At 33.8% G+C, this 72,089-nt stretch overlaps 4 protein-coding genes and 1 long non-coding RNA gene across 7 annotated transcripts; 3 read left to right on the top strand and 2 right to left on the bottom strand.

The window, feature by feature from the left end:
* The first annotated feature begins 27,797 nt into the window (after window positions 1–27,797).
* On the top strand, window positions 27,798–33,329 carry LOC114190911 (beta-fructofuranosidase, insoluble isoenzyme 1-like). The gene is made up of 7 exons (XM_028079989.1): window positions 27,798–27,999; window positions 30,653–30,661; window positions 30,986–31,848; window positions 31,943–32,101; window positions 32,425–32,663; window positions 32,763–32,856; window positions 33,044–33,329. The coding sequence occupies exons 1-7, from the start codon at window positions 27,822–27,824 to the stop codon at window positions 33,221–33,223; spliced, it is 1,722 nt and encodes a 573-aa protein (XP_027935790.1). The 5' UTR covers window positions 27,798–27,821; the 3' UTR covers window positions 33,224–33,329.
* A 7,509-nt stretch (window positions 33,330–40,838) lies between these two features.
* On the top strand, window positions 40,839–41,782 carry LOC114190792. Its single transcript, XR_003605850.1, has 2 exons — window positions 40,839–41,160; window positions 41,457–41,782. It is a non-coding gene; the product is annotated as an uncharacterized LOC114190792 (long non-coding RNA).
* Window positions 41,783–44,034: 2,252 nt separating this feature from the next.
* On the top strand, window positions 44,035–58,483 carry LOC114191970 (GATA transcription factor 1). Of its 2 annotated transcripts, XM_028081451.1 has the most exons (4): window positions 44,041–44,157; window positions 44,961–45,105; window positions 45,489–45,661; window positions 57,350–58,483. In XM_028081451.1, exons 3-4 carry the CDS (start codon window positions 45,491–45,493, stop codon window positions 57,929–57,931), a joined length of 753 nt encoding a protein of 250 aa, XP_027937252.1. In that variant the 5' UTR covers window positions 44,041–44,157; window positions 44,961–45,105; window positions 45,489–45,490; the 3' UTR covers window positions 57,932–58,483. The 2 variants fall into 2 exon arrangements, with proteins under 2 accessions (XP_027937251.1, XP_027937252.1); XM_028081450.1 differs by lacking the exon at window positions 44,961–45,105 and having other exon boundaries at window positions 44,035–44,157.
* Window positions 52,873–56,050, bottom strand: LOC114191969. 2 transcript variants are annotated; one of them, XM_028081448.1, is made up of 2 exons: window positions 54,398–56,050; window positions 52,873–54,068 (listed from the first exon to the last, which is right to left on the bottom strand). In XM_028081448.1, exons 1-2 carry the CDS (start codon window positions 55,422–55,424, stop codon window positions 54,034–54,036), a joined length of 1,062 nt encoding a protein of 353 aa, XP_027937249.1. In that variant the 5' UTR covers window positions 55,425–56,050; the 3' UTR covers window positions 52,873–54,033. The 2 variants fall into 2 exon arrangements, with proteins under 2 accessions (XP_027937249.1, XP_027937250.1); XM_028081449.1 differs by having other exon boundaries at window positions 54,422–56,048.
* Window positions 58,484–62,795: 4,312 nt separating the features above from the next.
* On the bottom strand, window positions 62,796–71,884 carry LOC114191840. Its single transcript, XM_028081262.1, has 12 exons — window positions 71,443–71,884; window positions 69,835–69,899; window positions 69,099–69,171; window positions 68,871–68,889; window positions 68,099–68,218; window positions 67,464–67,533; window positions 65,401–65,444; window positions 65,271–65,312; window positions 64,994–65,053; window positions 64,793–64,860; window positions 63,182–63,239; window positions 62,796–63,089 (listed from the first exon to the last, which is right to left on the bottom strand). The coding sequence occupies exons 1-12, from the start codon at window positions 71,712–71,714 to the stop codon at window positions 62,997–62,999; spliced, it is 984 nt and encodes a 327-aa protein (XP_027937063.1). The 5' UTR covers window positions 71,715–71,884; the 3' UTR covers window positions 62,796–62,996.
* Window positions 71,885–72,089: the final 205 nt, after the last annotated feature.

Here is a 72,089-nt window from a genome sequence, read left to right as displayed (position 1 = left end):
CCTGAAACTCATTAAGGGCTAACCTTGTACGTGAAGGAAATTGATTCATTGTAACACTTGTAACACATAGCTCGGGGATGAGTAGCTTGGGGGTGAGCAGAGGTATCCACCACAAGTGCAAGCATCCACTGAATCCGACTAGGTTATATGTATCCGGATGAGTCGAGTCGAGTCTTAGTGTATTGATTGAAAGATCATAACATGCTTGGATGATATATGTATATAGGACTATGAAGGTATATTTGATTGCATGATAAAAATCTTGTTGGCTCTAACTTACCCTTTGCTTGTTTGATTGCTTTGTATGTCGTTCTTCTACCTTTGCAATGATCATCAATTTATTGATGGGAGCAGATGCGAGAGGTACTTGTGGTCAACAGGGAAGAGATGATTATGCTGCCTAGTCTTCTCGGGCTGGACTTCTTGTCCTTCTTGGGGCTTTCTTTAGGATTATGACCCATGTACTTGTCCATCTTTAAATTTCTACTTAATTTTAGTAAACTTGATAACTTGTTTCTTTTTGGGCATCGTGGTGTGCCTTGAGTTGTTAGGAGTTAGGTTTAAGACTCGAGGACTACGTTGCTACTTTATTCAGTGTGACGTATCTTTAATTATGTTTATCGATTAAATGAGACGTTACAATCATAAATTAAATCAATACAAATAAATAAATAATACGATAACAATTGAAAATAAATTAAATTAAAATAACTAAAATAATATATAATTTAAAATAATTAATAAATTAATAAAACACATATTAGTATTAAGATTATTCTAAAAAGAATTTAACATCGGTCCTTCTTACTTTATTGAATAAAGTGATATACTATAAATACTTTCAGAAAAGTATTATTTTTCTCATATGTTTCTTCAAATTCACCCATTTCCCTCCTCTCTCTCTTCATGTTTCTCTCCTCAATCCTTCACTATTTATAATAAAAAATTTCTTAGTGATGATTTTATGCATTAAATTTATTCTTATTAATTAGAAGAGTCTTTCAAAATTATTTTTTTCAATATATATGTATATATAATAATAAATAAATCATTAATTAATTTTTTAATTAATATTTCATTGGTTTTATTTTCTTCCTATTATTTATTTTTATTATTGTCTTCATTTTATTTCCAAATAAGCTTGTACTCATGTTCAAACTTTATCCGAATAGAATGCGAAACATTTTTTTAATATATGAATTTAATCATAAGATTTAAAGTACAATTTTTTTCTAAATCTTATTATTTTTTAAGTAAAAGTAAAATAAATAATATATTTATTTAAAGGTACAGATGTTACATTTCACTTAAGTGTATAAAATTCGGTATACATTTCTCTCGTATTACTTTTTAATTTCCAAGTTGTATTATCTTCTTCTTGTTGACTCCACAATACATTTATTAGAGGTGTGTCCTTTCTCCAAAGTTGTTTAATTATATGATCTTCAATCCTCACAAGAAGTACATCATAGTAAAGTTTTCTCATATTTGTACTATAATAGGTTTTATCGCATGAAAAGGGTCCTAATATCTTTACAAAGTTGAAACACATAAAAGACATTACGAAATTTTGAAAGGTTTAGAGATAAAGAAATTTGGTATGCGATAGAACCGGTTCATTCAAGGATTTGATAAGGACGAGTCCAGATTCTCTACTAGTTTTTGGGTGTTGTCCTCTATTGAGTATTAAAAATACATTGTATTGGTATTTTTTAAATATCTTTTTAATATATTTTAAAACATCAAAATTAGTGTAATCAATGTATTATAGAGACACAGTAAAGGATCAGCACAGAAAAATCCATCAGAGAATCAAAATTCGATAAGGACCAATAAATTTGGATGAAAGCTTTCTAGATTTGAAATTTCTACCAATCCCATTTATAGATGTAACTTTCAAAAATCCCCTTCTTGAAAGGTAAGGGGTTTACTTTGTTTGTCATAATAATTTTTTTACCTATCTTGAGAAATTGTCATCTATTTTCTAATCATTTTAATCTTATAAATTGCTTGTTGAAATAACTTTGGACTCAAAACTAAAGAATTTCCATTCTCATACCAGCATAATAGTATTCTACGTCTTTTTCCATATAGAACCTCAAATGGAGTCATTCTTATGCTTGACCAAAATTTTTTGTTTGTTTCCTATATTGTATATGCTTACCATGTGCTGAGTGCTTCTAATAGACATAAAGATAGTGGATTTTGAATGTTCTAAGGTTGAATAGTTAAAATTGTTGTTTGTTTCATATATTGTATATGCTTATCATTTGTTCGTGTAATGTTTCTCATCCTTTCTCAATCTCTTACATTTGTTCTTGTTGTTTTTATATTCTATATTCAATATTTATCAATATTGATTCCACAATTAATTCCATTCAATTTTATGATTAGATTTGTTTTCAAAGAGTTAATTTTTTAAGAAAGTTTTAAAAATCAATTAAACCTTCATTTCTTGGTTTAACTTAATCCCAATTAGTTTCTTTTTGAATGTGGTCCTTAATTATGTTCTATCCATTACATCATCATATACTCCTTAAATAAAACTCAACCTGTAATACTTTATTATCTACAAACATAAGTACTAATTAGGACTCGACTAAAATAATCCAAGAAAATGTCTATCTAATGAGTGGAAATTTTCTTATTATCAATGTGCTTAGAAGTCTTTCCCTAGGGTAAAAGACCAACTTGTACAAACAATTTCAACATATTATATATTCACAAGCAATCGAAGAGGATAAACGTTCAAAAGCAACAAAAATAAAAGAGAAATATCCTTAATGTACATACAACTTTTATCAAATGAAAAACAAAAGGAAATGTTATTAAAAACAAATTTATTTATTGTCAAGTTTTTTTCTCTTTTTTTTTCTTCTTTTATCTCCCATTTGTTTTTCCCATTGCTCCTCGATATGGGACATTTCTCTCGGCAACGAAATAAAAAGGAGTCAAGTTAGTAAACTTTAAGGAAAAGTAAGCTTCATAATTTGAATGAGAAAAAGATTTCTAAGTTTTACAACCACCTTTAGTGATTCCTTCTCAACCATGTTAATTCAAGATACTATGAGTAACTCTTTCTCCTGTTTTTCTCTTTCTAACATTTCTTTTTCTACTTTTTTCCTCTATGTTGCTTTTTCTTTTCTTTTTTTCTCTCTATTTTCCTCCTCTCTTTTTTTATGCCTTTTATAAACTTGCTTTTTTCATTTCCATTCCTTTTTTTTTATTTTTCAGTAAGCTCTCTCACCTTTTCCTTAAACTCTTTTTCTCTTCTTACCTATTATTTTTCTTTTGATATAATTTTTTTCTTTTTTCTTCATGTTCTTTCATTTCTTATATAGGCCTTTTATTTCTCTCATAAAGTTGCACAAATTTTCCTCTAATGCCATTTCAAAATAATTGGTTTTCTACCAATTTCAACATCATACTGTCTTTGTCTCCACCAATTTTCAGTATATCTTAACAATCTCGAAAAACACAATTTACCAATATGAAATGTACCACAATTAAGAATCAATTGTAATGGTTTTTCAATTTTTTGTTTCCACATAAAATAGTGGGTCAGGATCAATTTTATCCCTAGATGTGGGAATTTGATTCTTTTGTTCTCCACATATCATCCATCCCATAAAAAAATAATAATAATAATCTACACAAACAAAATAGTGAGCAAAATTAAGAAAAGCAAAACTATGGACCTCGACACTTGTAATTGTTTATACTTAGTTCACTTGTGTATCACTCTTAAAAGGCTACACATTCTTGTTCAAATTTATCTTTAGTTCTTAAGAAGACCTTTCAATCAATCCATCAAAAAATTTAGATTCAAAGTGAAATATAAAATCGAAAAACAAATTTGTTTAATAAAAAACTAAAGATATGCAACACAAAAGACTACAACATATAATATACTGCACTACAATAACCAGGATACTAGTAATGGACATAGGTAGTGACTTGATTTTCACTCTTTCAATGAATTAAATTGACAATTTATTCTTTGTGAAACAGTGTCAATATCGTATGTTGGTTTGACATGTCTTATTATGATTGAATTTCTCTAATAAATTCCTTTCTAAAAGCATCAATGATGATATTAGAGCATAGTTTGTATTTGATTTATTTTGGTGATCAATTTATATGGAGACAAATATGTTCTGTTATAGTAAAAATCCAACTAGTCAAGTGTTTTGAAGTAGATGGAAGGACAAATATGTCCTCTTGTGCTAGAAGCTCATAGTAAAAATTTCAACTCACACTTGAAAAAAAGATGATTAGAAAAAGATGATTAGGAATACAAGTATGAATTGAATTGAAAGTCAGTTTTTAATTTTTTTAATGTGAAATTTTCAACTCAAAACCATTACAAATGTAATTTCAACTCAATATGATCGAGAAAATAGAAAACTTTAAGATAATAAAAACGGCAAAATCAAGAAATAAGTTAAAAGTAAAATATGTAAAAAAAACTAAGAATGTTGCAAAAGAGAAAAAGCTCTTTAAAAGGGAAGAGTAATTTAAATAATACATTTAAAATTACTATTACAAAATTATAAAATAACATAAACAAGCTGAACAAGTTAAAGAAATTAAATTATAAGAATCGAATAAAAGCTACTCAAAAAGGTAAAACTAATTAGATCAAATAGAGAACACAATTAAAAATAAATCTAATTTTGAAAATAATATATATAAGTCACAGTATATATTTTTTAATGTGTTTAACATGCTTTTTAATTTCGCATTGAACTCAAATTTTGAAAAACATTCCCAAAAACATAGATGCTAACACTTCATTTCTAATTTTATAATCTCAAAATTGAACTCAAACCGATGGTAAGTTATCTCATAATACTGTCTCACAATTAGAAATTAAGAACTCAAATATAGATCGTTGAAATCGAAGTTAGAATGCGAAAAAAATATCCAAAATTCAACAAAAACAAATTTAATCACGGGGTACCAGTTGAAGAACCAATCTCCAAGTCCACTGCCACTAATTAAACGCAATGTGCCACAAAAAATTTCAAATTGAACCAAGCTGCTTCAGAATTTAATTGCTTTCTATTCACGAATTTGTTTACTCGATTGAATCTAATTGAAAGTTGCAACTTTGCACTGAATGATCGATCTGCAAGTGGAAATTTATGCAAGATCAAGCACACGCAGCACTGAAGGATCAATCTGTAAGTTGAAATTATCACTGCTTGGATATTACAAAGCACCAAAAATGTTTGATCAAATGATTATATAGATGAACCTAACAAACCGAGGCTCCACGGATTTCTAATTGAACACAATCACAGTTCAGTGAATTTCACGGCCAAATACAAATTGAAATCACTGAATGTTTTAGTTCTGCACCAGATACGACAAATTCAACTCGAAATCAATTTCACACGCATGCGCACACCTTGTGTTTGAAGTAATGTGTCAGTACTCGGTGCCAATAGCTTGGACCAATACATAACATGCTTGTAATCAATTCAACACAAATTAATCTAAAATACAAATCTGACAGAACTGCACCAAAACTAGAAAACTAGAGCATATTCTCACCATCACCGAATTCACGAAAAAGTTGCTCCCAGTTTTTCTGTTAAGAACCGCATTAAAATTGCTCCAAAAAATTTACTGCACCGCTTGAGTCAATTTTCTTGCGCAGCAGCACCGCTTGTAAAATTGTTATTTTTATTAAAGTGCATGAGAAATTACTAAAAATAACAAAGAAAACCTAGAAATGAGTTTTAAGCCTAATTGAACCCCACAAAACCAACTTGTAAAGTAAGATTTGTATCTCACTTATATATTGTGAATTCATCTTATCTCTAGTCGATGTGAGACGCTAAATTTTTTATCTGCTGCATGTACAATAAGTTTTCAATTTCACTGGAGTACGAATGAAGGAATTTGAATTTTTTACTAAGTCTGTAACTTTGTTCTTGTAGCGTGTGTTTAGAATACATTAATAAATATTGATATTAATATTTTAAAATATATTAAAAATAACTTTAATATAATAGAAAGACAAGACGAAAATTGTAGCAGAGGAATCTAAACTGGGTCGAAAGTGTAGGTGAAGTAATTAGGAAGAGTTAAAGTTTGAAAAGGTGGTGGTTGTGGGAAGCATGTGGATATGCATGTGGGAGAGTTGATGAGAAATGAATGAATTGGGGTAGGAAGAGAATGGTTCTTTATGTTATGGGTTGAAAATTAACAGTTTCACAGTACGCATGCACATTGGTTAATGGTAAAGATTACACGCAATTGATGGATTGTAGTGGGGGCACCGTCATAGACCACAATCTATCCCACTTTCACTCCAACAGCTACCTATTTGTCATCTTCTTCACCTTTCTTACCTTTACCGATCACATTCATTCCCTCGTTAGAGTAGAGATAAGAGAATTTCATAATATATAACTGAAGTATAAACTTTATTTTAAGAGTCAATTTTGTGGGATTGAGTTAAGTTTTAAAGTCTACTTCTAATATGGTACCAAAACTATTGTTTTGGACATTCTGTTCCACCTGCTATCGGACCGTTAACGGACCATCCATTAATTTCTAATTCCATACACGAATTTTATGAGATTGAGTTAAACTTTAAAACCCACTTCTAACAACATGCGGATGCAAATCACAAATCTAGAAGATAAATGAAGATTAAAATTTATTTCTATATAGATTAAAACTATTTTTTTTCCGAACTTTCTCGTATAGTTCTTAAATTTTTTTCTTATAATAAGCCATTTTTAACTTTTAATTTATTTGGAAATCAATTGTAGATACTTGACCTAAATCTCAGAGTCCAACCCGAGACAGAATCTCCGAGTTCATATACATTGCATTTGTTAAGCCCATATTCACCTAACAATCCTATATACGCTCTCTGTCCTAGAAAGTACTCACCTTAATTTGATACACTAAATAGTCTATATTACTATAATATATCTTTACTCTTTTATTAATTTAAACATATAAAAGAGTCTTTTGTCAGTAAGTTTTTTCTTTGATTGCAGTTGAAGCTCAGCCTAGACGATTTAAATTAATAATTTGGCATTCAATATTTATTTCCTTTTATTTGATGTCGTGAAGAATTTCCTCTTGACAATCAATGAGTTGAACTAGAGGAATGAGAAAGAGAAAAGTTATTTCAAATTAGGTGTAAAGCTTTTTAAAATATTTCTTCTCTTATAGTTGCAACTATTGTAGCTCTATATTTGTGGACATGTTAGGATAATTATGTGTGCATAGTCTAACTAAAAGGTTTTACTTATGAAACAAATCAAGAGAATACACAATATTATATCATGTGTCACATGGAGCACTTGCATCTACAAATTTGTGTATGATATAGAACTACTTTGATATGGACTCGCGTTAACTTCTATAAAAATTAAACCAATTTTAGAATTTAGATTCACTAATTTTAAATTGGATTTTAACTTGTACATAAATAATTTTATTTGATGAAGAAAATTATATAATTCCTTTTTTTTCAAGAAATGAGCTATATGAAAAAATCTTGTTTAAACAACCTTTTTCCTTAAATTGTGAATAAAACTTATATGTCAAAACAAAAACAATATAAGCAAAATGATGTTGTTTCGATGAAGCACTTGTTTCTTTTAAAATATAACATTTGTAAAATCATGTTTTATACTTTATCGTTAAGAACATAGCTAAAACTAAGACTAGGGATGGCAACGAGGCAGGACAGGGACAAGTTTCGCTATCACATACTCATCTCCGTAAAACAAATCATCCCCGTAAAAAAATCATCCTTATCCCCATACCAAAATCCAACGAGTATCAAATTTTTGTCTCATCCCCATCCCCACCGGGTAACGAGTATAATTTCGGACTCATACCCGTACTCGTTTTCTTACTACTTTAATATTAATTTTAATTAATTTTTATAAAATAATAAAAAATTAAGGTAAAAGAAACATAATATTATCAAATATTCAATATTAGAAGGATGGTTATTAAATTTGCAAACATTAATGAAACCTAGTTGATAAAATTTAAAAATATTTTTAAAAAAATATAAAAGAAAAAAAAACATTCAAATTAAAATATATTTTAAATATTTGTTTACTTCAATTTTTTAAATTATAATGAATCTCTTTTTTATACACTAATAAAAGTTAGGTTTAATTACTCGGATGATACCCACTTTGGTAGGAGTGTGTTAATTTGGTACCCACGAAAAAAAAATGTCAATTGTGTCCCCACCTTTTGAAAAAGTGCATCTATCAGGTTCCTTTTAAAAAAATTAATTAACGCTGTTAACGGCATGTTACGTGTCACTCTCTTGTTTTTTTAATTTTTTTTAATTATTTAAAATTTATTATTTATTTTTACAAATTTTTTTAATTTTTTTTTGCAAATTTTTGTTGTTGTCACGTGTCAAGTCCCTGTTGTGACACGTGGCAATGTTAGTGCCATGTGGCAGGATAATGTCACGTGTGGCAAATGTCATTGTATTGATTTCAATTTAGTACCTATATTTATTTCGGTGTTTCAATTTAGTTCCCACTTTTGTATCTTTGGTTCAATTTTGCCCCCATTTTTTTTAATAATTGAAGTATATTTTTTTAATTCATTTTTTTATAAGATTAAAAATAATTAAGTATAAATATTTTTACAAAATTAAGTACTTATATTTATATTAAAATTTAGTGGTTAAAGAACACATTGACAAGATATGGGTTAATAATATAAAATAACGTAATATGCTAAAAAGTTATTTTTAATAAAAAAATATTAGTATAACATTTATACAAATAATAGATTTGGTCTTGAATTTGACAGAAACAATATAGTTTTACTTTGAAAAATAGAAGTGGATGATTATATTGTTCTATTAATATAACATTTTTTACGACTAAATTTTAATATAAATATAAGTACTTAATGTTGTAAAAATATTTGTACTTAATTACTTTTAATCTTATAAAAAATAACTTAAAAAATGTTCTTAAATTGTTAAAAAAAATTGGGACAAAATTGAACTAAAGGCACAAAAGTGGTGACTAAATTGAAACAATCATGTATATATGGGTACTAAATTGAAATCAGTACAATGACATTTGTCACACGGGCATTATCCTGCCATGTGGCACTAACATTGCCACGTGTCACAACAAGGACTTGACAAGTCCTTGTTGTGACACGTGGCAAAAAAAATTGCAAAGAAAAATTAAAAAAAAATTGAAAAAATTAAAAAAATTTAAATAAAATTAAAAAAAACCAGAGAGTGCCACATGGCATGCCGTTATTTTTTTTAAAGGGACCTGATTGAGGCACTTTTTCAAAAGTGGGGACGCAATTGACACTATTTTTCCTGCGGGTACCAAATTGACACACTCCTACCAAAATGGATATCATTCAAGTAATTAAACCTAAAAGTTATAATACATCACTTGATGAAAATGACGCAAAGAACAAATAATAAACATAATAATAAAATTTTAACATAGATCTTATATCTTTTGAACTCCAATATATGTTGGATGGTGATAAAAAAAAATTCATAGCAATTACATTAAATTTTTATATTGTAGTAAATAAAAATTATTTATACAATTATAGTGAAAATATTAAAGTATGATTATAATAAGTTAGAAAAGAAAAAATAATTAGATAAAATATATCGAAATAGTATTCTACATTATGAAAATAAATAAAAAATAAAAATATTAAAAAAGTAACAAATGCGTGTCTTATAAACAATTTGGAGACTATTGAAAGGAATCGTACAAAAGAAAACAAATGTATAATTAAGGGTATAATAAGATGAAAAATATCTTAGAGATCTAAGAAAACTTTTCAAATATCAACATATATACTCAATGGTTGGAAAATAACAAAAATTGTTTTAGCGAAACAAAAGAGTTCTTCAAATGAAACAAAAACTAATAATAATAAGTAATTTTTTTATATTACCTAGTAAATTAAAGGTTTATGTTATTAAACACTTAAATTGATAGTATTAAACATTCTCATGTTAAAGGAAAATATACAATAAATAAAAATATTAAAAAATAATAGAAATATTCAAATGTTAGAAATAATTTTTTTTAATTGACATACATAATTTTAACATAATTACATAAAGATTATGATAAGATAAAAAATATATTGGAGATGCGAATGAGTTTCATAACATACCAAATAATTAAAAGAAATAAAAAGTAGAAAGTATTAAAAGAAATAATCAGCATATTCATGCACATGTTCCACTGTTTTCTCTTCAAACGTCCTCCCATTGTTGGCAAGCCTTTCAAACATGACACTGCATGAAAATATGAGTTAAGGCATGTTAATAGGTTTAATGCTCAGATAAGAACTCCAAAGTATTGAAGGCTATAAAGGTGGGAGTGGCTGAAACTCAACCTTTGCAAGGTTCGAATGACAGAATCCCCAATTTCCCCAACGTTTAAAAATCCTAATCCTAATTTAACTTAACTATGATTTTTTTTTAAAAAATTCCCCTTCCATCACTGTGCTCTGTTCCTCGTCACAGTTCCACCACTGGTCAACCTTGCCATGTCATTGTTCAGTTAACACCTCTAGTGCAACTTAATCGAAAGGACACATTTAAGACATTTTAACAAAAAAATGGACCAAATTGAGACTTTTAGAAATAAGGGTACCAAATTGAGATTTTGCCTCCAAAATGGGGACCAAGATATGATTAAACCTTTAGGATTCTATAGTTTCAATATTTTTTTTTTACATGTGATCCCCAATTAAATCTGAAGAAATAAAAAAAAAACATTACAATCCAAAATTGCTATTTTGTAACACAAAAAATGCGTTCTTCCCAATCACATAAATGTTTTATCTATGTTCTGATTAGTAAATAAGGAAATACTATCCTGTTGTATATTGTTTTGGGTAATTTCCACCAAAAAATAAAATTAAAATTAAAAAAAGCATAAAAACACTACAAGAAAAGAAAAGAAAAAGGCTTCACAACAAAATGATCTCAAAAGGTGAAAATTTGTGTCTTTATGCATTCGATATACATAAGAAATGACATCCTTATACCAGGATGGCTAATCTAGTGGAATGATACTTGTCTTACAAAAGCGACGGTGAAACCCACTCTTTATCCCTCACATTCACATTTTATTTTTAGAAAATTAGTAGTAGTAGCAAGGATTAAGCCCTTGCTAAAGTTTTATTTAAATAAATAAATAAATATTAGTAGAAGTGAGGGAAAAAGCCCTTTCTTAATTTCTATTTTTTAAAAGAAAAATTTATTGTTGTTTTTTTGGTGTGCTAAGCCCACACTACGTATATCATTTATAATAATACTACAATCCTTTACATCGATTTAGTGCTCACATATATTTTATTTTTTAAAATAACATTTCTACTAATTGAGTTATTTTTTAAAATAAAATTTCTACTAGTTGAGTTAGTGATAATGTTAATTTTTACCATTATCCAAGCTATATTTCATTAGCAAAATCATCTCTTCCAAAGCATTTAACCTACTTAATCCTTAATTTTACCTTACTTTTGTAAATAAATACATTTTGGGTTACATTTATCTAAATATACCACTAATCCCCATTTTTTGTGTCCTTTTTATAGATGGGAAGCTTTGTCTAAAAATCCAGATTAATGAGTGACCCGGAATAGCATGGAGAAGAAGAAAAATGTCAACAGGAAGTGCCTGGCGACACGAACCAAGCGCCAGGCGGAACAGACCGCCACTCAAGCGCCAACCAAGCGCCAGCCAGGTGCCCCTGTTACGAATCGCCTGGCGGTAACTGGACACCGTCGGGCGGTAGCTGCCAGTTTTGCCCCCTGTTTGCTCGATACCGCCTGGTGGTGAGACCCTTCCGCCAGGCGCCAATGTTCGCTGATGTGGCAAGTTGGCTCCTTTTCTTCTGTTTTCGGGAGGGGAAAAAGATCTGGGACATTTTGGAGCTCGAGCAACGCGATTTGGAGAGCTTGGAGGAGTGTTAGGGCTTGTGGGAACAACTCCATCTTCCTCTTTGTATCTCTTTTTCTTCCATTTTCCATTTTGTAAGCTTGAGTTCTCCATGACAATGGAGAGCTAAACCCATTTTTGTTGGGGTTAGATGTAGCCACTGAACTCTTATGTATTTTCGAATGGTTTGAATATATATATGCTTCTTCCATTGATTTCTAGTATCTTTGTTTATGCATTTAAAGCTTGCTTTGTTTTACCCATTCATGGCATGATATTTGGGTCATTAGGTATTGGAAAATATCTCTTGAAACCTTGAATTGGAACAAGATACCTAATGGAACTTGTATCTAGGAATGGAACTTGACCCATTAGTTGTCTTAAACCCTAATTTGTAAAGCGGGTTTGTTTATTTAGGGATTCAAGGAATTGACTCTAAATAAGGAAACCTAGGCTCATTCAACTAAGGGATTAGAGTTTGAGTAAACTTGTGGGTTGACATTAGTAATTAATGGAGAAAAGTTTTATTGCTTAATATACATGAGAGTGAAGTAGGTGAAGTCTAACTCCAACAATATCAATCCATTGCATTTCTAGCCTTTACCATTTTCTAGAGTCTTCAAATATCCAAGTTCAATTTTAATTGTTTATGAAATATTTACTTTCTTGCATATAAAAACCCAAATCATGAATATATTCATTAGTTTAAATTAATCACTAATTACACAATTATTTAGTATACACGAGTCTCTTGGGAAACGATATCCCGGTCTTACCGGTTACTACTTGCGCGACTTGGTACACTTGCCAATGTCTTAACAAGTTTTTGGCGCCGTTGCCGGGGACCCGTGTCTAATACTAGACTTTTGTGTGATTTCTGACTTATTTAGACTTAAATTCTTTTGTGCATATTTACTGTTTTTGTTTACTTTTATACGCACATTAATTTTGGGCTAACTTGTAGTTCGAGCTTGCTTTTGTTGTTGCTCTATAGTTTATGCAGGGTAGGATCCGTACAAGGAGGACTGCATCTTCAGAACCACTCCTTGTTGATCCCGAGATAGAGAAAATTGCCCGCAGAAACAATAGTGCCAGAAGGAGAAGACGAGCTCAAGCACAACAAGTTGCCCATCACTCTTCTGCTCCAGACACTCTTTCATCTACTTCTTAGAATCCTGATCCTTTGCCAGAAGAAGAAATGGCAGACAATCCTCATGGTGATGGTAGAAGTCGTGAAAGACGCACTTTGGAAGATTATGCAGCGTTCACAGGCCATGTTAACTTCAACAGTATTGCTAGGCCAACTGTCAATGCCACCAACATGGAGATGAAGCCAGCTCTTATTCATCTGGTGTAGAGTAATCAATTCAATGGCCTGAGTCTCTTCCCGTTCTCACTAGCAGGACCTGCAAAAGCCTGGTTGAATTCCTTTCCTGAAAATAGCCTCACTAACTGGGATGATGTGGTTGCAAAGTTCTTGAGCAAATATTTTCCCCAGTCCAAGGTTAATAAGGGAAAATAGGAAATCTCGACATTTCAACAAGATATAGATGAGTCCTTGGGCCAAACATGGGATAGATTCAAGGGACTGCTGAGGAAGACTCCCATTCATGGGTTTGATCAACCTACACAGCTTACTCTTTTCTTGGCAGGTCTTAAATCCCAATCAAAGTTGATGTTAAATGCATCTGCCGGTGGGAGTATCAAGTGGAAGACGCCAGAGGAAGCTTATGAGTTAATAGAGAATATGGCCGCCAATGATAATGAAGCTTACACTAAGAGAGCCCATTCTCAAAAGAAGGGTATTCTAGAGCTTCAATCTCAAGATGCTCTATTGACTCAAAACAAGATTATGACTCAACAGTTGGAGACCCTGATGAAGAAATTGTCACAACTTCCTCAAGAGCTTCAAAATGCCTCTGTAGCTCAACTCCAACAAGTGCAAAGTTGTGAGTTATGTGGAGGAAATCATACCAATGGGCAATGTGCTATGCCAAGCACATTTCAAGAGGAAGTTAGTTATATGGGCAATCAAGGCCGACAAGGGAAGTATAATCAAGGATGGAAACCTCACCAAAACATGGGCCAAGCAGGACCTTCCAATAGGCCCCCACATCAGCAAACTTACCAACATCCCTCTCTGACTGACAGAACCTCAAAGCTTGAGGACATGATGCAACAGTTCTTGCAAATGTCAATTCAAAATCAAAAGAACACTGATGCATCAATAAAAAACTTGGAGGTGCAAGTGGGGCAATTAACCAAGCAATTGGCTGATCAACAAGGAAGTTCTTTTTCCGCCAACACCGAAGCCAACCCCAAAGAGCAATGTAAGACCATCTTCACTAGAAGCGGAAAGGAGGTTGGATTAGATTCTAAAGAAAAGGTAGAGGCTAGAGAAAAGAGAAAGAATGAAGAAAAGATTCAAAAGGAAGAAGTTGATGAGGAGATTGTTGTGGAAGAAGAAAAGAATAAAAGTGAAGAGAAGGATAAAAAGAAAAGACAAGAAGAGAAAGTTTTTGTGAAACCCCTTCCCTATCCTCAAAATCCTTCAAGAAAAGAGAAAGAGAGACAATTAGCTCGCTTCAAAGACATATTCAAGCAGTTTGAGATCAAGATTCCCTTTTCTGAAGCACTGCAACAAATACCTTCTTATGCAAAGTTCATGAAGGAATTCCTTGGCAAAAAGAAGAAGTACATAGAAGAGGAAACTATTGAAGTGCAAGGGAATTGTAGTGCCATAATTCAGAAAAATCTTCCTCCAAAATTCAAGGATCCGGGTAGCTTCACCATCCCCTGCACCATTGGAAATCAAGATATGGGGAAAGCTCTTGTTGACTTAGGGGCTAGCATTAATCTTATGCCCCTATCTATGCCTAAAAAGATTGGTGGTCTCGAAGCCAAGCCAACAAGGATGACCTTGCAGCTAGCAGACAGCTCCGTCAAATACCCCTATGGTGTGGTGGAAGATGTGGTGGTGCAAATAGATAATCTTAAATTCCCAGTTGATTTTGTGGTGATGGAAATGGAGAAAGATGAAGGGGTACCACTCATTCTTGGGAGGCCATTCATGAAGACAGCTAAGGTTGTTATCAATGTGGATGATGGAACGCTAAAATTGAAAGACCAAGATGAGGAGGTGACGTTCAATATTTTTGAAGCGGTGCAAGAATCAACTGATGAAGAAACTAGTCTTAAGGCCATCAATGAAGTCTTATCTGTGACTAGTAGACCGTGGCAAGCTTCTAAGTTGCTTGGAAAGTGCTCAAATTGTTTCTCTGCAAAAGTGAATGAAGAGAGGGAAGAGAAAGATGATGCTCTAGTTCACCACCACTCTTTGATGGGGACTAATGGACTTAGACCTGGCCAACCAATTGTGATGAGAAAGGAACAGTTGAAGATTTCTCCTAGAAGATTCAAGTCAAAATGGGCAAGGTTGTGGATTATTAGAGACATCAAAGTTGATGGAAGGATTGAAATTGAAGCTCCTTATTCTAGAAGGACTAAATTGGTGACTAGTGATAAATTGAAGCTGTATAGGTGTGAGGTTGGGAAGGACGTTAAACAACAAAGCTTAAGCGCCTTATCCGTCAGGCTCGTGACGTTAAACAAGCGCTTCATGGGAGGCAACCCAGTGCTCTAAACTCATTCTAGCTTTTCATTTTCGTTTTTGATATAGCTTTGTGTTTTTATGCATGTGTGAAGTGTGTTAGTATAGATTGTTGTGTTTGAATTGATGTTTGAACTTTGTGCTAATTTTGTTGCATGCATTTGTGAATTTGTGGAAGCATAGTCTTCATGCATAGTTAGTTTTAGATGTGATAGCATGTGATTGTGTTCAACTTTTGTGCATCATAGAATGTGGTAGTTTAAAATTGGTTGTTTGTGAGAATAGTAGTAACATAGCTTGTGTAGTGAATTTGTGTTTTAAGTTAAGTGTGCATGTGTTATGTGAATTGAATGTTTTGCTTGAGTGTGAATGCTTGGTTTGAAGTTGAAAAGCCTGAAAAAGTATGTGTGCAAGAGTGAAAGGTTGGTGGGAGCACAATAGAGTCAAAACCAACCCAATAATAACCCAAAAACACAAAAAAATTCCAAGACTGCAATAATCGCCTGGCGGTTCACTCCCTCCCGCCAGGCGCCACCTGAAAAATTGACCCCTGGAAGCACTGCAGAACCAAGCCGCCTGGCGGCTCCCTAGCGCCCGCCTAGCGCTACACCAGAAAAACAGCTCGAGTGGCAATTTACTGGTATACCGCCTGGCGGCGCGTGACCTACCGCCAAGTGGTACTACTGCGCAAGCTGATTGGCCCTTTTTTTAAATGTCTTTTCGAGCTGGCCCAATCCCTTACCCTAAGTTCTCTCTCGCCTGGCGCTGCAGTCCTCTCACCTCTCACGCTTTCACTCTGACCAAACCCTAATCTCCCATTTTCACTCTCTAATTCCCCATCCCTCTCTCAAATTCAAACCTTAACCCTCAATCCCTTCCCATTCTCTTACTCACACTCACTCTCTTTACTCCCGCCAGGCGCAGTTACTCTTACCACTCCACCTTTCTCTCGCTACTCTGCCCCCTTTCCACGCACCAACCACTCTTCACTCTCATCCAACCAACAACTCTTGCATTCCTCTTGTGCATTCAACTCAAGTAAACTTCTTCCTTATGCTATTTTCATTTTAGTATCTTTGATGTTTGTTTTGTACTCCATTGTTGATTCAATCGCTTAGGGTTTATTTTGATTTCATTTACTCAGTGTTTCTGTTTCTAATTGAGTTTATAAACTCTTGTGTGTTGTTCTTGGGGTGCCACTGTTTTGCTCCTATGCTGTCTGTGCCTCGTTGTTTTCCAGAACCATGGCTACCAGTTTTGTACCGCCTGGCGGTGGCCATTTTTGCCTGTTTTTCCGCCATGCGGTGGCGCCTAGCAGTGCTCTTGTCGCGAGCAGGCGCCTGGCGGCAGTTTTCGTGGGGCCAGGCGGTGGCCCCTGTTTTTTGCTCTCTTTTTCCCATTTTCATTCAATTGCTGTTTGGATTTTCAAACTTTAGAGCTACATTAGTTTTTGGCATCTGAATGAACCTACATTTTGTTGCTCTAATTTAGTCTTTAGATGCAATTAACTCTCTTTTTGATTGAATCTCTCACTCCAATGCTAACTTTAAATTGCCTCTTTGTACCAATGTTTATTTTGCAGATGACATCCTCCTCAAATCCTAAAAGAATGAAGACCACCGTTGGCAACCCTTCAAAAGGGCAAAAGCGAAAGGAGAGAATTTACTCTCATTACTTCCTCACAAAGGATAATGAGGACCACTTCCAAGTGGTCATGCAACGAAAGTTGGTGGCAGAGAGGAAAGTGATTCTTAAGCCTGGGGAGGTCAATGAATTTCAGCTGGAGTTGATCAGGCGTGGCTGGGAAAGGCTGGATAGCTATCCTAGCACTTTTAGTGTAACCCTGGTGAAGGAATTCTATGCTAACGCCAAGGTTACCACCTCAGCAACCCCCACCTTTCTCAGTTATGTGCGGGGGAAAAGGGTGCCCTTTGATGCTGACACGATTAATGAGTTTTTGGGCACCCAGCTGGCTGATGATGTGGAGTGCCAGTTTTCAGTGTTGGATGATGAGGGCGTGGCGCCTGGAGAGTTGATCCAAGCACTCTGCTTGGCGGGTGAAGGATTTCACAAGGGTACGATTTAGAGAGGTTCCCTTCACCCCTTGGCCCGCTTCTGGTCAGCATTTGTGCACGCCAACATCTCCCCGTGCTCCCATGTGTCTGATCTTACGGAGGGACGTGCCACCATTTTATACATTATCCTGACAGGTCGGGTGATGGATGTAGGGCAATTCATTGCCAATGAGATCCACCGGTGTGCTAACGCCGCTGGCAATGTCGCTCTTGGCCATCCCTCTCTCATCACCCATCTTTGCAGCCTGGCAGGGGTGGACATTTCTGTACCCCTGTTGGAGAAAGCAACGCAGGACCTGGACTTTTCATATTTTTAGAGGTTCTGCTCAGTTGCTCCCAGACCCAAGAGGCGCCATCAGCCACAGCCAGAGGCTGAGTCAGAGCCCGAGCCCGAGGCAACTCCCACCATTGACATGCGGTTGCAGGCTTTGGAGGCCAAGCTCGATCACCTTCAGCTCCTGGAACCCCAGATGCAGGCCTTATACCGGATGGGGATGGCCAATGCTGACATGCTTAGGGGCATCTCCCTAACTATTCCTGAGTTGCACACCCTATCAGCTGAGGAATTTGCTGCCACTGTTGCTTGGCCTGGGCCCAGGCCACTACTACTGGAGGAGGTGGAGCCTCAGCTGCTGCAGAGGATGAGGAGGAGGATCTAGACGAAGAGGGCGAGGATGACGCCTGAGCACTTGGAGAGAGTGATTCACTTTTTGCAGGACTTGTTTTGTTGATAGTCCTGATTTCTTTTATGCTTTTAGTTTTCAGTCTTAACTTTCTTTTGATAGTTTTGAACTTTTTAGCATAGTGTAGAACTTTGTAACTTGGTTGTGGTGAACTAATCTTTTGCATTGAATTACTACTTTTCATGATCATTTTTGTGCTTGTTATGAAATGATGTTGAATTGGCTTGTGAGCATGAACTTGTGGTTGTTCTCATTTTGATATAGTGATGCTTGAGTTTAATTGTGATCAATGATTTTGGCATATGTTGACAATTGTGGAACCCAAATACCCTGTGAGAGGTTGTGCCCCAAAGTTGATTTGTGTGAATGCTATCACTGTGGACTCATAATTGACTTTGCTTGAGTTCAATTGTTATTCATTTACTTGCATGCTACAGGTGATCAAGGCCATCTTTCTTTTTCTTGTTACATAATTGAGCCAATCCTTTTTAAGTTGATTTCTTGTGCAAATCCTTTGAGTCTTCTTTGAGCCTTAAAGATAATATGTGCCATTCATTGAACCTTGAGCATAGTGAAGATATTGACTACCTTACTTTGAGCTTGAGAGAGCAAATGATTGTTAGTCATGAGTATGGTTCAAGTTTGGGGGAATTATTGTTAATACAAGGGAGCATGGGAAAATTTGTAAAGTTTTTGGTTCAATTCAAAAAAAAAAAAGAAAGAAAGAAAAGAAAAGAAAAGAAAAGAAAATTGGTGCAACCGAGTTGGGAATTGGTTTCATTGGTTAAATAGAGAAGGAAGAAAAATACTTTCATAATTTGATTAGTTGCTCTCTTAGCTCAAGGTACTTTTGTTATCCTGAAAAACCAAATTTCCTTCTTAGCCTAGCCACGATACAAGCCATAAAAGACCTTGTGATGATAGCATGCTTGTGAAAGTCTTAGACATTTTGAACAAAAAGCAAAGTTAAATTGTGTGACATTGTGATGGTAGAGAGAATGTTGTTTGTATCCATACACTAGTGGGCTTGAGTGAAACACTTGTTCTTGTGAGAAGTGGTTCCCATTGATCAAGGAAACATTTTGCCATGATTGTTGATCCCTTATAAACTCTTGCATGCACTTGTGATATTTTTGTTTTGTGAACACCATAGCTTTAGTTTGCCTTGCTAATGAAACACATGTGCTACACAATCTTTCAAATAAGAGCAAGCACAATTGACATATGTTTTCTTAATTTACTAGATCATTGCAATTGTGTTGTTCATCTAGGCCAAGTTACCTTTTTGCTTGAGGACAAGCAAGGTTTTAAGTTTGGGGGAGTTGATAATGTTAATTTTTACCATTATCCAAGCTATATTTCATTAGCAAAATCATCTCTTCCAAAGCATTTAACCTACTTAATCCTCAATTTTACCTTACTTTTGTAAATAAATACATTTTGGGTTACATTTATCTAAATATACCACTAATCCCCATTTTTTGTGTCCTTTTTGTAGATGGGAAGCTTTGTCTAAAAATCCAGATTAATGAGTGACCCGGAATAGCAAGGAGAAGAAGAAAAATGTCAACAGGAAGCACCTGGCGACACGAAGCAAGCGCCAGGCGGAACAGACCGCCAGTCAAGCGCCAACCAAGCGCCAGCCAGGCGCCCCTGTTACGAACCGCCTAGCGGTAACTGGACACTGCCGGGCGGTAGCTGCCAGTTTTGCCCCCTGTTTGCTCGATATCGCCTGGCGGTGAGACCTTTCCGCCAGGCGCCAGTGTTCGCTGATGTGGCAAGTTGGCTCATTTTCTTCTGTTTTCGGGAGGGGAAAAAGATCTGGGACATTTTGGAGCTCGAGCAACGCGATTTGGAGAGCTTGGAGGAGTGCTAGGGCTTGTGGGAACAACTCCATCTTCCTCTTTGTATCTCTTTCTCTTCCATTTTCCATTTTGTAAGCTTGAGCTCTCCATGACAATGGAGAGCTAAACCCATTTTTGTTGGGGTTAGATGTAGCCACTGAACTCTTATGTATTTTCGAATGGTTTGAATATATATATGCTTCTTCCATTGATTTCTAGTATCTTTGTTTATGCATTTAAAGCTTGCTTTGTTTTACCCATTCATGGCATGATATTTGGGTCATTAGGTATTGGAAAATATCTCTTGAAATCTTGAATTGAAACAAGATACCTAATGGAACTTGTATCTAGGAATGGAACTTGACCCATTAGTTGTCTTAAACCCTAATTTGTAAAGCGGGTTTGTTTATTTAGGGATTCAAGGAATTGACTCTAAATAAGGAAACCTAGGCTCATTCAACTAAGGGATTAGAGTTTGAGTAAACTTGTGGGTTGACATTAGTAATTAATGGAGAAAAGTTTTATTGCTTAATATACATGAGAGTGAAGTAGGTGAAGTCTAACTCCAACAATATCAATCCATTGCATTTCTAGCCTTTACCATTTTCTAGAGTCTTCAAATATCCAAGTTCAATTTTAATTGTTTATGAAATATTTACTTTCTTGCATATAAAAACCCAAATCATGAATATATTCATTAGTTTAAATTAATCACTAATTACACAATTATTTAGTATACACGAGTCTCTTGGGAAACGATATCCCGGTCTTACCGGTTACTACTTGCGCGACTTGGTACACTTGCCAAAGTCTTAACAGTTAGACCATCGCTACATAATTAAATAATTTAATTTTTAATTTGATTTATATTGGCGTCAGTTAAGCTCTCACTTTAACTAGTATATTTTTTAGTTATAACATATGTAGTGTGGTCTTAACCCTTTCTTGCGACTAAAATTTAAATAAATTTATTGTCTAGCGTTAGTGGGTCAAAGCTTGTTGGGAAAAAAATTGAAATGCTTTATTTTTTTAGTGTTGAAACCAAAATTGACCAAACTTGGTTCAACAAGTATATATTTCAATTTCAAAGTCCATACTAACTCATACCAGTTAAAATTTAAATCCAAATACAAATCACATTGTCAAAGACCAATAAACTACTAATATAATTTAAGTTTTATCTGAAATTGAAATTGAAATAAAGGTGCAATGTGATTGTGTCCGTACCTATATTTCATTTACATGAAATAACAAAAAAAATAGATCTCGATAGTAGAATGACGTAACATTTCATTTACATGAAATAACCAAAACAGGTTGACCCTCCATTGCAGAACAAGGGAATCCTCCATGACAAAATGACATTGCGGTTCTTTCTTAAGAATGTGAAATAGTTGCAAAAGCAACGAAAATAATTATAATAAATACAATAGACAAAATGTAAATATAGTATCAAAAATTTTAACAAAATTATCTAAATAAGAAATAATTTATATTACATTGGAGGTGAACTTCAAGAAAGTGATTAGTCATTGACGTCGGCATAGTCAGAGTGGACTTGAATCGTACATGTTGAAGTATCGAAGGATTTTTCTCCCTCATCATGACCATTTGTTGTTGCGTCAACTTCAATGTTTCTTTCGCTTGTGTGTACTTTTGAATTGTGACATCACACTCTTGATTAGTCTCACGAGCTTGTTCTTTTGCTCCCTTGACCTCTTGACAAAGTCGTTCATTCTCAACACCATAGTCAGTGTAGTCAGTGGTAGCATCTAATAAGGAGGGCTGAAAGAAGGATGACACTTCGTGTCATATGTTAGCAGCCAAATATGCAATTCCATAAACTTTACCTTTGCTTTTGCCCCTAGCAACATCCTTCCAACACTGAATCTTTGTTGCTAATGGAATTTTTTGGAGCTCAGAACTTGATCCTTCAAAAGCGTTTGCTTGGATGGTCCTCAACTAGTCATTGTAATTTTCCTAATAAATTAATAGAAGTAGCAATTGTTATCAATTAATATTAAAGAAAGAAGTAAATAAATTATAAAACAATAACTTACATAAGTTTCATGTGCACAACCATCTACCTTAGTTCATTCAGCTCAACAAGTCAACCATATTTACATTCATGGAAAATTTGTTTACTTAAGAATAATATATCTTGAAAAATTGAATCAAATAATATGAATGAAAGTGTACATAAATTATGAATTGTACTTGTTAGCCCCAATGCTATATCTAAGTGAGTTTTGCGACCAATCAAGTGCAACTGTCAACCTCTACTAGAAGACCGATTAAGTTTGTTTTGAGATGATCTTTCTTTGAACTTATTAGAATTTCAATATGTCAAAAGTTCATCACATGCTTCATCTCCTATCCAGGAAGGTTTGAGCTTCTTTACCCTTGCTTTGGACAACAAATCATAGAGGCGTTTTCTGACTTTTGAACCATACAACATTTTAATTTTCTACTCATCCTAAGACGCCCAACTCATTGTAGCATGTAAAAATAAACAACAAATTGAATGATACATAATGCGATGAATAATGATAAAATTAGAATTGATTGAAATTAGTACTTACAGGCACCTTAAAATCAGTCCACCATCTAAGTTTGTGACCCTTCTTCATAATGTCATAATGGTGGAAGGGGCCTCTAAATACTGCCTTAATTGCATGCCCAATAGCTTGAACTGCATAATTATTAGGTGTCCAACTAACAAACAAAGCATAATTTTAATCTCCTAATGTATAGAGAGTCAAATAAAATATTGAAAACATTATAAACTTACCATTTTCCCATGGGTCTTACGATGACCTTCCCAATAGCATCATGACGCACCTCCTCAACAAGGACATCCTGGTTTAAAGTAGTAGCGTTAGGCTAGACTACATAATCATGTGTGGGCTACATTGAGGGACCAACAAGGGTTGACCTAAAGGAGCACAAGCGATTGCAACTGAGAGAGGAGACAAGAGTTGTCCTGAGGGAGAGGAGAGCATGACTAAGGGAAGAGAAGGGAGTTGGCACTAGAGAAAGGGGAAGTGGCCTGTGGGAGCAGAAGGGAGCTGGATTGAGGAAGTAGATGAGAGTTGGCATAAGGAAGATGAGAAGTGGACTAAGGGAGAATAGGGGAGTTGGACTAAGGTATAAGACAATAGTTGACCTAAAGGAGAAGGGATATGGGCTAAAGGAGCAGCGGGGCCTAACCTGACAGAGGATAGAGGATGTGACCGAAGGAAGTAGAGGGAAGTTGGCCAAAGAAAGCAGAGGGTAAGTAGTATGTGGGAGCTGACTAAGATGTAAGATCAAGTAATAGGGAAGCATTAAATCTAAGATGTTGAACCATATGTTCCCCTACAATGGTATGAGGAACAAAACGAGTAAAAGGTTGAGACTCTCTAAAAATGTGCCTTTGATCAGTAAAGGAGTGGGGATGGATGAAGATGGCGTGGATGGATTTGGGGTCAACGAAGAAGAAATGAATGAAGGACAAAGGTAGGATGGATGTTCGCCACTACTATCAATATGCCTAGATGGCACACTACCATAAGGGACTTTGCTAAGATTAATTGCAAAGATTACCATGCATAGTGCCACCTTCACGTCCAATAGGGCCTAGTCTGATCACTTTACCATCTTTACCTCTACTCTGAACCATTTTTCATGCATAAAGAATCACATTTGAAACTTATCACTTTTGTATTAACGATATGTTAAGTGTGACATAATATGCACAAAAATAAAATACATTGTCATTTGGGCCCAATTATTTTCGTCATTGTGATCATTTTGTCCATTATCTTCGCTTGACGTGTTTGAATTATCATCATCCTCATCAAGCACCCATTAAATGTATTCATCATCAATTGATTGAAGAATAGAGGTTTTAACAAAGCCTTGAAATTTTTCTAAGTTTTACATTGGTAAGACACCAGGCATTTCATCAACTTGATATGACAATTCATTATGAGTGTCGTCAACTTCAACATAACCTCGAGATTTTGTTATGATTACCACACACCAATCATACAATTTTCTATATATATTTGGATATAGGACATAATAAACATGTCATGCTTTATGTGGAAGGATGAATGGATCATATAAACTATATCTTCCACTCATCATGATTTCTATGATATTATATTATAGGTGAACTCTTGCTCCAACGTTGATTGTTGGATTAAAACATTTACAATAAAAAAAGGGAAATCTTCTTTGTCATTCCATAATTTTCTAATTCATAAATAGGAGATTATGCCAAAAAAAAAGTCATATTGTCCTTCTTTTGTAACACATTATACATGGACATCGCAATATGTAATTTTTTTATCGTCATTCCATGTCTTTGTATGAACTTTATAGTCATTAACAAAGTAGACGTTCCATGATGTTGCCTTTGAATTAGGTCCCCAACCTAGTGCCTTCATGTTTGGTCCTCTCATCATGAACCTATGTATTAGTGATAACTATAAATTAGGCTTGCAACTAATATGAAATAAAACTAGTTGGTAATGAGTAGACTTACATAAGCATTGAACCATTCTGGAAAACACTTATCGCTAAAAAAGGTAATTATTAATAATACTTCAAAGTGTACTAGTATAAATAGAAATTATAATTTATTTAACTTACTGAAGTATTAGTTTGACCTCGTTGCAATTGATCACTTTGCATCTCAGTATATTAATCCATCTACCCTTATCAAATTAGCGACTGATCACTTTGCATCTCCCATCAACCCACAATAGTTAAAATTTTTATAGGAATAAAAAGGTGGGCCAAAAATTCAAATTTCTTGATCCGATCCAATCCATTTGAGATCTATTTTATTAAAAATCTAATCCATTTAAAATCCATTTTATTGGATCTGAATTTCAATATGATCTACATTTTTCATATTTTATGGATCAGATATCCATTTTCTAAATATAGATTTTCAAATATAGATTTTCAAAAACACATTTAAGGTTAAATATGTTTTTGGTCCCTCAAGTTTCAGTGAAATTTGTAATTAGTCCCTCTTCGAAACTTTATATCAATTTAGTCCTTCATCTTTAAAAATGCGTGAATTTAGTCCTTTTAACCAAAATTTGTTAAGTTTATCTGAAATTTTGTTCACACACCAGATGATGTTCCATCATGTAAGTGACCCGATCTGGTGTTGGGTATTCTTGAACTCTCTGACTGGAGAGGCGTTGGAGTGGTTTTCCGAGCTGCCGCCCAACAGCATAGACTTTTTTGCCATGTTGAAGGCCAGGTTCAACACGCAATTCGCGCCCCTACGATCGGCCATGCTGACGGTGGATAACCTAGTCAACATTCGCAAGGAGCATGGTGAATCCTTAAGAAGTTACCTCAATCGATACAACAGGATGTCGGTCAAGATCAAGGATCTTAGCGACGAGATAACCCGACATCACTTCTTCTATGGCCTGCAACCAGACATCTTTGCGAATAAAACAAACCGCAAAAAACCAAAGACGATGGAGGAAATAAGGGAGTGAGCGACGAAGTTCATACAGATGGAAGATATGCAAGACTTCCATGTAAAGAAGCGAGAGATGGAGGACGCGACGGTGGAGAGGAATACCCCCAACCGATTAAGCCAATCGTCAAACTGGCTGAAAGGAAGGGCCCCAAGTTCACCACCTACACGCCGTTAGCCGTCCCCTGGGTGAAGATTTTGTAGGAGGCTTTCAGCACTGAAACGCTTCCCCCTCCGAGAGAGAAACTGCCTCCCTCCGACGTTGATGGTAGTAAGCATTGTCAGTACCATCGGACGATCGACCACACTGTTGAGGAGTGTCACACCCTCTGGGACAAGATCGAGGAACTTATTCGGTAGGGACAGTTGAAGAAGTACATCAAGCAGGATCGTCCTGCTCGTAGCCCAAAAAGAAGGAGTCCGGCTCGGGCCTGCTCCCAATCCAGGAGAAGCGATCGACCGAGGAGGGCACCAAAGAAGAAAAGAGAAGAATCGCCCAGAAGGCATCACAAAAGTCAGAGCCGAAGTTGGAGTAGGGACAAGCCTTTACGAGGCTACATTAACACTATTTTCAGAGGATTTGTAGGTGGAAGATCGAGCTCCTCCGCCCGAAAAAGGCACATTAGGACGCTCAAGTCAGTCCACCTAGTAGAGAAGAAAGTACGATCCTTGTCTCCTATCACCTTCATCGACGACGACTTCAAAGCGCTTGACCCCGACCATGATGATCCGATGGTAATTTCCATCGAGGTGGCAAAGTACAGGATCGGCAAAGTCTTGATAGACCAGGGAAGCTCCATCAACATCTATACTGGAAGACGTTCCAGAGGATGAATTTGTCTGAAGATCTGATCGAAGCTAACACCTCTTACAATGTTTTGCTAGGGAGGCCCTGCTTAAATGCCTTCGGAGCGATCCTCTTCACCCTCCATCTGGCAATGAAATTTCCCTCTAACAAGGGAACGATCTACACAGTGCATGCTGACCAACAGATTGCCAGACAATATTATGCGATCGAGCTGAAGATAGTTCTTTATAGTCATTCAAGGAAACAACATTGGTCAGAAGTTGTAATGGCCGACCTCGACCCTAGAACCAATGAGAAGAAGTTATTATTACTTGTAAAAAAAGAAAAATATCGACGCGTCGATAAAAGAAAATGGGTAATATGATACATGAATACTGAATACTGTATTGTTTACGTCTTAAGTCGGACTTAGGTGACATGATATATTTAGCTTGATGGAGGCAGACCTCACCAACTCAGCAAGTTGTACTTTTTCTTATTTAATTTAATTTAAACATTAAATTAATAAAAAATTAATCAGTATTGTTTTTTTACCATCCTAGGTGCAATTTGTTTCGCTCATATTGAAGAAAAGAATAAATGTGACACTTTCCACAATAACTGCGTCCTCAACAAATCAATCACGTGAATATATTCCAAATATAAATATGTATGTATCTATTTGATGTAGACCGAAAAAAAAAAATCTAAAATTTCACTAGAAATTTAGAACACAAGTCAATTTTAATAGTTTAAGAATTTAAAACTATAACTTAAATGTATTTTTATTTTTTAACCAAGTCTATCATACAATAACCAATTTTTTGAACCAATATATATATATATATATATATATATATATATATATATATATATATATATATATATATATATATATATATATATATATATATATATATATATATATATATATATATATATATATATATATATATATATATATTGATCCATACCCGAATTTAAACTCATATTATTTAATAAAATTTAAATTTGAGAATACATTTATAAGAAAAAGATTTTTTAACGTGTGAAACAACTTACTTTTAAGGATAAAATAATTATTTAAAAAATCGAATCTCTGTATTTGAAAAAAAAAAAGGAGATTAAAAGATAATATCAAATGAGTGTAAAAAGATTTTAGGTGTAAAAATATTATTTTTCTAATTTATAATGATTTATTTATTCAAACTAAACAATTTTAATTTTAATGATACCAAATGAAACGTGTTAGTATATGAAAGTGTTTACATGACCTAATCTTATGAAGCTTTACCTTTTTCACCCTATAAATAACAGCAACAGGTACCTCTCTGCCCTTCACAACCTTCCTTGTGCTCTTCACACATTGTTTGTAATGGCTGTCCCTATTTGTGTCACCATTATATTAATTTCCTCTCTTTTTGTGATATCGAACCATGGCGTTGAAGCGTTTCACAACATATACCCCGATCTCCAATCCATTTCAGTGCCTTCTGTTACCAAACTTCACAGAACTGCATACCATTTTCAACCTCGTAGGAACTGGATCAACGGTAAACTTTACACTTTCTTACTCATTACACTTAGACTGCAATCAAAAACAATTTTAAATTAATTTAACTTCACAAATTTACTTCAACCATCTAAACTCTATTTATATCTAACTATATATTTCATTCCAACACAAACTTTCTAATTTGCATTAACAACTTCTGTTTGTAACAGACTTATATATATATATATATATATATATATATATATATATATATATATATATATATATATATATATATATATATATATACTGCAAACATAATAAGAATCATATATATAAACACCAAATGAAAAAAACAAACGTTTTAGATTTTAAAGAAAGTAAGGTTGGATGACAATTGTTGACTTACCTCAACATATCATTAATTGAATATAACCTATTTTATCATCCATTATTACTAAATCTACATACTATGATATTCTACCTTATGATTAACGTCAACATAATATTCTATTATTGGAATCAGTGTTCAGCTCAATCCTAAACTCATTATTCATGTCCATTGAAGTTCCGACCAATTCTCATGGGAGAACAAAAAAAAAAAATTTAACTCAACTTTAGATTTAACTCAATCTTTCGAAATTAATATGTAAAATGAGATTTCGTGTTGAAAATTTGTATTTATATAATATACAAGAACAAATTTGAATAATTAAATTTTGACAATTTTCTCTTACAATTTAAGATAATATCTTATAAGTAATTTTGGAATATAGAAAAATGAGAAAATAAAAAAATAAAAAATCACTTAAAGATGTCATGTTGTAAAATAAAGTTGTCAAAATTTAATATATATATATATAGGTATGTATATAAGTTTTATTAATTTTCTTGTATATGAAAAATTCACAGAGATGTGAGATACATCAGTACTTTATCTATCCTGGGAGAATTATAACTGGGAAGGCCTAAGAGCATGTTTTATGTTTAGAAACTTAGGAACAGAAATTATTGTATTAAAAATATGAAGCTAAGTGTTTTAGTGACTTTTTGCATGCCCTTGTAGTTGATTCTACAGTCATGCAAGAGAAACCCTTTTGCAGAACACAGTCACATGCATGAAGCTAACTGGTAGTGCGGTGTAGTGTAGATTTGAGTATCTGAGAGACTCTGTTATGTATTTTACATGGAATGCTTCTGTAGTGCCTTAGAATGTCAGACTTTGTAGGAAAAACGAAGATAGTAACATTGATATGGTATTAAACTTTTGTGCACCTACTTAGGTGCTTCAATATATTTATGCCAAAACTGAAAATAAAGTTAAGGGTTACTGTGGGGTTTCCTTTTTCATTACAAAGATGCATGCCATTTGTAAGAGGAAGAAAATGGTTATGTATGTTGCATGCATTTAGTGCATATTTCACCTTTTTCTATCTCTTACACTTTTCTGCTATAAATATGAAATCAAACTCCTAACCATCATGAACCCCAATAACAGTAAGATGCGAGAGTGGACTATATTCCAAAATAGTGAAAACTTCTATTCAGAATCAGAAGTTTCACCTTACTTGTTTACACAATAATTTGATACGTATTATTATACAAATTAATGAAATAAAACTCTATTTTAGTTAATTGAAGAACAGTATGAAAAATACTTGAAATAACTGCATATAATAAGTATTGACTTTCTAAAAAAATGCTTAGAAAAAATGGGAGTGGCCTTTCCCATCTTATTCCTGTCAAGTTGCTGGAACCTTCTTCTTGTGATGGACCACTAACACACAGAGATGAAGAACTCGTTTTTCATTAATATGGAAAATAACAGCATGTGTCTCAAAGTTTCATAATTTGCTTCATAAACATGAATTCGTCATTTTTAATCTTACCTCATTCTTAGCATTTAGGATTACAAACTGGTTTGCTGTGTTATCATATTCATGAAAATGGATACAAAAATTACGATGCTCACATGCAGATGCAGTGTCTTATCTTATCTCAGTGGAAAACATATATCATGTTAACAATTTATTCTCCTCTAACATAAATTATTTTCTTATTCATCTACGTTTTTATTTTTCTTTTTGTTTCCTGCTTATTTTATGAATTAAAATGTATTTGACATTATTTTATTCTTTTCAGATATTTTGTGATCTTAAAGAACTTTAATTGGTTTAACAAAATATTCACTATTCTAAAAACAATCGTAAAAGTATCAACTTATTTTTTCTTTAGTTTTTTTCTTTCAATGATTTGTGTTTTTTTTTCTTTTGCATTATTTTGTCTACAATTTTTTAAAAATCAGAAATAAAAAACGATGTTATATCATATATGAAAAGAAAAATAATTAAAAAACGTATCTGAAAAAAAAACCTGAATTTTCTTGATTAGTTTTCATTTTCTTTCGGTTCTGTAATCTAATAGTATTGTAAAATAGTTTTGTAACCTAACACGCATATGCAATTAGACAATGATATGTATATTATTAATTAATAATCAACTAATACTGTTTGTCGGTATATTGGCAACCAAAAATCGGTTCTTTAAATATAGTTAGAAAAGGTTTATTTTTTGAACAGCAAATTTATTTAATAACTAAACCTTGTGACATAAACCCTTGTTTTCTTTATAATGGAGTGCTGATATATTTTTCTTTCTGATTTTTTCATGGTGGTGCACTTCATCTATCTATCAATCTTCGCCACAAACAGATCCAAATGGTGAGTGTGTTCTCCCTTCACTTTGATTAGTTTATTAAAACTGCAATATCTAGAATATTTTATAATCTTTAATAAATTTCATCCAAAAATAAAAAAGATGTTAGATAATATATTACTAGCCAGCATTTCTTTTCATGCATTATACAACTAATTTTCTTTTCACATCAACCATTTTATCTTGTATTTTCTCTCTTATGTTCAACTTTTCATATCTTGTTATCCTTTTTATAACATTTTTTTTCTAATGATCCATTTCGTTAATTATTTTTACCATTATTATACTTCATAAATAATAAATAACATGAACCTCCTTCAACATCACAGGTCCCATGTACTACAATGGAGTCTACCATATATTTTACCAATACAACCCAAAAGGAGCAGTTTGGGGTAACATTATATGGGGCCACGCAGTATCAAAGGATCTCATCAATTGGAAAGAACTTGAACCCGCTTTATACCCGTCCAACCCGTATGACAAATACGGGTGCTGGTCCGGGTCAGCCACCATACTCCCGGGTAAAGGACCGGTGATGCTTTACACCGGAGTCATTGACAAACACAGCAGCGAGGTCCAGTTATACGCCGTACCCGAAAACAAATCAGACCCGTTTTTAAGAAAATGGGTAAAGCCCAAAACTTTTAACCCAATCATCAAAGCAGAAGGCGGCATCAATGCCAGCGTGTTCCGCGACCCCACCACTGCATGGTGGAGTAGGGATGGACACTGGAGGATATTGATCGGCGGCGGTAGGAAAAATAGAGGAATGGCTTATACATACAGGAGCAAGGATTTTCTGAGGTGGGTCAGGGTCAAGCACCCGATCCATTCGGCTGCGTCCACGGGCACGTGGGAGTGCCCGGATTTTTACCCGGTTTCTTTGAAAGGGAAAAACGGGTTAGACTTATCCACGGTTGGGAATAGTGTTAAGCATGTTCTTAAGAATAGTCTTGACAGGACTAGGTATGAGTACTACACAGTGGGAACGTATTTGAGGAAAAGGGATAAGTATATTCCGGATAACACTTCAGAGGATGGTTGGGGTGGTCTCAGATATGATTATGGAAATTTTTATGCTTCCAAATCATTCTTTGACCCAAGCAAGAATAGAAGGGTTGTGTGGGCATGGGCAAATGAATCGGATTCCAAAGAAGATGATGTTAAGAAAGGATGGGCAGGAATTCAAGTAAGCTATCAACTTCCAATTAATTTTAATTATAGGTTTAATAACTTTTTTTTTTTAATTTGATCCTTTATGTTTTTTTTTTTTTTAATTTCAGGCCATTCCAAGAACGATTTGGCTTGATTCTGGTGGGAGACAATTGGTGCAATGGCCTGTTGAGGAATTAAACAGTCTTAGAGGGAAAGAAGTTAAATTAAGCAACCACAAGCTTAAAAAGGGAGAGTATCTTAAAGTCTCAGGGATAACTGCAGCTCAGGTAAAAAATTTTACCATGGAAATACTAGGAGTAATATGGTAGTTTAGTGATAAGATAGAAAGGAAGAAAGGGATAAGTTGATTTGATGGACTTAGAAGCTATGGCGGAAAAAGTTGTGAGTTGTTATAAGTTGGTTTAAAGTCTAACTCAATCCTACAAAATCGACTTTTAAGGTGAGGTTTGCATTTCACTTATATATTATAAAATTGTCTTATCTCTAGTCGATGTAGGATTTGTAAGCGATTCAACTTTTCACGACAATAACTAACGTATGATATTTGTCGATAAAGCTTTTAATATAAGAAATGCTTTTTTTAATGCAGGCTGATGTGGAAATTACGTTCTCATTCTCAAGCTTGAACAAGGCAGAAGCATTTGATTCAAGGTGGGTGAAGCCAGAGAGTGTATGTGAAGAAAAGGGTTCAAGGGATGAAGGAGGGGTTGGGCCATTTGGACTTTTGACATTGGCTTCTGAAAAGTTGGAAGAGTTCACACCTGTGTTCTTCAGAGTTTTCAAAGCTTCAAACAAGCATGTCATTCTCATGTGCTCTGATGCTAGAAGGTTATAGTCAACTATATATATATATATTCCAATTTGGCTTTTCAAAATTGCTTTCTGCATCTTTTCCGATTATAATTTCATTTTTCACTTCTTTCACAGTTCCTCCTTGAAGAGAGAACTGTACAAGCCTTCATTTGCAGGTTTTGTGGATGTGGATTTATCCCACAATAAAAAACTCTCTCTCAGAAGTTTGGTAAGTGTTAATCTCATTGCCCCCATTTGGTGTCATATAATATTAGAAAAATTCTCAAAAGTTTAAGTTTTTTATATTTTTTTATAAACAATGTATAAATATATTATTATTATATATATAATCAAGCTGAAGTTCAATTCAAAATATAGTGTATGCTTAATTGTTTTATATTTACTTTTGATGACAGATTGATCACTCAGTGGTTGAAAGCTTTGGTGTTGGAGGCAAAACAAACATCTTATCTAGGGTTTATCCAACACTAGCCGTAAACAAAAAGGCTCACTTGTTTGTCTTCAACAACGGTACCGAGCATATCACTGTGGAGAACATGAGAGCATGGAGCATGAAATCTGCACGTCGAAATTAATAATCTGCTACAAATTAGTACAAATAAATTAATAAAATCCAAATAATATTGACATTTAGCTTCTTTCGATGGTGGTGTTTACCTGCACATGCAGTTGTAATACATTTACACAAGGTTTAATTCTATGTCAATGGAATTTTAATGTATGAGTTACTAAATTTAATATATTCAATATAAGAATATGATTGCATTTCAATCTGATTAATTCGTTACAAGAAAATACCTCGTTAACAACCAATTAACTAATTTTAGTGATAAAAATTGTTAATAAAATGACTAATTTAGATATCAATCTACAAAATAAAAAATTATTGATTATTAAAATAGTTATTATTATGAATAAAAAATATAATTGGTCTTTGAATTGGTTTCTAAAATTTAGCTACCAAGACTTTAGCAATCAAAAAAAATTGATCACAAAACATTAACTACTAGATTCCTGCTACCAAAGGAATTGATTTCTAAATTAATTTCTCATTAGTGATTAATTTAACGATCAGTTATAACTTTTAATTTATAATAATGACTATTTTAGTAATCTATAATTTTTTATTTGTAGATTGATATCTATACAATCACTCGCTAGAGTAAGTAATAAATGTTGGTATTAAAATTGGTCGTTAATAAAACATTTGTAGTAATTTAGTGATCGAATTTGTAATTGTCAGAAATATAGGTGGAGTTTAGTAGAGAAGATACATAAATTGAATTTTTTAAGGATTTTATTTTTATAAACTTTGGAAAAAAAATACTTTATTCAAATTAATTTTGAATAATAATAATAATAATTTCTTTAAGAAAAATTATGTTCAAACAAGTTTAAACTCATACATTTTTTAAGTTTTTAAATTGTATCATATAAATTTAGGAAAACATTTATTTGACATTTTTACTATAACAACTTTTATATGGATGAAATTATCTTAATAAAAATTAACTTTTATATTTTTTAAAAATAGAAAAAAAGGGTAGAAAGAGGTAATGTCAAATAAATGTAAAAACAATTATATCAAAGTATCATTTCATGCATTTCATAAAGACGAGAATTATGTGAGATAAGAATTAAAAAAAATTACTTATTTAACTTTATTAAGAATTTATGTTCACATGTTTATTATTTGGATTAAGTTAATATATACTAATTTCAGATTTTATTGAAACTTTAATAGTTTTAAAAGAAAAATTATATAACGCAACATTACTTGTGAAATCCTATCATAACTAAATTCTCTTAAATCCAAGTCAAGATAAATATAACTAAAAAGTGAAAAATGTTTATATTACAAGATCATTTAAACATAGTTTAAACTTAAATAATGAAAAAAATAATGATTTAAGATGTTCAAATTATGATCTATATGATTTAGGTAGAAAAGTTCTAATAAATAGTGTTCTTGTATGGAACCAAGTAATCCTGGAAGATTTTGTTCTCGTTCTTCTATAAGCTTCTTTAATGCTCTTGGAACTCCTCCTCCACTGGAACACATGTGAGGTGGGTACTTGCCAGTACTCCGACGCTTAAGTCAATGATAAAGGAATCAATATGCGATTACAGTAGAATAGTTTTAGGTACCTTCTAATCCCAATTATATACTTGATTTCCTTTATTCCCTTTAGTAACGTCTAAATCCTCTTCATAAATACTCGTAAATACCTTATCGTAACTTTCATAACGCCTTAAACACTAATCATTGCAGGCCTTAATTGTGTGATTCCTATCATAACTTTACATGGTCGAGATGTACTCGGTCCACTGATAACTCACGTGGTATTGACCCCTTTTATGCTTGGATTTCCCTATCCTTCCGGTAATTGGGCTTGGTCGAGATGTGTCAACCTATCCTAGGCCGAGAACATGTTGGTTTCACCTTACCTTGTACAAATAGTTTTCATAGTGCAATCCTTTCTTAAAGAGTTTTGCAATTTTCTAGACTTAACAAACTTAACAATTTCAAGTTTAAACATAAGAAGAAACTTAGTTTTATATTTCGTATTCATTAAGGTGTTGAACTTTTGCTCTAACAGTTGTACAATATGTCATTCTTTCTTCTTTAAAAATAAATTCTTTATATAGAGTCGAGAAGAAAATTTGCAAATATCTTTTGAGTTGTTGTAAGGCTTATGAGTATTTCATCTTTGTTAGCTATCATTTGAATATGTTCAAGTAGTAGATGCTTTAAATGTTCTCATAATATTAAAGATATTTTATTTCTTTATGCAACTTATCTGAATGCACAACATAACTTATTAGACATAGCTCAATAACTTCTTTCCTCTTCAACAAAAATGCACAGGACTTGACACAACTAGCTGACTGCATAACACTTATATTCTACCCTTTCAACAAAAATTTTAGCATGGATCAACTTTAAGAACTCACTTAAAGTGTTTACGAGATTTTCCAATCTTAAAAAAGTCTTAGTAATTTGATATTTAAAATTAGAAAGAAGCTTAGATTTGTAGGTATGATTATTTTTACCAATTAAAATCTTGTGACCTAGATAATCACATACATATTCAGGAGAAATTTTGACCAAAACAAATATTGAATGCTGATGTGTTTTTATATGCTAGTCACAATAATCAAGAGTCAATATTGAATATCTCATTTAAAGGATTCAAAATGAAGAAGAGTAACACACCAATTTCTTATAAGCTTTCAGTATTCATAAGTTCCTTAGTGTTCTTTGTGAGTGAGTCATAACTTTATAATCCTTCACTCTATGATGTTATCCTAGTAAGCTTAATTTGTCCTCTCTTTGACCATTCTATTTTCTTGTTTCGAGGTCTTAATTTCAAGGATAGATTAAGATGAGATAACTAGGATTGACTTATATACCCATTGTAATAAGAGTGATTTATGTACTTATAATCATTGAGTTGATCAATGAAACATCTTAAGAAGTTATATTAAGAAAGAATTGGACGTAACTAATGACTTTGGGTGAAATAGTATAATCTTTTATATTATTCACTCAGTGGGATTCATTCAGTTCAACAATGGATTTGAGTCAATGATTGAAAAATTGTCTTTTCTTTATCTTAATTTGTGTAGAAATTGAGAAATTAAAACACTAGGATCTTGGTTAAATGTTAAATCATGAAGATTTGAATTTACATCAGTATCAAATTTTTTTTTATCTTAGATACAACCATCTATATGATTAGATATCATATGAACAGGCTTGGCAAAATCCTTGTTGGTATTATAGGTAATCTTTGGGCTAACTTTTAATAGGACAAAAGGCACAATATTGTAGAAAAGACTCTATGGAAAACAACTGACAAGCCATCAACTATCCACTCCTATTTAAAGAAAAAGATATGACTACTAAAAGCTAAGAACGATATTATTTTTGGAATACAATCAAATAGATATGTTGGATGTAGTAAAATATGGGATGCCTTTCCCTTATTAAGCCAATGGCAGTCTTATTCTTCACCAACTTTAAAATGAAGATAAAAAATATAAATACCAATTTAACGCTAAAAATAACATATTCTTCTATGTGTCATATATAAGCACTAATACAAAAAAGACCTACAATGTCACCTATTTTACGTCTGCCCACGAGAAGCTCAACGTCAAAAATGACCGGTGACAATTTTGTAAATAAAGGGTCAAATTTGACATCAACTAAATGTATCCCAAACGTTACTTAACGTCATATTTGTAAAAACACCGATGTAATTTAGAAAAGAACATCGGCCCCCAACACCCTAACGTCATTTAACATCGGCGCCCCTCTCCCCTTACGTCACTTAACGTCGGCGCCCCACTTCCCCGGTGTCAAAAAGGTTCTTAAACTAGCGCAAAAACAGAAACCTTACGTTGTTCCTTTGCATAAGTTAATGTTTTCCTCCCTGTTGGCGATGATGACCTCCGCAAGTTAGTTTGGCTTTGTTTTCCTCCCATTCAAAGTTTTCAACTTCGTCCTTGGTCCTTGGTTTTGCTCTTTGTCCCCATATGACTAGCTTTTTTGTATCTACTTTTGCACAGCGTACCCTTGCTATAGACCTTTAGAACCTATTGATGGATCTTCGGTGAAAGCAATCAGCATATTTGAAACATTTACGATGGATCTTTATATTCCAACATTTTGGTTAGTTTAATTTTGTTTGATAACTCATCGTTTTTCTAGACTTATCATTTTTATTTTTTTCAACTATTGTTAACTCTATCAACATTCAAATGCTTGAACTTATGGCCACACTATCTTGATTCTACTGTGTCTGCATCAATGGGACTGTGGTGTTATTTTGTATTGGTGTTTATGCTGCTTCACTTATATTTGTGTGTAAATCATGCAGGGTTTTGACAGGGTTGACTTAGAGAAGAACTTTAATGGTAGTAAATTTGGAAGGCATGCAAGTATTCATCATTTATGTGCAATTTTTGAACTGTTTTCTTAAGGCCTATTCTACTTTTTACTATAAGTTAGATCTAAAATGTGTTTCTTAATAATGATATTGTTGGGAACTACTGGATTGATTCTTTATTATCTATGCTTCCTATATATCAAAAACTTATTGTTGTTGGTGTCTAAATATGGGTTTATATGTACCTGCATTTTCCGTTTATCTTCTCTTAATTATAGCTTATAGAGAAGAATCTACTTACAAATAGATAGTATAGGTGCATTATTCTAAAAAAATTTGTCAGTGTTCCTTGAATGGCACACCACAAAAATTTGAGAGGAAAATAAAAAGGACTTACCATGTTGCTTTTAACCCATTGAAGAATAGCCAAATCCAAGATGAAAAACTCTCTAATGTTACCTAACATGAGTTTCATGTTTGAAACTAATTTTAGCACTTACAATGAATATATGCATCATACGTGTTAAATAAAAACATTAATACTTCAAAAATTCTTACAAGTATCTCAAAATTCTTTAGACTATATCATTAATATTACTTGTTCATCTTGAAGTGTATACTAGAGATTAATAATACTTTCAAATTTTGAAGGGATGAAAATTGAAAAAAAAAAAGATGTTTCACAAAATTAAAACTAAAATTGATATATTTTATAAGGAATAAAAACATTTATTTCAGATTTTATAGAGATAAAACATAAAGAACCTAAACCAAAATAAAAAACTCAAACTAAAAACTTTATTTTATTAGATTTTTATTTCCAATACCTATTCATAGGACACATCTTCATTACTTAGTATTTTGTTTAATTATTTTGCAATTGAAGCTTTTTATCTTTGATATTTGGCTGTAGTGGAGACAGTGATGTTGTGGTTCCAATGACAACTACTCGATATTCAATTGATGCCTTGAAGTATTTACCATCATCAATTGGTACACTTGGTATGATAGTGGCAAGGTTGGTGCAACTTCTATCATTAACAAACTATAAGAGGTGTTGGACACGAGGTTCCTCTTCATAGGCCCCAAAATGCTTTTTTTATAATGTTTTCATAATGTAATACTAATGTCGTATCTTATATATGAATTAAAACTATAAATCCAAAACTTTGCTGGAATATTTGTGAACTATTTTGGAATTTTTCTGCTTTTTAGGTGTGGAAAATTGTTAATACAACAAAAATTAAAAAATGCACCTTTTGACTTCTGTCATTGCAACGATTGACATAAAAAAACTATTGTTTTTACCTCCAAATGACGTTAGTTGAACGTCGGGGTTTTTCCATAACTAACGTTAAGAGAAGTCGAACTGACTACAAACAACGTCAAAGGATGTCAGGTTTTGATTCCGACATCAATTTTAACGTCACTCAATACAACGTTGGGGTTTGGACAAACGTCAAAAACAAAAAAAATGACAAATGTTAAAAGTCATTTTTTGTGCTAGTGTAGGAAACATTGTCAAAGGTACACTCTAACATGTGTCTAGGAATACAAGGGCTGCAAATAAAAGGGGACCTACTACGAGTACAAGAAATCAAGTCATTATAAACCAAAATGGGCAAAAAGTAGATAAGCATGGATAAAAACTTAAAAATGTTTTTCAAAAAAAGTTCTATAAAAAACTCTATTCCACTATATTATGAGTGAGATAGATCTTATAATAAGAAAATTAAGGAGACCCTAATGAATCAAGTATAGGATATGAAAGGAAAACAAGTCTCAAAATTAATGCACATGTGCATACTACATCTTCTAATAAAATGGAATATAATGTTTCTACTACTAGAATTTTCCAAATTTCATGGATATTTTTCTTGCGGATTTCTTACAAAAATTTACAAGAAAAATGTTTCCTACTGTTTTTCCTGCGATTTTTTATCAGTAGGTAATACATTCATGGGTAATTTACTATGAAATTTACAAATTCGCGGCAACCCTAGCAAGCAATCACAATTCAACCACAGGAGGCAAACAAATAATCACTAACAAACACTCATGCACATGAAGAGAAGAAATCAATTAGATTAATTAACAAACACTAAATCACTAATTAACATCAAAACCTTGAGATCACGACGATCATCGAATCTGGTAAGTTTGAGAAACATCTAAATTCTGCAACATGGAACACAATAATTAAACAAAACAAAAAACAAAATAAAATATTCAAAACTAATAAATGCAACGAACTCCAATAGTGACTCTGAAACTCAAGATTTTAAAAGAATGCAAAGAGAGGGAATTCGATTGTGGAAAGTAAATTACCTCAATGTCTTGACGATCCTTGACGAGAAGGTTGCATTAGTATTCCTCGGGGAGAGCTCATACTAGAGGGCAAAAGCGTCTTCCTGGTCGAAAAGTTCAAGTCTCTCGAGTAGAGCTTGCAATGGTTTAGAAATGACGTTATTGCCTTCGAATTCCATCGACGATGGTTTCTCACTTCTCAATCATTCTCACATGATATCTCTCTATTGGATTTCGATTCCGATACGAGTTATGGAAAGAACGAAAGAGCGAGGTTGAATGTTGTTCTTTATTACTTACATAACGAGAAATAATCTATATTTTATTTTATTTTTCTAGGAAAAAATATTCATCAGAAAATGAAAAAATCCCTGTAATTTTAAAATATTAGACATGAAAATTTTTAAAATATTTGTCCCTTTTATTGCTTATTTTAATAAGCAAAATAAAATAAATAAAATTACAGTAAATTTCTCAAGAATTTTGTGTAAAATATTTTTTTTAAAAAACTTTGGTAATATTTTTTTCAGATTAATATCCATAACAAAATTTCTAAATGTTTCATGAGTAAAAACTTTCTAAAAAAAATGACAAGTAAGATGATTTTTTTAGTAGTTTTCATTTAATGGAAATCCTATAGAAAAGAGCTCGAAATATGTTTTAACAATGATCTAACTTGATACTCAATGCTCATGTCATACATAGTATAAAAAAAGATTTAATTAGTGTTTTAATACTCTAATTTGTTAATTTGGTTCATTTTAGTTAGGGATGTCAAAATGGGTCGGGCCTAACGGGCCAGCCCGCCAGTTCAACAAAAAAAACATAAGCTAGGACAAAAAATTCAGCCCACCAACCTGAGATAACCCGGCCCATCAAGCCCAATGACCTGTCGGGCCATCCCGCGGGCCAAAACGAGCCAGCTTGTGGGCCGTATGAGTTAATGATTCATAAAAGCACGTGTAGTGCAGCAGATGGGTGGTGTGTTTAATTTTTTTGAACTCTCTTCTCTACTCTGCTAGACATTCATTCCTCACATCACACTCTCTTCTCTTCTCCTCCACCCACGTTTTGGGAAACCAGAAGAGACCACCCGTGTTTCTCCTCCACCCACGTCGCTGGCCAAGAAACACGAAGGCAGAGTGCAGGCCATTCATGACGTCTCCTTTCTCCACCACCGTGACATCCACCACGTCGCTGGCAGGGCAGCAGCGAGAGAATGCAGCGCCGTGCACGGAGAACGTAGAGCCACCACCAGACTGCGATTCATAGACGATTCCGACCACCACGACCACTACGAAGACAAGTTTGTTCGTAATTTGCGTTTTGGTTCCTTTTTTTCCGATTTGTGATCTAAATTTATGATTCTCATAACCCTAAAATTCGTTTTCATAATTGGAGGTTATAGTGTATGTGTGGTTGTTGTTGTTGCGATTTGCCCTTGTTTGGATTGGACCCATTCTATGAATCGTAATTGTTGTGCTGTTGTTGCTTGAATTTTCCCCCAATTTCAATTTCAATTTCGTAGACAGCGAGACAACGTCTTTCATTAGTTTATATAAAAATATATAATGTGTTGTTTTCTGAATTGGTGCAATTATGCTAGGTTTAAGGATGGCGAGGTGTGAAGGGGTTTTGGAGTGGAAGAAGAAGTAGTGATGGTGAATTCACAACGTATAGTCACTAGTGGTACAACTAGTCGTCGGTGCCTTTGCAAATTGCAAACATTAAACAACTGAAATAATCTCTTCTATGAATATGAGTTTTGCTTGTCTCCTTTTTGAAACGAGAATTTCACCATGACTTGTAATTTTAAGTTGTTTTTGATAGACTATTCTATTAATGCAGTATAGTCACTAGTGGTACATTTATATATTGTAGGGTTATTTGTTTTGTGATCAGTTATATTATATATTGCAAGGTTGTTTTTGTTGTGATAATTTTCTTGAAATCTGATTTTGGACTAAACATTTAACATATGGGAAAAAAATGACAGGCCAGCCCGCGGGCCGAGCTCAAAAGTTCAACCCGTTTCACCATTCCGGGCCAGCCTGGTTCGGCTCGTATAAAGCGGGCCAAAATCGGGTCAGGTTGGCCTGTTTTGACATCTCTAATTTTGGTCCTCTCATTATTTTTTGGTTCAATTTAGTCATCTAATTTTCTTAAAAGGTTCAACTTAGTCCTCTTATTATTTTTTATTCAATTTAGTCTTCCTATTTTTTGAAACAATCCAATTTTGTTTTTTCCGTTTTGAAACCAAATTAGTAATTAAACTTAATTACAATTTATATATACATGTTAAAATATTTTTTTTATAATTTATACATCAAATCACTCTCCTAAATACTCAAATTATTTTATTTTTTACACTGCACCTAAATACTCAATTTTTACACTTAGGTGGAGTGATTTGATGTATAAATTCTAAAAAATTATATATAAGTTGTAATTAAGTTTAATTACTAATTTGGTCTTAAATTGAAATGAACAAAATTGGATCGTTTAAAAAGAGAGAACTAAATTAAATAAAAAATAATAAGAATACCAAATTGATCTTTGTAAAAGATTAGAAGACTAAATTGAATGCAAAAATTATAAAGAACCAAAATAAACAAAGTGACAGATTAGAAGACTAAATCAATAATTAAGCTTATAAAAGATGTTTAAATGCTATAATAATGAAGGAGAAAATAAGAAGAAAATGTTGTATTAGGAAAAAACTAATACAATAATATAAATTTTAATGTTTGTCATTTTTTTATTCAATTTTGTACGTACTTGGCCCAACAATGAATGCTATCCAATAAGACCTAATCCCTCTATTTAGTTACTGGACCAAGTCTTCGCTCCTCTTTTAGTCTCGGGACCACGATCACAATATCTAGCAAATATATTATGCCTAATATTAAGGTAAGAGAGTTAGACACAATCATTAAGACTATATACCTTTTTTCTCTACGTAACTCAGATATGTAATTTATCTTTTTCACTTTTAAACACTTCCAAATAAAAATTATCTTACTTACTTAAAGATCAGAGAGTCTTTTATAGATAAAGCTTTACTCACACCGACATTTTGACCATAGTTCGAATCTTCCTGCACACTTTCAATAAGAACAAATTTCATTATATTTAATTATATTATATTATATTATTATTATAAATTTAAAGATTTAATAGAGAAAACATACATATATTTAAAGAAGTTAACCATAATTGAACATAATAATATAATAATATAGAATCTATCGGTAATGCATACCTAAAGTCAAAATTAATATTTAATTACAAAATATATAATAAATAACATATTGAATGCAATTTAATTCATTATAAACTATAGTTAAACTTATTATACTTTGATTAATCTATTAAAAGTTATAAAAGTATTGAATAAGTAATAATGTCATATTTAGATATGGGTAATATTTGTATGAGATAAAGTTTAAACCTATGAATATTATATATTTTTTTGTAAGTTTTACTTACAAGTTCATTAACATACGCAACCATTCTTTACATACAAAATTAAATTTATGTGTTGGAGAAAATAGATTAATGACATAATAATTACATAATAATTACCAGTAGAAACAAATACTCCTGTCTACTTTTATCTTATAATTATAGAGAAAAAATTAATACTCTTATTATCTAATAATTATAAAATAATTATTAAATTCATACAAAATATTCTTAAAGTAGTGAAGGATAATATAATTAATAAAATAATTTATAGTAAGAGTAAAATGTGTACATTGTAATCACCAAAAGCAATCCTCCTTGTATAGAAGTATTTGATTGTGAAGATTATATACATTTTAAGAAGATTTCTAAAAGGTAAAATCATTTATCAAAATTCAAAATATTCTATATCCTTCCATTTAAACTTTAAACTGAAAATACTATTTTGTTTAATTTACCCTTGAAGTAATTATTTTTAATAAAAATACTTCTGGAAAATAATATTGTTTACAAAATTAAGCATATTCTAACTTTCATAATTATTTCTTAATTAAGGAGAGGGAGTGTAATAAAATAGAATTAAGAAAGATTTTTTTTCTTATAAAATATTTGTCTGAATTTATTTATCATTGAAAATAAAATAAAATATAGATATTATCTCCAAAAAAAAAAAAGACAAAATACAAATATGCAATAATAAAAATCTCCATATGAGTCTTCCCTAATCCCTACACGTGCCTCACCATCTTTTGTTCTCTCGCTCCCAACTCAACTCCTCCTGGGGTTTCTTCTCTCACATTTTGTTACTGCAACAACTCAAGTACACTCAACTTGAAAAGCTCGTAAGTCTTAGTCTTTTGCTGTTTTGGTTCATACTCATGGTTTTGTTTCTCATAATAGTTTCTCCCAACCCTTATTCTCCCCTGTTGTTTTTTCATTTTTTTATTTTTCCTTCATGTTTAATTTGTGGCTTCCCTCTGCATGAAATAATTGTGGGTTTCCCTGAAAGGTTGCAGTATGTGTGACTTGATATCATTGGGTTGATGTATATAAATATATATATATATATATATATATATATATATATATATATATATATATATATATAATTTGTCATAACTCTGTTTATGCTGGAACAAAGAAATGTCAAAAATTTGCACAATCCCCAGAACAATGACATAAACATGCACAATGCTTTACGCCTAATTGAAGCCCATAGTTCATTCTTAATTCAGAACCAATTGCAGAGGTTAGTGAAATTTTCCTTCAAAATACAGGTGTTTCACTCCACCAATGCAGCAAATGGTAGCAGAGCTTGCAGACTGTCATAAAAGTTTAGCCTCATTACTTGTACTAAAATCATTGACAAGCTAGTTATCAAAAATTAGTACTGGGTCCAGGTGCGACCTTAACCAGATAATGTCCATACTTCATAAGAAGAAAACCAAGTAAAAACTTGCAAGAAAATGTGTGAAAATGATCTAGAACCAGACTAACACATGTTACATAAAAGAGCCTCATGAGGCTGTGGTTCTGCACCGGATGGTGTGCAATGCAAACTTCTGCGAAATATAGTCGCCTTATTTTTGTGGAGGTTTTAAATTGCAATTGCAATTGCAGTTCTTGATATTTTTTGATATTGCAGGAAATTGTGGAAAAATGTGACTGATACGACCACAATCGTGGTTGCACAAACCAACTAAAATCCTTGACGTTGTGGCCAAAATGGTGGTCGCAGACTTTTTTAAAACCTTTAACCTTTTCAACAAGCCAGCAAAAGTTTTTCCAAGGTAGGGCAGCAGTCTCAATGCTCACCAAAATTCCTAGAAAGGGAGCTCCATGATGAAAAGTTTACTTTGCAGTCATATCTTTCGAGGTCTCTAAATTTAAATTAACTAAAGGACAGATATCATCAAATTTGAAGAGCGTTTATGATAAAATGTGTAAACATGACATTTTAAGATTGTATAGTCTGACTTGATTTATTTTGTGGCTTTAATGCTGTCATTTAAACATTTAGAAATTATTTGAACTTTCTTATACTGCATACTTGTATTGTACGGAATGCTCTTCTCTTCACTATTTTATATATTTTTTTTACATATTTTACTTATTCCTTTATTTCATAACTCTATAAATGCACTCTTAGGTTTAAATATGTTGTTCTTTCCAGGGATGGAGACCATTGGTTCTGTGGATGACCTCTTGGATTTTTCGTTGGACATAGGTGAGGAAGATGATGACGAAGACAAACACAGGAAATCCTGTCCTTCACTTAACTCAAAATGTGGCAATCCATCATTGTTTAACTCATTGGTACCAGAGGATCCGAACCATTCATATTCTGTAAGTTTGATATTCCTATTTTGATCTCTTTAGGAATGTTTATGGCCCATGAAAAAATAGATTATATTGGTTTTTGAGTTTTGACTTTTTACTTGTCAGTGCTTCAATGATGCAAAAAGAGAAACAATTTATGAATATATGGTTTGATTGGAATCAGTTGAAATTGGAATTTGAATTGGTGGCTTGGGTGAGTGAATTGCAGAAGATACATGGGATATCTTTTAGTGAGTATAAAAGGTTTCTAATTGGCTGTCAACTTGTTTTATTAGGATGCAGCTTTTGTTGCCGGTTAGAATGTTCCGGTGGGCACTTATAGTTGTGATTAGTAGTGCTATTTATCTGATTTGGGGTTTCTGAAATTTCAAATCAGCTAGTGAAACTTATGTTTTCCTCCATGCATCTTCAATAAAGATAGGTGTTCTGTACTTTAATATTAAATGGTGCTGAGAGATTTTTACTTATTTCTATTGCATAATTGTATCGGAAATCCTAGATTGGTAAATCAACAGTTTATTCTGTCTCTTCACATACGTGTAATGATTACTGTGGTTCCAAGGTTTTCATATTGTGGAGCCATATTGATGGTGGCCGAAAGAGTAAATGGGACCAATGAGCCTCTAGCCCATGAAGTGAAGCACAATTCAAGATGGGAAGGGGTATATGTGAGAAAGAAGAGTCGTGGTAATGGTGTGGTCTGATTAAAAGAGTGGTTAGTTAGAGGAGAGAGAGGAGGAATATTTTTCTCTTATTAGTATCAGGTGTGGAAAAAAGGGGAAGGGGGGTTGCTTTGCTATTTGTTGAATAGAGAACCTTGTTGGTTACTCTAGAGGAGCCTAGCTCTGGGCAGTAGGATTGATTATCTTGCTGTATTTTCTTCTTTTGCAAATAAATATTAGAGCAGTCTTACATTTCATTCACCTATTCTCTTCTGTTGTTTGTTTTTTGGGGTGTGGTTATGTATCAATTAGTTCGACCTGCCGGATAACCTTCATTGATTAGTGAATGTCACCAAGGAAGAAAGGGAACCAGGAGAAACAACATATATAGTTGCAATGGAATCACAGGTTGATCTCGTCAAGGAAGAACTGATGAAGATGAAAGCAGTAATGGAGGAGATTCATATTCGAATGACTCAGAATCAAAATGTGATGGAATTAATGAGGAACAAAGCTATGGATAATCAATCAAAATTGATGGAGCTTATGACTTGCATCTTTAGTAAAAGGATAAACGAGTTCCGAGAGGGCTCTGTTGGCTTGAAAGGTGCAAAAAACATTAAAAACTCTGGGAGGAACTCGTCTTGGTTGAAATCCTTAAAAGGTGATGAACTCAGCGAGTTTCGTCAATTAGTGAAAAGAATAGAACTTCCAATGTTTAGTGGGGAAAACCTTGCAAGTTGGATATCAAGAGCTGAGATCTATTTCAAGGTATGAGAAACAAGTGAAGTCGTTAAAGTGAACCTTGCTCAACTGTGCATGGAAGGAGGAACTATACACTTCAACTCTCTATTGAACTACTACACTGTCTGACATGGGATGGGATGAACTGAAGGAAGAGTTGCTAGTATGGTGGAATGGGAGAAGGGAGTTTCTTTGATCAACTGATAACCCTTTGTTAGACAAAACCATGGGGGAGTACATAAGTCGATTTGAGTGCTTAATTGCACAAGTACCCAAGCTTCATGAAGAACAATATTTCTCGTATTTCACTCATGGACTCTGTGATGAAATCAAAGCACGAATTTGTAGTTTACAGTTGCAAATCCTATGGCAAAGGTTAGATTGGTGATTGTTGCCAGGGCTATTGACGTAGAGTTGTCGAGACCTCACAAAGGGGGGGCAAGGAAAAGGAGTCACACATAGAAAAGGAGGAAGCCATTCAGGCTATAGATTCGGGTCCAACATCTCGGGTGCTACAAGGCAATTTGGGGCAAGTGAGGGTATGAATTGGCCTGGCCTAAGTACGAAGGGAGACTATAATGATAAAAATAGTAATGGACCTAAAGATAAAGGGGTGTGACACCTGGCCTACCAAGATCACTTGGACAGGTGTTAGACGAAATTATGCTTTAAGTGTGGTTGGCCTTATGGTCCAATGCACCAATGTCCAATCAAGCAATTGAGAATCATCCTTTTAGATGAGGAAATCATAATGATATGTGATGAATTAATAGATGGGGTTTGCAACGCCATTAGTTTGAAGGTCTTGGGAGTGGAAAGTAAGGAAGTACCCAAAACCCTTAAAATCAAGGGGAGGGTAGATGAGTTTCCACTTTTTATCTTGTTTGACAATGGGGCTTCGCACAATTTTGCCTCTAGAAAGCTCGTTGAAGCTATAGGTTGGAAGTGGAAAAATACCAAAGACATGAAGATTCTATTAGGGAACAAACATCTTTTGAAGAGTTGTGGTGTTTGTAATGGACTCATAATTGAAGTAGAAGCAGTGGTGTTCATCCTTGATGCTTATTTGTTTGATTTGTAAAACATTGATATGGTGCTTGGAATGTCCTAGCTAATCACGTTGGGTGAGATGATTGTGGATTGGAAGAAACAAATAATGAAGATAAAGATGCCTCAAGGGGTCAAGGTGTTTAAAGGGGTATCCCGAGAAGAAACACTGTGTTGCTATTTGTGGAATAGTAGGTGAAGAACCGAGTCCAAGGAAGAAGATTTTGAGTTTAGGGTAACAAACCTCTTTAGAAGGGATTTTACAGAATTTAACATATGTTTTCAAGGAACTTGTGGAGTTACCTCCTATCCAAGCAAGGGAACATAGAATCATTCTCAAACATGGCCAAGAATCGTTTAATATCAGGCCATATTGTTATATGTATCATAGAAAAATGAGATTGAAAGACAGGTTCATGAGTTGTTAGTGGTAGGGCATATACGTCACAACCAAAGTGCTTTCTCCAGCCTGATGATATTGGTGAAGAAAAAGAATAACTAGTGGAGAATGTGTGAGCCCTCAACAAAGCCATTGTTCCTAGCAAATTTTCCATATTGGTTATTGAGGAACTCTTACATGAATTACGTGGTGCAAGGTATTTTTCAAAATTGGACTTAAAATCGGGATACCACCAAGTTAGAATGAGGGAGGAAGATATACACAAGACAGGGTCTCGGACTCACGAAGGCCATTACAAATATCTTGTCATGCCTTTTGAGCTCATGAACGCACCATCACCATTTCAATCTCTCATGAATGAGATTTAGAGACTTGTTGAGAAAAGAAGTCCTGGTTTTTTTTTATGACATTCTTGTCTATAGCAAGGGATGGGAAGAACACTTGCAACAATTAATTAAGGTGCTTGAAATTTTGGGAGACAACATCAGTTATATGCCAATTGTGATAAGTGTAGTTTTGACATGGAGAAGATGGAGTATTTGGGTCACATAATCTCTATTCATGGAGTTACTTTGATCTAGCAAAAGTTAGTAGTGTAGTGGATTAGCCCATACAAAAAAACGTGAAGGGAGTTTGTTGATTCCTTGGCCTTTCTAGGTATTACCGAAAATTCATTAGCAATTATGGTAAAATTGCAAGACCACTTACCAATTTGACAAAAAAAGGATGATTTTGGGTGGAGAGATGAAGTGTAGGAGGCATTTGAAGAGCTAAAAAGAAAAATCACTACAACACTAGTAGTATGCCTTCCCTAGATTTTGAATAAGGATTTGAGTTAGAGTGTGGCGCATGCCTTCCCTAGATTTTGAATAAGAATTTGAGTTAGAGTGTGGCGCATCAGGAGCTGGAATTTGGGCAATATTAATGGAAGATAGAAGACTTGTGACGTATTTCAGCAAAGCCTTGAGCCCCAAAAACATATCTAAGTCAGCATATGAGAGGGAGTTAATGGCTATTACTCTAGCCATTCAACATTGGAGACACTATTTAATAGGGAGGAAATTCAAGGTTTACTCAGACCAGAAGAGTCTTAATTGCTGCAACAGAGAATTACAAACGAAACTCAACAAAGCTGGGTGACAACTTTTCGGTTTTAATTTTGAGATAGTGTACAAACTTGGAAATAAGAATAAAGGTGCGAATGCTTTGTCGAGAAAAGTTGAGGAACCAAATTGAAGAGTATGATATATACCCTTGTTTGGCTAGATTGCAAAGAGCTGGTGACGGAAGTGCTTGAAGATGATAAAAAGAGGAAAGTGATAGAGGAGCTGCAACAAGGAAACAATGATAAGGCCTCCACTGGGTTCACGTATAAGTGTAGAGTTTTTCTATACAAGGGAAGATTAGTGGTTGGCGAGAGTTCTCATTGGATCCCAAGACTGTTAGAAGAGTGTCTTGCGTCTCCATAAGCAAGGCACTTTTTATCTCACATACAGGCAAGTTGTAACTAATCTGTATTGAAGGGGATGAAAAATGGTGTCCTCAAATTTGTCCAAGCCTGTGATATTTGTCAAAGGCAGAAATACATCTTTGTATCCCCAGGAGGACTACTGCAGCCACACCCAATTCCAGAGAGAGTTTGGGAGGACTTGACCATGGACTTTTTTATAGGATTACTGAGATCTAAGGGATTCAAAGCTATATTGGTGGTTGTGGACAGTTTAACTAAATACAACCATTTTGTGCCACTAATGTACACTGCTAGGATGATTGTAAAAGAAATAGTGAGGCTCCATGACATTCCTAATTTAGTGGTGAGTGATAGGTATCCACTGTTCATGAAATCATGTTGAAGGAGTTTTTCAAAAATGCAAGGGACTACGTTGAAGATGAGTACAACATATCATCCTCCATTGGATGGATAGACAGAAGGGACTAATAGATGTCTTGAAACTTATTTGCGGTGTTTTATTACATACCAACACAAGGAGTGGGTTACATGGATCCTATTAGAAGTGAGCTTTAAGCCTAACTCAACTCCACAAAACTGGCTTGTAAGGTGAGGTTTGCATATATATTATGAAATTGTTTTATTTCTAGTCGATGTGAGGCTTCCAACACACTCCCTCACTCCGAGGTATATACATCTCGTGCATGGGACTAGAAATGGGTGGTCCGTTAGTCTTGTAAACAGAAGGGAATAATTGTTTTTTCCTTATTGATGATTATTAGGTCAATTGACCTATTTAAACATATACATATGTAACAGACCATATACTTAGAAAGAATAAATCCCTATAACTACGGGATTTTATTCTTATTACAATCTTCCTAATATTAAAACAAAATCTCAACTAATTAAAATGCAATAAATAAAAAATTTACAATTAATGTAGGCTATCGTAACAGCTTGCTCTTGACACTCCCCCTCAAGCTGGTGAATAAATATTTTCCATTCCCAACTTGGATACAATATCTTCAAACGTAATATTGTGTAGACCTTTAGTAAGGATATCTGCAAGTTGATCTTGTGTAGATACAAAAGGAGTACAAATCAACCCACTTTCCAATTTTTCCTTAATAAAGTGCCTATCCACTTCAACATGTTTAGTCCTATCATGTTGTACTGGATTATGAGCTATACTAATCGCAGATTTATTGTCACAGTATAATTTCATAGGTTTCTCCCATCTTATCTTCAGATCATCTAGGATGATCTTTAGCCATAGAAGTTCACATATTCCTTGAGCCATGGCTCTAAATTCTGCTTCGGCACTTGATCTTGCCACGACATTCTGCTTCTTACTTCTCCAAGTCACCAAATTTCCACCAAGAAATGTGCAATATCCAGTGGTTGATCTCCGGTCCACAATTGACCCAGCATAGTCTGCATCAGTGTATGATTCAATACTTAGGCTTTGGTTTTTTCTGAACAAAATCCCTCTGCCTGGAGTGCCTTTTAGATACTGAATAATTCTGAATACAGCATGCAAATGTGCCTCTTTTGGTTGGTGCATAAATTGACTTACTAGGCTGACAGCAAAAGCAATGTCTGGCCTGGTATGGGATAAGTAGATGAGCCTGCCTACAAGTCTTTGATACATTCCTTTATCCACAGCCACATCCTCTTCCATACTTCCTAATTTCATATTCGGATCGATCGGAGTGTTTGCTGGTTTACACGCCGTTCTGCCGGTTTCCTTAAGCAAATCCGTAACATATTTTTGTTGAGAAATGAAGATTCCTTTCTTAGAGTAGGCTACTTCAATTCCCAAAAAATACTTGAGTTTTCCTAGTATCTTTATTTCAAATTCTGCTGCAAGACATTCACTCAACTTCTGCTGCTCTCTCTTGTCATCTCCGGTTACAATAATATCATCTACATAAACCAGCAAGATAGTTACTTCCCCTGAAACTGAGTGTTTGAAAAAAAGAGTATGGTCTCCCTGACTCTGTTTATAACCCAAACTTGTCATCACATTAGAAAATCTACCGAACCATGCTCTAGGAGATTGCTTTAATCCATATAAGGCCTTTTCTAGCTTGCATACAGTTCCTGAGACTGCCATTTCATCATAACCTGGGGGTAACTCCATATAAATTTCCTCTTCAAGATCTCCGTGTAGGAATGCATTCTTTACATCAAATTGTTGTAAGTCCCAACCATTATTCACTGCTAATGATAATATGACTCTGACCGTATTCATTTTTGCAACCGGAGCAAAAGTTTCCAAGTAATCCACTCCATACGTCTGTGTGAATCCTTTAGCCACTAACCTCGCCTTGTATCGTTCAACTGTTCCATCTGCTTTATACTTCACAGTAAATACCCATTTGCACCCTATTGCCTTTTTCCCTCTAGGTAAGATAACAAGCTTCCAGGTCTTATTTTTGTTCAGCGCTTCCATTTCAACATCCATGGCTTGTTTCCATTTTCTATTAGATAATGCTTCAGATACAGAAGATGGTGTGGATATGTTATTCAGATTTGTAAGGAAAGTTTTATGGGTAGGAGAGAACTGTGTGAAGGATAGAAAATTTGATAAAGGATAAACAGGTTTTTTAGTGCATGTTCTGGTTTCCTTTCTAAGAGCAATAGGTAGGTCAAGCTCATTGGGTAGGCTAAGGTTTTCTTGCTGTACTTTTGAGGTTTCCAAAATTCCAGCATCACATTCATTAAACAAATTTACAGGACTAGTAGATGTTACCTCATATAGTGGTACCGGATTAGATTCTTGAACATGACTAGAAGCTGGAATGGACCTCGTTTTTCTCCTTGAATACACCAAATTTTTCCCAATTTTTCTACCATTAGTAATCTCAGTTTCAGATTGGCTTTCAATTTGTTGAGGCTCAATCTCAGGTTGAGTTTTGGTGATAGTAGTTTCGGTCTCTGGTTGTATTTCAATTTCAGGTTGAGTTGGACTATTTTCAGGTCTGTCCATGTTCACCACACCAGGATTAATTTCAGGTCTTGAGAATATTAGAAGCTCATCTTCCCTTAATGGTTCATCTTCCTTTGTTATACTCTCCCCCTGAAGATGAGATTCCTTAAAATAACTTTTATGTTCATGAAAGGTAACATCTCTAGACACATAAAATTTTCTAGATATAGGGTGGTAACATCTATAACCCTTTTGTGTGTTTGAGTAACCTACAAAAACACACTTGACAGCTCTAGGATCAAGTTTTCCCCTTTCATTATTGTGAACATGGACAAAAGCTATACACCCAAATATTCTAGGTTGAAGTTTGTTTGAGGACTCTATGTGGGGATAGAATGAGGACAGGACCTGCATAGGACTTTGTAAATTTAGAAGTTTTGAGGGTAAACGATTGATTAGGTATGTGGCAGTGAGAATAGCTTCCCCCCAAAAATTTTTGGGGACATGATTTTGAAAAAGAAGGGCTCTGGTATGATTTAGAAGATGCCCATTTTTCCTCTCAGCCACCCCATTTTGTTGAGGTGTGTGAATGCACGAAGACTCATGAATAATACCTTCTTTTTGACAAAAAGAATTTAAAGTTATGTTAAAATAGTCCTTGGCGTTATCAGATCTGATTTTCTTAATGGTGACACCAAATTGAGTTTTGATCATTGAGACAAAATTTATACACATGGAACTGACTTCAGATTTGTGTTTTAATAAAAAAATCCAAGTAACTCTAGTACAATCATCAATAAAAGTTAAAAACCATTTAGCACCTGAAAAAGTTGGAATATTCGCAGGACCCCAGACATCAGTATGAACAAGAGAAAAAGGTTGATCACTCAATTTATTATTAATAGGAAAAGGGAGACGTCTATGTTTGGCTAACTCGCAAACTTCACAACACATACTCCCTATATCTATGTTTTAAATAAAGAGGGAAAGATAGTTTTTACAATTTGAAATGAAGGATGCCCCATCCGACAATGGTGAAGATGAATTTTTTCTTTATCGGTCATGGCAGATTCTGTAACAAGAGAGTGACTTTTGGTAGACAAATTGGGATTTTCTATGTAATAGAGACCATTCCATTCTTTAGCACGTCCAATCGTCCTCCCCGAGTTCCTGTCCTGTAAAATACACATATTGCTGTCAAATATAGCAGTACAACAGAGATCCTTTGTAAGTTTTTGAATAGAAATGAGGTTAGTGGATAATTTAGGAACATGAAGGACATTTTTTAACGTGAGGGATGGGTTTATGTGGATCTCTCCCTGTCCAGCTGCAGTTATAAGCGTTCCATCAGCTGTAGAAATTTTTTTATTGCTAGGACAGGGTGAGTAGGTGGAAAAATATATAGGTAGAGGTGTCATATGGTCTGTGGCTCCTGAATCTAATATCCACGAGTGTGAAAAGTTTGTATCTGAAACATTAAAGCCAAGAGAATATGGAATCTTACCAGAATGTATCAAGGTACACATACCTGTAGACTTGTCCATCTTACTTAGAAAGGATCTTACTCTTTCTATTTCTTCGTGATTCAGTTGCCCCATCTCTTCATTCTGTCCGATTACAGAATTTACTTGTCCTTGGCCTCCCCTCTTTTGGGTATGAAATCTTTGGCTGCCCCATTCTCGGTTTGGTGGTTTCCCATGTAGTTTCCAACACTTCTCCTTTGTGTGACGTGGTTTCTTGCAATAAGAACACCACACTTCTTCTTGTTTCTTTTCCCCTGCTGGAAAAATATTCTTCTTTTGGTTAACCACCATTGCCGCTCCATCTTCTACCTTCATTGCGGTACTCTCAGCAGTAGGAATTTCCAACATCAGATTTCTTCTACTTTCCTCACTTCGGATAATGGCTATGACTTCATTCAGACTTGGAACTCTTTCTTTGCCTAGAATTTGAATCCGAACCTGATCATATTCAGGATTTAGGCCCACCAGGAAATCATATACACGGTCTTGCTCAATATACTCATTGAGTAGAACTGAATCCTCTGAACACTTTGCTTTTATCACACGATAATGATCCAATTCCATCCACAAGGACTTGAGCTGATTAGCATATTCTGTGACAGATTTATTGCCTTGTTTAGCTCCCACAGTTTTTACCTTCACTTCATATATTTGGGCAGCATCCTTAGCCTTTGAGTAGGTTTGTTCGACTGCCTCCCAAATCTCTTTGGCTGAGTTTAGAAACATACACGTGTCACTAATCTCAGGTATCATAGAATTCCAAAGCCACGCCATAATCATTGAATCTTCTTCTTCCCATGATCTGAATCTGGTTTCTGTTTCACTAGGAGGATTTTCTGTAAGATGACTGCCCTTGCCTTTGCCTTTTAATATGGTTCGTGTAAGTTGGGACCACTTAAGATAGTTCTTTCCGTTGAATCTGTATGCAGAGTGAATATTCTGCAATTCTCCATTATTAGGGACGAATTTGTCACCTGAATCAGGGATAGAATTCACTGCCTCAGCCATAGCAGCAAGAATAAAGGAATGGGAAAAATAAAGTGCAGCAATGAAGGCTGCAGGAAGACAATCGCAGAGTGATGAAGACTGCTTGAAGATGCAGCAATGGGCTGCAGTAATAAATAAAAACAGCGTTGAAGGCTGCAGTGGGAAAAAAAAAAAGAAAAAACAGAGGCAGCGGTGAAACAGAATGGGTAAAGACTGCACAGCAGTGACAACTGCGATTCACTGTTTTGGGATATGGTCAGAGACTCCTAGGATCAGGAGCTCTGATACCATCTTGTAAACAGAAGGGAATAATTGTTTTTTCCTTATTGATGATTATTAGGTCAATTGACCTATTTAAACATATACATATGTAACAGACCATATACTTAGAAAGAATAAATCCCTATAACTACGGGATTTTATTCTTATTACAATCTTCCTAATATTAAAACAAAATCTCAACTAATTAAAACGCAATAAATAAAAAATTTACAATTAATGTAGGCTATCGTAACAGCTTGCTCTTGACAGTTAGCAACCCAATAGCGGGTGGAACAGAATGTTCAAGAAATCTCACTAAGCTAGACATTTTTATTTTAACTATGACTCTGATACCATGTTAGAAGTGAACTTTAAACCTAACTCAACCCCACAAAACTAGCTTGTAAGGTGAAGTTTGCACCCTATTTATATACTATGAAATTGTTTTATCTTTAGTCGATGGTGGGACTTCCAACAGATCCCATGGGTAGAATTTTGGTTCAACAACACATTTCATGACTCGATAGGTACCACACCATTTGGAGCTGTCTATGGGTGTGAACCCCCTAAAATAGTACTATATGTACAAGGGGAAGTAGGAGCCAAAGTTGTTAAAAGAGAGCTCATGGATAGATATGAAGCTTTGAGACAATTAAAAAAGCATCTATCGGGGGCACAGGACAGAATGAGGCTGCAGACCAATAAACACCGTACACAAAGGAGTTTTGAGGTTGGTGATATGGTTTTCCTTAAGCTCAAATAACATCCTCAACACTATGATGAGTAAAATCAGCCCCAAGCTAAGTGCAAGGTACTAAGGTCCTTTTGAGATCCTAGAGAAGATTGGAGTAGCTGCCTATCGTTTGAAATTACCACCCTCTTCGGGAATACACCCGATGTTCCATGTGTCCTTGCTTAAGAAGGCAGTGTGTGATTATAAAACTGTAGACGAACTACCATCAGGTATAGAAGATGAAAATGTTGAACTCAAGGAGCCGGAATTTATATTAGCTTCAAGAAGTATTATAAAGAGGGGGAACGAGTTAACAAGTGGTTGGTTCCTTGGAAAGGAAAAACAGCAGAGGAGGCAACTTGGGAGCATGAGATTTCTCTTAGAAGTCAATTTCCCGGCTTGAGTCTTGAGGACAAGACAGTTCTACAAGAGGAGGATATTGATGGTGCCCAAAGAGTAAATGGGGCCAATGAGGCTCTATCCCAAGAAGTGAAGCACAATTCAAGATGGGGAAGGGTATATGTGAGAAAGAAGAGTGGTGATAATAACGTGGTCTGATTAGAAGAGTGTTTAGTTAGAGGAGAGATACTTTTCTGTTATTAGTATCAGATGTGGAGAGAAGGGGAAGTGGGGTTGCTTTGCTGTTTGTTGAATAGAGAACCTTGTTGGTTACTCTAAAGGAGCCTAGCTCTGGGCAGTAGGATTGATTATCTTGCTGTATTTTTTCTTTTGCAGATAAATGTCAGAGCTATCTTTTATTTCTTTCACCTATTCTCTTCTGTTGTTTGTTTTTTTGGTGTGGTTCTGTATCACATATGTTCCTCTGTTTATAAGAAAATAAAACTGTGTGGACATTATTTTCTTGATCCATAGGTTACTACTCATCTATGATTAATTGCATTGATCTGATGCCTGTGTTGACGTGAAACATGCCCCCATTTTCATGTTCCAGGAGTTTGTGGAGGAGGAGCTTGAATGGCTATCCAACAAAGATGCATTTCCTTCTGTTGAAACATTTGTTGACTTATCATCTATTCAACCTGATACAGCCAAGATAAAAAAATCAACCCCAGTAACAACCCCAGTACTTGAGGACAGCACAGGCAGTAACAACAGTAATAACAGCAGTAACAGTATTTCCCTCTTAAACAGCTGTGATCACCTTAAGGTTCCAGTCCGTGCTCGTAGCAAGAGGCGCAGTCGGTGTCGCCCTGGCATTGCTGACGAAAACTCTGGTCAGCAAGTTTGGTGGAGACAACCAAGTAATGAAATTTCCAAGGCAGAAGAAGGGATGAAAATCTCACCAATTGGGAGGAAATGTCAGCACTGTGGAGCTGAAAAAACTCCACAGTGGAGGGCAGGTCCCCTTGGGCCAAAAACACTTTGTAATGCATGTGGGGTTAGGTTTAAGTCTGGTCGGCTTGTGCCTGAATACCGTCCTGCTAGTAGCCCAACTTTTCGTAGTGATTTGCATTCTAATTCCCACAGGAAGATAGTAGAGATGAGGAGGCAGAAGCAAATGGGAATGGGATAAATGCGAAGTGGTAGTGAGCAGTGCTATTGGCATTCAGCCAGCTAGGACTTAGAGATTTGATTTTCTTTTCGATTTTGATTTATTCTAATTAATTTTTTGTTCATTTCTGCTATGGGTTGGTTTTAGACAGGGAAGTCAAAATTCTTGATTGAAAATGAAGTTAGGAAGGTTTAGATTGCTTGTGTATTTGTTATGCAGAAAACAAGGAAGCCAAATTGGGATCATTTGATTTGGCTATTTCTTAAGGCTGTAACATGTAGAGGTAAGTTGCTGGAATGATGATTGTGGTCCCTTTTCCGATGGGAGGCTATTATTCTTATCTGAACTAATTCTAAATTGTTAAGACAGTAGGGGTGCAGTTGATTGTTGAGGAAATATGTCACCATTCAAGGAGTGATGACATTATTCATGTATTTGAAGAAAGAAAAGATAAATGCTGTCTTATCTTAGATGTAAAGACAGGTATTTCTTTATTATTTGATTCTCCTTCTAAGGGATCCAAATGTATGCAACAAAATTTGAATCAATCCAGCCTTGACTAATTGGTTTCTACATGTGTAATCTTTGTGTTTCATTGTCTTCCTTGGTTACAATTCGCATACATGGATATAACTTGCAAGGGCACTATATGATTGATCCTTAATATTTGTGTTCAGAAATGGTTATTGCAATGCACTCCGTACATTGTCCTTGAGCTAGTGATTATCAGTGATGCAAGAATAAATATGTTTGTTTTTTATCATGCAAGGCAATTTGTAAAATTTTATGGTATCTTCTTGAGGGCTTGAATAGCCAATCTTTAGTGCTACTAAGCCAGGCTTGAATTGCAATTGTTTCCAATATTTCCAATCGTGCCTTGTTCTGTATACTTCTTCCTCTTTGCCAGATAGAAGTTCTTGGTCTTGGTAATTGCCTCTGCACCTTTTCTTTTTGTGAGAGAAGGATAGTGTTTACTAATTACTGACTCTGGTGCTGGTGGAGGTATGTAATTTGCCTTTCTTTCCAGCTAAATAAGGAAAAAAAAGGAAGATTTTTTTTTCTCAGTGCTTATTTGTCAATTTTTTTATTGAGTAGGACATCAAATTTGATTTCTTTTTATTTTGAAAAGAAATTTTATTTCCTTTTTACAGTTTTTATCATGAAAGAAACAATTCACTGCAACTCTATTTTTTAGGCGACTTTAAGGTTTAGCTTGGCGAATAAGTTCTCAAATAAAAAAATAATAATTGAAGAAGTTCGGGAAGAAATTAGTTGATAGTTTTTATAGTTTGAAGAGTAGTAAGAAAGATAAAATAGTCTAACTAAAGCTCATGTCTTTATCATTAGCAGTTTTTTTTTACCTATGTAATTAGTACCAAGTATTTAGAGGTTTTGTTAATGATTAATTTTGGTGAGAGAATTTAGTTGATATCTTTAGGGCTTTATATTCAAAAGATTGAACTTGAAACCTTGATTACGAGGATCGAATTTGGTATTATTCAAACCAAAGCTTGTTCCTCAGATAGGCACATTTTATTTTCTGAACAGCAGAGGCTCAGAATAGCTAACACCTAAAGAATGTAGCAGAAGGGCTACAAACATGTCTGCAAGCCATATTGTGAATAGCTACAGCTAAAGCATAACTAACAAGAATGACCATGAACACATCCTATAGAAAGGAAGTCTATAGTAGTCATAGAATCAAGTAAATTTTGATTCTCCTATAGGAGAGTATTTGTTTCTTTTTGTATAGATTTTAAATTTCAAATCGATTGATAATTGTAGTTTATTTCTCTTACCACTGGTTACCCAAGTTGGCTGGTTCTATTTTTCCAAAGTATAAAAGTTCCAGAGTATTTTATTATGGATTTATGAAAATGATAAAATGTTTTGGAATTTACCCAAGTTCAGTTTTAATGTTGTGAAGATACAAGTTAATTGGTTGGATCTCGGACATTCATTAAAACAATTCGAGTATTATTTGGACTTTTAATTATTCTTGGTTAAAATCCTGAGTATTTTTTCGAATGTATCTAGGCTAAAATCCTTAGTATTTTTTGGAAACAGCTATTCTTAGTTAAAACCTTGAGTATTACTTAGAATTATGTAACTTTTGACTAACTCATTGAGTATTGTTTCAAAAGCAACCACTATTAGATTAATTTGAAAAGATTATGAAAAAAGTGATTCAAAAGATCACTTGATTACTTCCTGAAAAGGAGGTTACATCTTACAATAAATATAATATTGGTTCATTCTTTTAGGTTGTTCTTGAACACAAACAATGTTCTTCCTCACAATTACAAAAGCTAAGGATAGCTTAAGATCTTGTGCACATTGTTGCAAGACTTTTGTCTATCTTTCTTCTTTAAAAATATCTTTATGTAAAGTTTGATAAGAAAAAAGTTGTTTCAAATTTATTGTAGTTGTTGTGAGCATGCTTCTTCTACTTCTTCTTGTACCTCAGCATGCTTGAAGTTGCGAGATGTATTAAGTGCTCTTGATTTAGCATTGAATACATGTGACTTCTTTGGAAACACTTCTACAACATGGCAATTCTTTTTAGATAGGTAGTTTCTCTCCACCTTTTGAGCAAAGCACATGCTTGACATAGTTGATTGGTTCTACAACATTGACATCTTGCGTTTCATATAAAAGTTATTTGTATAAAGTTGCTTTCAACACGTTTTTTAAGAGATTTTGATATTGACAAGATGTTGCAAGATCTTTTTGAAAGAATGAAGATGTGTAAATTCCTACAAGCATAAAATAAACATTTATTAGAGTTTGACATGTGCTATAAAATGCTTGAGGCCCGTGTCTATCAAAGGAATTATATTTATTACCTATTCAAGCAAAAACTTATTTGATTAAGTATACTCAATATGTTTATGCAGAACACTTGTGTTTGTTAGAAGAAGCACATTTTAAATAATGTTTGCATTTGTCCAACTAGATAGGATACTTTATGTTTGATATGATTTGATGCACAAAGACTTATATTTTACACGTAGTTATTTAAGCACACAATCAAAATCAAATGAAGGATTTGTTGAACTTGGATCTAACACCTCCACTTCTCCTCTTCATCTACTAGCAACTTCATCCTTCAGTTCAATTTAAGCCAACTCAAGTAAGTTTTCATAAGGAATCCTTTGAAAAAAAATTTAAAAGAGGATTTAACATAATCCAATTGTGGATGAATCAATATAAACCGTTATATTATTGTTGTTTGTTAGATGGTCCATATGTTTGTTAAAAAGAATCTCATTTGCTGTGTATCATCATTTGATATAAGATGCATAGATAGGATATAATAAAGGATCACAAAGGAACCTTGAGGACAAAATATATGTTTTTTTTTTTTTTTTAAACTTGTGTGACTTATAATGTGTTTGCACTCTTTTATGTTTTCTCTTGTCTCTTCATTTCACTGAAGGGGCTGTTCCACCTATGCTTTCACAACACCTAAGATGCCACCTTAGAAAAAGGTGAGTTCTTAAAAACATAGCTAACCAAATTACTTCCAATCAAGAATATAAAAAAAATAAATTTAAGAAAAACTTAATTAGAAACAAATAGCTTCATAAAGAAGAAAAATGATGACAATACTTCAAGGAATTCTATAGAAAGGACATGATAGAATTAAAAAGCAAATTTTAGAAATAAGTACCCAACATGAAATCCAGAAGAATGGTTCTAGATTTCATTTCCAAAAAAAAAAAAATGCAAGTTGAATAAAGGCCGAAATACAACACAAATGGAAAATTTAATTTAGAACTAAACAAATTTTTAAATTCTAAGTGTGAAGGTTTACATTAAATAACGTTGTTTTGTTTTTGTCGGTTGTTTGTTATCATATATATCACATATATGTCTCAGTTTTTTTCACTTAAATTCTTTCTTTGATTTGTTTTTATTTTGTTTGAGAATGTCTTGTTTTTCTTAAATGTAATTCAAAAGCAACTCAAATTGTTTTACTAATTCAATTCCTTATCAACAACACATATAGCTTTTAGTCTTCATGGATTTATACGGGCAAATAGAATTGAGTTGGAGGGGATGTGAAAAACGCGAGAGAAAAAAAAAATAGAACATATTTATTAAATGATAAATGCAAATGCTATATTTTAAATAAAAAATGTGAAAGTTACAAAATTATATTATAAAGAAAATTATGAAAGTTTGGTAGAACCACCATTCTTGACAGACTTTTTTTTTCTTTATAAAGAAAAAGATTTGTGATAAACATAGTTGATTATACTATGAAATGGTCATATTCATAAAGCCTATATATTGGCCAAAGATTTAAAGACCTTATGACAGAAAACCTATCGAAACTTAACTGTGAATTGTTCTATATAGAAAGTGTGGAACCGTTAAATTTTTAATTCTGTAAAGTTATCCACCTTATGAGAATTTTTATTATATTCTTTTTTGAAAGTTATCTTTATTAAACTTGATTATTGTGATTGAATCAAGAACATTAGCCGAAAAAAATACTAAAGATTAAGGGATAAGTACGAGAGTGAACTATTATAAAATAACATTATACTTTTTTACAACTCAACTTAAATAACATTATACTTTTTTAAATCTTCAGAGTATTTTTTCTTTTTCAAAATTAAATCAAAACTCCAATTTTGTTAAATTTTTTGCAGTTTTTCTTTGAAAACATTACTTTATTAACATTTTTACATCACATGTGCATCTTAAAGTTTTAAAACATTACGTTTATACCCCTAAGGAAGGTCACCATAATGGTAAACAAATAAATATAATTTGAAATGTCTCAAGAAGTCATTGTAATTTAAGTTTGCAGATCAACAATGATGAATGAAAAGAGTTCCAAATAATAATAAAAAAAAATGAAACAGACACGAACTTTGCAACCAGATTTTTAATCACCTTAAATCATTGCTGAGTATTAATTAAAGGACAAATTCATCTGTCTGAAATTTCTATATAGAGAAAATTTGATTTTACAGTGTTTGAACCAATAGCAATTACATTTACAAAAGGAAATGAAGGCACATATCATGAGTGTGAATTAACACCCTGATTCTCCCTCTAACATCACCTACACCTACTGAAGAGCATAGGTTGCTCTTAGATATTCGATGATTTCTGCACTTTCAAACATTTCTATCCCAGTGTTTGGATCTTCCAAAAAGGGTACCTGTATATCATCATTCACAAACCAAATAACATGTCATGAAGCAACTGTGATTTTGCATAAAGGTGACAAACTCAACCTCAAAATTCAAGTACCTGGAAATGTCCAGTTTTCTGATATAGTATATGTCTCTTTGGGCTACCCCTAGCACAACTGAAATGAAACATTAAAGTAACATCAAATACAAAAACATGAATATACACATACATATACGGACTATATATGCATAATATATGTGTGTGGGTACATAGTGTAAATGAAAATAGCATGTAAGCAACTATGCGTTATAAATCACCAAACCAAGGAGGTCTTATCAACAGTGGAGTGAATACATAGAAGAAGAAAACATTGAAGAAAAAATGTCTTCAAATGTGTATTGCATCACTCTTCATTTTGTATGATACTTCTGTATTAGTTAGAATGACAGAGTTAGGAAAACACTATTTTGAGAGAAGAACAAAGAAAAGTAAATGAATTGTCATTCGAGTCTCGGATCTATGCAAAGACTTCAGTTGTCTCAAAGCCTCATCTCTTTCCATTAGGTCCTGCACCACAACTTCCACTAGTGTTTCTCTGAGTATCAACATAGCTATTGAAGGAGGATGAAGACCATAAACCACCTCAAAAGCTGCCCAAACTTTTGGTTGCTCAACAAAAAAGACAGGATAGATAAGTTTCTAAGGTCCTATTAAGGAATTTGCTTTGTCCATTTGATTGTGGGTGATAGGCTATACTCATCCTTAACTTTGTGTTTTGTAACCTGAATAAATAAACTCATGAAGGTTGGGTTGTGATCAGTCATAATAAAACTAGGTATATTTCAACAATAGCCCAAGATAAGTGTGGGTGTTTTAGAAGGATGCAAACCTACCAACCACCACCAAGATATTATCAGAACCCTTAGATTTAGGTGGGCCCAAAAAGAAATCCATACACTTGAAACGATTATTATGAAAGAAAGAAAATTTTTATTCAATTAATTCATTTAAAAAAAAGTACATCAGACTATATCAAAAGAACTCTAACCATGTAGTAACAATTATAGAGAGATCTCTAGAATCTTCTAATAGCTTCTAGTAGTACACTATGTTTCCAACTAAAAACACTCACCCTCAAGCTAGTAAATGGATATCTATCATTCCTATCGAGCATATAGTTCCACCCGCTATCGGACTACTCATTAATGTCAAGTCCCACACACGTGATGTATATACCTCGGCGTGAGAGGGTGTGTTGGAAGTCTCAAATCAATTAGAGATAAGGCAGTTTCATAGTATATTAAAGGGTGCAAACCTAACCTTACAAGCCGATTTTGTGAGGTTAAATCAAGCTTAAAGTCCACACTTCTTAACACAAACTAAGCAACACAATCATAACTTGAGTTAGTCTACCAAACTAGGCACGGGGTGACTGCTTGAATGTAGTTGGTCATTTACTTAGCTCACACCAATCCTATGGCGAGTGTAGTTAGTTAATTCATGCATGATCCAAGGGAGAGATATTTATAAGCTATGATAAAAATTCTTCAATATTTCAAGAAGTGGGAAGACCTACGATCCAAGAATGATCCATAAGAAGATAAATGTAGCCGCATAACTGTAAAGGTCATGAAACTAAGTTCTCTATAATACAACCACCCCACAAAAAAATTAATTCTTATTGGCAATCATCTTGAACAGTTAGTTGCTCAGAAACATAACTTTTACCTGACAAGCAAGTGTGGCAGCTCCAATTCCACAAGTACTTCACGTACAATCTTGCAGAAAGGAGACACCTGAAAGAAACAAGTATTTCAAATTTAATACTTGGTAAATGGCTACATACATTATCACACATACTGATCTTTAATTTAGGGACAGAATTCCTAGAATTATTAATATTCATGGTTTGTATAATTGTAGACCAACCTCATATCCCCATAATTTAAGTGGCTTTGGAGGGGACTTTGCTGGAGTATAAGTTGTCCCCTGAACAAAATGGAAGAGTTGTAAATTATAATATGCTTTGCACAAATAAAAGTGAAATCGCAATGACAATTAACAAGATTCAGCCATATACACACCAACCAAGCATATGCTGAAAATTCCTTCCATTAACTTTGAAGAAAGGAATAATTTTCAATAAACTTTAGTTAAATATTAAATACCCTTGGTTAAGAAAAGGGGAGAAAATGTTAGACGATACCTTTCCAATACGACTAAGCATACCAAGACCAGCCGTTAGTGTCTGCAGAAAAAAAGATAGCCCTAGATATTAACATCAATAACGCTATTTAACTGCTGGTGAAGAACCATTGATGGTGTCAAGTTCTCACCGTTAAAAATCCAAGTGATAAAGATAAAGGAACGTTTCCATCACCTACATCACAGACAATAAAAGCAAAAATAGGATATTTATTAGTTGATTAAGTCACCAAAACTAAGTATTAACTAAACCATATATGAAAAATTAAGTCTAAAAGTGAAATGGAAGTACTTGCAAAATGTTGTAGTGCTTAAGTATATATATGCAATATGCGAAGATGGTTTTTGAGGCAGGTAATGCAACAAAACAATTTAATTTCTTTTACACTGACAATCAATCAGAAATCACATCGATATGATATGACTGTTAAAGTATTATTGTCTCTATGTGGCTTATCATTCCCCTTCTATATGTGGCCAAGGATTAGAGGTTTGTATGATGTATTGGAGAATAACTTTTGGACGCAGGGTAGGGAAGATAGTATTAACTTATGGAACGATCTTGGGTGTTCCTCTAGAAACATTTCTAATTTGGTCAAAATGCCACTTCAAGACAGAATTAAGCTAATCTCTCTGGTCAAAGGATGCTTGGAAAGGTTCTGAATGGAAGGATATTCCTTCTTTTTTTGGTTTATGCGATTTCTCTTCCCTGAAGATCAATGAGGAGAGGGATATACGGAACTGGAAACTGGAAAAATCAGGTGTTTTGGATCAAAAACTGCTAGGAAGTTTTTTTGGGTGCCTGCGGCGGGATCTGATTGAGGGGTCTGATTTGTCTGGTGTTATTCCTCCATCCAAATCCCTTGTGTTATGGAAACTTTTGCATTGTAGATTGCCAACAAATGATGCTGTCCAAAGAAGGGGGTCTCTCGTTGTTCCTTATGCGGGAAGAAAGAGGAGTCTCTTTTCAACTCCTATTTTATTGTGCTATGGCCACGAAGTTCTGGTTGTGGGTGAAACATAATGTTTAAGACTTTATGATTTCTTCTACTGATTTAATTATTGTTTTTCTCAAAAAACAATGCAGTCCTCTAATTAGGTTGATTCGTCAGGATGTGGTTATTGGGATTGTCAGGATGATCTGGCATATGAGAAACCATGCTATATTTTAGAATAGCATTGGTTTTCTGGGGGCTGTTCAAACCATTATTGATGTTGTGAGAAGATCTGCTCAAAACTCAAAGCTTTCTATGCACAACACGATCATTGATTTGCAAGTTTTGAAAGTTTTCGACACTACAACTAGGTTGGGCAAACCTACTGAGTACAAACAGGAGATATGGAAGTTGCCTCAGTTTTCCTAGATCATAAGTTAACACTGATGGAGCTGCTAGGGGAAGTCCAGGTTTATCTACTTGTGGAGGTATCTTTAGGGGAATTAGGGGGTAATACGTTAGGAGTTTCTTTGCATTTCTTGGAGTTCAGAATGCTCTTTTTACTGAGTTCATAGGAGCCTTCCATGCTGTCGAGTATGCTAGAAGAGCCAAATTTAGAAGACTCTGGTTGGAATGTGATTCAACTTTGGTTTGTAAAGCTTTCTCTCATCAAGAGGTTGTACCATGGTCTATTAGAGATCGATAGAGGAAATGCATTAAGTTTTGTAAAGATATTGATTTTAAGGTATCACATATTTTTTGAGAAGGAAATCATTGTGCCTGTAAGCTGGCAATTTTAGGCCTGTCTTCTAGAGAAGTGTTTAAATGGTATACAGTTATGCCAGTTTCTATAAGTTTGGACTTTTATCATAATAGGTTTCTTTTTCTTATGTATAGGGCTTCTTAGATAGTAAATAGCTTTATAGCTGGCCTGTTTTTTGTTCATGGGTTTTGGTTGGGTCCCCGCATGAGTTCTTTGTATCTTTCTTTTTGTTTTTAATGATATTTTCATGTGATGGCAAATGATAAATGTCTTTGGGGTGTCAGCTCAACTAAGATGTCATAGATCATAGTGATACCTAACATGAGTTTTATTAAAAGAAAAAAACCTTGCCTTCTTTTATGCTTGTAAATGATAAAATACACACTTTCAAATGGTAATTTTTCTCTCAGATATATGTAACTATATTTAATAGATTGAAAAGTATCAGGAAAAGAGACTCCACAGCATAAGCACATTACAGAATATTGAGACAAACCATATTTGTCAACCAAATACCGAATTATTGCATCTGATTCATACATTGAAACACCTGTGTTTGGGTCAACCTGAAACCAACAAAGATGATAAAGAAAAACATTATTTCTTAGTTCTCACTGAAAGAAACCATATAATCATCTTGAGGCAGGACAAGGTAAGTGATGTGAGATACAGACATAACTAGAAACAAAAGGATACAGTAATTCTAAGGATAAAATATGCTGCAGTTTAAATCATTGTTTAGATCGATACACATCACTGAATATGAACCGAATATAAAATGAAGTTTATCATAAGAAAATGAACTGAATAGTGTAGATACTCTGAACTCTATCAGATGTAACCGTTTGACTTTTCCGCCTTCTTCCTTTCAAGGAGTAACTGATACCGAAACCCCATTCTAGGTTATATTTTCTTTTAAAACTTAAATCTTCTGAGCCAATTTTCAAGAGGGTTGATGATGTAAAATGCCACAAGAACTTGTGAACATTTCTACAGGATATATTTTCCATTATTTCATCAAAGCAGTTCAGGTTAGTGCACTTCAATTTCCTCCTTTTTAGTATAGCCAGAAATCAACAAAAAATACTAATTTTTTGTTGTTTGATTCAAATTCAAAGGAATCAATCTCACCATGTAGGGGAACTGCTGTTTACCACCCATCTGAAGAACCTTTGGACGGAAATTTGGACCATTTCTTGGACAAGGATAGAAAACAACATCAAGGTCCAAAATACCAACAATTTCTCTAACCTGCATGCAGTCATATATTAGCCCACAACAACAAAGAAGTCTTGCTAATATAACTGTTGAACCACAGGAAAAAGATATTGAATTGAAACCATGTGAATTTAAGATAGCATCGATTCTTTATTTATATTTGTGAAAATGCAATCAATACAGTAGATAGAGGAGATTTGATATCCTCTTATAACAAAGATATGATACGAAAATAAATAAAAGCATTCCAAATAATAACAAATACATAATCTAGACATTCCAAATTATAAAAGATTTTCTTCTTATTTCTATAATTATAAGAGCAATACCAAAAGAAAACTACACTAACAATTAGTAAGATTTTGAAGTTTCAACTCTGTTATTATGCCTAATTTTCTTCCCAATAGATAAAAGGATAGAAATAAATTCTGATAGAGAAGAGCAGGATTAGAGTTTATCCTAAGAGATCACTAAACTCAGTGCTAATCTCCATACTCAAATTCAAGAATCAAACGATATGCACAATGATCATTCAAGACTTCAATGATAGTATGAGGTGATGACCAAATCATGGTAACTAACACTTCACACAATAACTGAAAAACAAAATTATTTAAAGAGAAAAAATATTCTCATGAAAAAAACTCAAAAAAGAAGTTTATTTGAATCCTAGAAGTACTCATACCTTTCGGCAAAAGGGACAGCTGCGCATGACCCAAGATGGCACATAATCAAAGAACAAAACAGCACTTGGAATTAGTGAATTCTGTAGTGCAGCAAGTAAAAAGCCAAAAGACTAATGTAAAGGTACAAAGGCAAAACAAAAAAAAAAAACAGTTATCTAAATTTACTTCGGGAAAAGATAAAGATAAGGAAGTATTTAATCCATGCATGACTGCAAAGAGTAAAGTACCTCTCAAATTCATATATCTCAATATACTTCTCTGGGCGGGGACCTAATTTTGATGTTTCTTTAATCGTAATTCCTGAAATCATACTACTCATGTTAACATGAAAAATAAGGAATAAGACTGGGGAAGAACGGGTTAAAATTCTGGAATTGTCGAGCATAAAGATGCTGCTATGAGATATGAATCCGACACAATAAAAGTGTAAAGATACTACCAATAATAATAACCTTATCCCATCAAGTGAGATCAAAGACATGGATCATTGAAGCACATTGAAATGGTAAACATAGAATTTCAGGCATATCATTTACCTTTAATAATTTTTTCCTGTGCCCTAAGTCTCATTTTACCCCTTTTCATAGGTCTAAAAGCCATGTGACATACTCTCCTCACCAGGTTAAAATGCCCTCTACTCATTTTAAAAGTGCAAAGATACTATCAGATAATATTTTAAGAGGTATGTAATATTTTAGCTATCAGATAATATTTCTTTACCAGTAAGATGGTTACAGAGATCTTTCTTAGATTTTTTCACACACAAACAAGTATTCATAGCAAAGTTTTGAGGGAAAACTAGCCAAATTTTTGTATTCTATAGATCTTTTCACATATAGACATGCATAGGTAACCCTTGTTTTGTTTTGTTTTCTTAATATGTCTCAGTTGCAAGTCAGCCACATAATTATTAACTCTGGTATGCAAAATAATGAGCAGTAAACATAGAGAATGAGATGTTACCATTGAGATCCAAAGCATATTGGTCTGGAGGAATTTCATCCTTAGAAACAACTGAAAAAGAATACCTGTCAAACAAAAGCATAAAGTTAAAATTTCAGCCAGTATCTTTACAATCCTTCTAGAACATCCAAAATGACCTCCACAAAATCTGCAGTCTGCCTGTAAATATGTTGGATATGTTTTCAGATAGTGCTTCCCCTTACATATACAACTATACACTGAATCTAATATATAAATCATCCATGCATTCAGTAGGATCATTTTACAATCAAAAGGAAGGAAAACTCCACAATGGAAACAAGACATCTTAATTATGGCTTTCTACTTATTTGAACAAAAATAATCTTTACTCCATGGCCCCACACATACACAATAGATTACAAAAAATATTTAATTATTCGCTCGGTCCCTATACTATACCTATACAAATTTTAATCTTAAGTGCCTACCCTTGAAACTATTAGTTTTACACCATGCGTATTAAAAACAAAAATGTCTGCCCTTTTTAATCTGTTTCAGTCTTTGCTGTCAAAAGTTATTTAGACTAAACCAAATTATAAAGTTTAAGTCCAAGGACTAAAACAAGTTAAAAGTGCATGGGTAGTTTTAGTCCCTATAACTACCCATACACATATTAAGTTTATGTCTAAGGACTACAACAGGTTAAAAGTGTATGGGTAGGGTAGGGACTAAAACTTAGATACTATACGGGTATAACAACCAATTGAATAAAAACCTTAAAAAAATCGTGCCTTTGTAATACAATACTTTGAAATGACTGATCTAGCTTAAGGTTCAGCTCCTAATTAAGTTCCATACTTTAACTATAGATGACTTTATGCACCAATATCATGACAGGTTTCTAGACATAAAATCTTTCAAGGGAAGTCAATTCCCGGAAGTCTTTCACGGTATCACGATTCTTCTTTCACCATATAAATATAACGATCCTTCTATCAGAAGAGCCATAACACAACACCATCCAGGTCAGATCCTTCTAACAGTTCTCAAATCTTTCTTACTGAAACAGCAGCTATTGTCTATGCAGTCATTTAGCCGACTTTTTCTCTATATTGAACAATGTTAAAAACATCACACAAGCACACAACTAACTCAAGCCATTGATTTTATTTTACAACCACTCTTCCTATGTAGTTATTTTACTTCAACGCTATATATCAAAATCTCTGACCATAAACCAGATACGGACTAGGAAGTGAAACCCGTAAGCATGAATTAGAAAAATATTTTTTGAAAAAGAAAATCAACTTTGAATTTCCAGCGTCACAACCCAAAAGACTAAGGACTTGTTTGAATCACTTCTTAAGTTTTTGTTTTAAAACATGTTTCCCAAAACAAGTGTTTTAAAAACCAAAACACAGAATCAGTTGGGGATGTGTTTTCATTCCCTTCTTGAAGTTGAAAAAAGAAAACGGCTCATGGGGGCAAACACTTTCAAATGTTCCGAGGCAGTAAGCAAACAGACTTTAGATAACAGAAAACCCGCAATCAAACATGGCCTTAGAATCAAGGTGAGTGCAAAAGAGAAAACAGAAAAGTGAGTGCAAAAGAGAGACAAACATGAAGAAAAGGCGTACTATGGTTTACCCAGAAACGAAAATTCCAGTGGCAAAGCGAAAGAGCAAAGGAAGCGCCGCTCCAAGCACTTCACCGATCTTGTCAGGTCTGATGGCAAAGCGTTTAGGCTCTGGGGGCTTGAAGTTGGGGGGAGGAGCAATAGTCACCGACGAGGAAGTGGAAGAAGAGGTTTCAGACATGACACGTATGCAAAAGCTTCTACTTGGTGCTCTCCTTTTGGGGAAGCAAATATACCCAGAAACTGGGAATTGGGAGAGACTCAAAGCTGAAGCCATAGCCATGAGTTTGGAAAAGGTACACTTCACACAAGTTCCTCCAAAAAAAAAAAAACAACCTTGTTATGGTTTTTTTTGTGAGTTTGTGTGTGTGTTGGGTAAATATGGTGGTATTTGATTGGCCAATGATACTTCACAATTGATACTGAAGCAGAGTTGGCAGATTCAGAAGCACCAGAGGCAAAATATCTATAGTGGATTGTCCATACAAGTACATACTAGGATTTTATTTTATTTTTTCTATTTTTGGTCCACTGTGGTAGCATCGTGTGGCCAACGTGTTCGACGATATTTCACTCTCACTTTTTTCTCTATGGTAAATGGATTTTTCAGTAATAATAAAATTAAGCTGAAGATTTATGTCACTTATGCCAAAAAAAA

This window comes from Vigna unguiculata, chromosome 7 (assembly GCF_004118075.2).
Source record: "Vigna unguiculata cultivar IT97K-499-35 chromosome 7, ASM411807v1, whole genome shotgun sequence".
NCBI lineage: Eukaryota > Viridiplantae > Streptophyta > Magnoliopsida > Fabales > Fabaceae > Vigna > Vigna unguiculata.
The sequence above is the reverse complement of the archived record's forward strand: the minus strand, read 5'-3'. Positions and strand labels throughout refer to the sequence as shown.

Excerpts from the sequence above, each read along its gene's own strand:
- LOC114190911 (XM_028079989.1), top strand. The coding sequence starts at position 27,822 with ATGGCTGTCCCTATTTGTGTCACCATTATATTAATTTCCTCTCTTTTT. Across the intron at positions 32,102-32,424 it reads CAGGGATAACTGCAGCTCAG|GCTGATGTGGAAATTACGTT; the intron begins GTAAAAAATTTT and ends TTTTTAATGCAG. Across the intron at positions 32,857-33,043 it reads AACTCTCTCTCAGAAGTTTG|ATTGATCACTCAGTGGTTGA; the intron begins GTAAGTGTTAAT and ends TTTTGATGACAG.
- LOC114191970 (XM_028081450.1), top strand. The coding sequence starts at position 45,491 with ATGGAGACCATTGGTTCTGTGGATGACCTCTTGGATTTTTCGTTGGAC. Across the intron at positions 45,662-57,349 it reads ATCCGAACCATTCATATTCT|GAGTTTGTGGAGGAGGAGCT; the intron begins GTAAGTTTGATA and ends TTCATGTTCCAG.
- LOC114191969 (XM_028081448.1), bottom strand. The coding sequence starts at position 55,424 with ATGGCTGAGGCAGTGAATTCTATCCCTGATTCAGGTGACAAATTCGTC. Across the intron at positions 54,069-54,397 it reads GTGTACCTTGATACATTCTG|GACAGGAACTCGGGGAGGAC; the intron begins GTAAGATTCCAT and ends TGTATTTTACAG.
- LOC114191840 (XM_028081262.1), bottom strand. The coding sequence starts at position 71,714 with ATGGCTATGGCTTCAGCTTTGAGTCTCTCCCAATTCCCAGTTTCTGGG. Across the intron at positions 63,240-64,792 it reads CTGCCACACTTGCTTGTCAG|TTGTGCTAGGGGTAGCCCAA; the intron begins GTAAAAGTTATG and ends GTTTCATTTCAG. Across the intron at positions 63,090-63,181 it reads AGAAAACTGGACATTTCCAG|GTACCCTTTTTGGAAGATCC; the intron begins GTACTTGAATTT and ends GATGATATACAG.